This window comes from Centroberyx affinis, unplaced genomic scaffold (genome assembly GCF_046629955.1).
Source record: "Centroberyx affinis isolate AG114_WGS23_722 - 3 ecotype Tasmania unplaced genomic scaffold, CSIRO-AGI_Caff_v1 ptg000179l_1, whole genome shotgun sequence".
In the NCBI taxonomy this organism is placed as follows: domain Eukaryota; kingdom Metazoa; phylum Chordata; class Actinopteri; order Beryciformes; family Berycidae; genus Centroberyx; species Centroberyx affinis.
Window position 1 is genome coordinate 1 of NW_027278876.1, and position 71,093 is coordinate 71,093.

At 40.9% G+C, this 71,093-nt stretch overlaps 4 protein-coding genes across 4 annotated transcripts; 1 reads left to right on the plus strand and 3 right to left on the minus strand.

The window, feature by feature from the left end:
- Positions 1-9,586: 9,586 nt before the first annotated feature.
- On the minus strand, positions 9,587-19,598 carry LOC139657731 (TBC1 domain family member 10A-like). The gene is made up of 9 exons (XM_071535681.1): positions 18,963-19,598; positions 16,970-17,069; positions 16,086-16,193; positions 15,641-15,747; positions 15,439-15,553; positions 14,907-14,972; positions 13,849-14,038; positions 12,658-12,812; positions 9,587-12,295 (listed from the first exon to the last, which is right to left on the minus strand). Exons 1-9 carry the CDS (start codon positions 19,163-19,165, stop codon positions 11,891-11,893), a joined length of 1,449 nt encoding a protein of 482 aa, XP_071391782.1. The 5' UTR covers positions 19,166-19,598; the 3' UTR covers positions 9,587-11,890.
- Positions 19,599-21,293: 1,695 nt separating this feature from the next.
- On the minus strand, positions 21,294-34,123 carry LOC139657753 (protein phosphatase PTC7 homolog). The gene is made up of 6 exons (XM_071535698.1): positions 33,658-34,123; positions 29,824-30,003; positions 28,308-28,506; positions 24,947-25,070; positions 24,702-24,831; positions 21,294-24,332 (listed from the first exon to the last, which is right to left on the minus strand). Exons 1-6 carry the CDS (start codon positions 33,857-33,859, stop codon positions 24,274-24,276), a joined length of 894 nt encoding a protein of 297 aa, XP_071391799.1. The 5' UTR covers positions 33,860-34,123; the 3' UTR covers positions 21,294-24,273.
- Positions 34,124-34,670: 547 nt separating this feature from the next.
- prnpb (prion protein b) lies at positions 34,671-36,909 on the plus strand. Its single transcript, XM_071535708.1, has 2 exons — positions 34,671-34,749; positions 35,338-36,909. Exon 2 carries the CDS (start codon positions 35,342-35,344, stop codon positions 36,884-36,886), a length of 1,545 nt encoding a protein of 514 aa, XP_071391809.1. The 5' UTR covers positions 34,671-34,749; positions 35,338-35,341; the 3' UTR covers positions 36,887-36,909.
- An 11,764-nt stretch (positions 36,910-48,673) lies between these two features.
- On the minus strand, positions 48,674-55,036 carry LOC139657741 (calsenilin-like). The gene is made up of 8 exons (XM_071535693.1): positions 54,934-55,036; positions 53,561-53,685; positions 51,611-51,680; positions 51,206-51,276; positions 50,902-51,009; positions 50,689-50,793; positions 49,032-49,094; positions 48,674-48,721 (listed from the first exon to the last, which is right to left on the minus strand). Exons 1-8 carry the CDS (start codon positions 55,034-55,036, stop codon positions 48,674-48,676), a joined length of 693 nt encoding a protein of 230 aa, XP_071391794.1.
- Between the last annotated feature and the right edge of the window lie 16,057 nt (positions 55,037-71,093).

A 71,093-nucleotide genomic window follows, 5' to 3' on the forward strand; every position in this document is an offset into this window, starting at 1 on the left:
GTCTCACAAAATGGAAATACTCAAGTAAAGTGGCAGAACCTCAAAACTGTACTCAAGTACAGTACTTGAGTAAATGTACTTAGTTATTTTCCACCTCTGGTGATGTTGTAAAGTCTCTCAGTATAAGTCTCTCAGTATCTTTAAAAGACAACACCAATCTAATGCTTGCATTCCATTGCCGATTAAGTGTATAAGACACCTCAGCAGCTTAGCTTATCAAACAAACAAGCAGCCTGTCTCTCTCTCTATCTCTCTCACTCTCTCTCTCCCTCTCTCTCTCTCTCTCTCGTGTGCCGTCTCTCTCTGCAGGGACATGTCTGTCTGCAGTGGCCCAGGTGGGAGCGCTCACTCTGCAGCCTGCTCCGTCTCTCAGCAGAGTGGCAGCGGTGGCGCCAGTGCACCGACTGTCTCAGACACAACTACTGTATCACTCAACAATCTTTTCCTCCACTGATCCCGTTCCTCCACTCTCCCATCTCAGCCTCCTCGATCCCTCTCCTTTGCTCTCCACTCATCTTACTATTCCTCTGAATATGAGTCGGGGGGGAGAGGGGGGATTATTCCCGTCTGCTCAGATTTTTCACCAACGTCATTTACTCTCAGAGACCTGTTTGTTTTTGCCAGTTACTGTGATGCAAGGTTATGGTATTTGGTAATGATTGTGTTTGTGTGTGTCCACCCAACCGCTGTCCTCTCCTGCTCCCCTCCTAATTGTCTGTCCAGCTCTTTGTCCTCCCGGCTTCTTTGTCCGTCCGCCCCTCTCTTGCAGGACGTTTGGCAGAACAGGAAAAGAGCACAGCGAACTGAATCAAAGCAAGCTTCCTATCTGTGTTCTGGTGGTGTTCTTTGTTTTTAACAGCGCTGGTTGACAGGACTGTGTATCAACAGCTAAATTAAACATCAGGCCTTCAGTGATTAAAGTGAATCCACCCACTCACTTTTCCAACATCCCCTCAATCATCCTTTAAAGAGCAGGTCGGGAAATTCTGCAAAGATATAAGAAGCATATGGTTCTTCTACACATACAGTATAAGAAATGGTGAAATTAAACCTACCACAGATGCCATGGAAAAAGAGATTTTTGTGAATCTGGGTGGATGGTTGCATCTTATAACACATTGCAGCATAACAGCAGTACTGATAGTTAAAATCACTCCAAGTTCTTCCCATTTTATGTCTTTAAAAAGAGTGACAAGTTCCAATAGGACAGATGCACTCCAGCTTGAACCTTGCTTTTTATTTCTGGAAGATACACCATCTCTTCACTCAGCACACCAGCAACCCTGTTTCTACAACATTCAGTTCATGTTTTTTCTCTTAATTGCCCACCTGTGTTTCGAATTGATTGTTTTTGTTGGTACCGTGTGCTGTTTACCCTGCGTCTCTTGTGTGGCCTTGTGCTGTAAACCACACACCCTGAAGACACAGAGATGCATCTTATGTTGTGCGCTCTAACCACAACCAAGGCGTTCGACTCTTCATCTACGGCCTTCGTTCGACTGCCATCCATCATCGATGAGTCAGTAACAGAAGATATATCCGGGGGACATAGAAGGGGATGAACACTGGGACCACAGATATAAACAAAGAGACAGACACACACACACACATGCTACAGTGAGAGACAGAGGAACGCTGTCTGTCTGCAGGGCAGCAGAAGCTCCCTTTGATCCTTTAATGTGACCTTGTGTGTTAGTTTATGAGCCTGTTTTTTGTGGTATCTGAAGTGCCAAAAGAGTATGAGGTGTGTGTTCTTGTTGTATAGGCGTATGTGTGTGTGTGTGTGTGTGTGTGTGAGAGAGAGAGAGAGAGATAGGGGGGGTCTGACAGTTGTTTGATGTGTGTGTTAAGCTGTCAGAGACCACATGCATTGGCCCCCTGTCCTGTGACAGCTGGTTCTGCAAGGCCTGATTTGCGAACTGACCAACGCTGAACCAGAGCCAGTCATCGCGGATCTTCATATCACACGTCTGACACCGACGCTCGATAACAACGTGACAGCCCACATAACCTCTGGCAAATATTGAGCCATCAGCACCAGTATCACCAATTACAGCAACAGTCTGATCTGCTGTTTTAATTATCTGAGGGGCATCAAAGCTGACACCTCCAGCACCCTTGGCAAGCGCGAACATTTGGGTGTCGTTACCGCCTATTCCACTCCGCTATCCTCCCCCTCCTCCTTTCAGCAAAGACGATCAGATGATTGACACCAGCTTGTTAAGCACCAAGGCCACCAAGATGGATGAGGTTTACACCTCTCAGGAGGCCAGTGTTGCAGTATAATAGACTAACGTGGAGTTTACAGCATTTTACATGACTCACAATGTAAAAAGAAAATCTGAAGTTATAAACTAGTCTTTTAAATGTGACTAATGTGTTTTTTGTACTGACGTGCTGAAAATGTCAGAACAATATTATGACTGCTTGGGGCCAGTTGGCTGTCTCACATGTCTGGGAATCATGAAAGGGAACACGCAAATTCTGAAAACACAGTGCGTCACGAATATTAACCCTTTTTCATCTTCTGAAATGACAGATTCACACTTTACCCTTCTCCACTGAGCCTTTCCTTTGTCAATGACACACAATGCTGGGAGGGAAAGCATGTTACAAGTTACAAGCACACAGTTACAAAGATTATCTTTTTTTTTTTTTTTTTAAGATTATTTTTTGGGCTTTTTGCCTTTATTGTTTTACAGACAGCAAAGGCTAGTAGAGAGAGGGGGGCGACATGGGCCGGATCTGAACCTAGGATGTCATGTTTACATGGTACAGACCCCAGACCAGCGAGCCACCTACAAAGATTATCTTAATATCAGTTCATTTTACAGTATGTCTACCTATTTTATATTGTGCAACAAGTCTGCAAGCCATTTGGCCTGTAGGTTTGCACCCCGACTTGCCCCCCGCCCCCCCGCCCCCCCAACTCCCTTCCTATGGACCGCTTTGAACAATCAGGAAGCTTCCATTGTATAATCCCCTTGCTGAGTTTGTATCTATCCCTCTTGATCCCGTTCAGCACATGAAGAGGGGGTCACAAGGTGTTTTCACGACCTCACGGCCGTCATGACCCCACTGCAGTCCCTCAGTCAACCAGAGTAGCAGCAGCTATCCCGGACCGGGTGCTGACCTGCGACAGACACACGGCTGTCCGGCTTCTGTTTGTGGGTCAGTCCTGCCGGGCCGATGTGTTGACATGAACCTTCCCCCTCTCACCCTGTTGTTGTCTTCTGAACCAGGAGCTGCTCAACAGAAATATTTATCGGTTATAAGTGTAACAACAGGAGAGGGAAATCCCAAACAATTTTTACAGAAAGGTATAAATAGCTCAGAGCTGCAGTCAGGGTCACCAGTGAAAATATAACCATCATCCAGGGGCGGGGCGCCTCCTTGTCTCTTACGCAGGACAGCAAAGAGTTTATATCAGAGGGAACAAAGGCAGAGGCTCAGCTCAGTGTTTATAGAAACAATGAAGTGCCGCTGCTGCAACTCATTTCAGTTGCCCATCTGTGGTTTGTTTGCATTGACAAAGAGTTGTATCAGTGTTTCTGGTCAGTGTTCACGTCCTGTCTGACACAGGATAGGGACCAATAAGTTCCAGGAGGTGTGTGTGAGTGTGTGTGTGTGTGTTGGGAATGGGGTTGCTTTCTATTGTGGGAAATGAGGATTACCATACATTAAGACAATATGCTTGACCAAAGCTTAGACATGAAAGGAGACGATGTTGACAAGCACCACGCCACTTTCTTTTGAAAGATGCCAAACTATCAGACTATGAGCTTTGATCTTGAGCTTGCTTCATCTCATGGCCTTAATGATTATGAGTCTGCTCAGTCCACTGTGCAGTATTTATTACTATCAAGCACTGTTTATGGAGCTAACTCTAATCTGACTTGACAACTGTTGCTGTCAGGTCAGTGTTATTTATTATTATTATTTAGTGGTGTTTGCACAATCTTCAGTACTTATTTTAATGCAATTCTCATGATTTGTTTTTCCAATGCACTGCTGGACTTTAACCTACTGCATGGCACACTCTGTGAAAGTCCCTAGTTATAGTATGCTTTATTGTGTATATATATGCTGTATGTAGAGTGAAATATATAATTCACTCTCTGTTGAATGCACTGCATTTTCTCCTTCAGGGGGCTGAAAAAGAGGATGCATTCTCAGAAAACTTCCCCAGGAAAGATAAAGGTTAAAAATAATGTTAGAGATGTTGATGCAAACCAATTGTGAAGAACAGAGATAAGGTCTAGAGCCTTGCCACCCTGCTGTCTAAACACCAGGGAGCTGCCATAAAACCAGTACCCACGTTTTCCTCTTCCTGCAGAGAATGTTCAGCAGACCAGGACCTTCCTCCCGCTGCGCTCCTCTCCTCTCCTCTCCTGGACGTGAGACTGGTCTTATTCACAAACACCATGTGAGAGAGCGACAGGGCCGGAGTGCAATACTCTAAATGCATGGTGGGATTTAGTCACTTTTGTGGCTTTTATCCTTCACATGTAACATGAACCATTTTATAGATTTTTACGGCTGTCCAAACTTCACAGCGTTTTTGAAACACAAGTCTTCAATTTAGTTCAAGGTCTAGAGATTCTCACACATATACACACACACACACAGTACACACACACATACACATGTGAACATGCACTCACATGCATACAAACACACTCACACACACACACACACACACACACTATGTAACACCCATGACTACACTGGTTGCAATACAATAAGCTATTGTAACCTCAAACCAAAGGTCTTGACGCCCATATGGTTTTGTCATTAGTCTCAATTATAACAGGCTATGAGGTCACTTTCTGCTCTATGTATTAACACATTCATCTCTCACAAAGTCTCTCTCTCTCTCTCTCTCTCTCTCTCTCTTACCTCCCTCCACACACACACACACAAAATGTGTGCAAGCCTGCAGAGTATGATGATGTGACCAAGTAAATATTGGTAAACTTGTACTGTTGACTTGACAACATGTGTGACTCGTGACATGTATGTGAGGGCCTTAGTAGAGAACCTCCCACTCAGCTCTCTGTTGGTCTGTCTATCTGCCAGACTCTTCTGTCGCTCTGTTATCACGGCCTGCTTGTGTTTCTTCTGCTCCCTCTCAGTATCAGCACAAGTCTGGCCCAAGTTTATCAGGGCCAGGGCAGGGTCCCCCCCCCCTCTCTCTCTTTCTCATGCACACACACACACAGACACACAGACACACACACACACACACGCCAATGTACAACCCCCCCCCCTTTGTGTATCCTCTTTGAGCCCCCGGTTTCCTTGCCGGGGAAAGAGAGGACTAGATGGACGGGAAGAGAGAAGACAGTGGGGATGTGACACAACAATGGCAGGAAGTGACTTCAGATCAATACAGATTACTGCAAAACACACCAACAGATAAACACCTAGCTAACAAACTTCCCCGCTGAACAGATAAACAAGAAACACACTCGTTGCCAGATAAATGTTCCAAGGTCCTGAACACCTCACGCAAAGCTCCTGAACTACATGCACAGAGGTAGCTTCGGCCATAATGTGTCCTATAGGACAACATTTAACAAGCGTCTCACTCACAGTGAAGGCTGTCTGTGATCATGTGAACTGCTGATCACTTACACATGGACCTTAAACACACTCAAATCACTCTCCTTTATTATGTGAGCATATAACATCCTGTTACAGTAAATATATAATTGCATGTTATATATTACATTGTAAGTAGTCCATGTGATATGTCTTCTTTTCAATCTGTGCAAACATGTTAAAACCAAAATGGTTAAACCTAACACAAACAACACACACACAGCATAAATAGGTACAGATAGAGACCTGCAGCTGTTTAATTTCTCTGCATTTCAGATTGTAGTATGCTGATTGATGATGCTTCATGATTTGACAGCTTTCATAGCAACAACTAAGAAGCCTGACTATCCAATTCAATAACATGCTGAACAATGCTACACTGTCTGACTACTACTCCACTTTGCTATGTTTTGTAACTGGTTCCAACTGTACAGCCAGTGATTTATTCTGGAGCTTACCAAAGTGCTGCACAAAGTCAATACATATATAAAAAATCACAATAAACATAGTGCATCAACATAGCACTGCTAGAAAAACACAAGATAATACACATATTACCAGACAAATGAAGAGGACTTAAAAGGTAGAGAATAAAAGGGACTTGAAAGAGTCAACAGAAGCTGCAGATCTGATGGAGGGGAAGACCTGAGTGGCCTGGAGGTTGCACAGGGGTTGATAAGGTCTGACGTATAAACATGGGCTCGCCCACTCAGGGCTTTAAAAACGAAACAAAATGTTAAAATCAATGATGTGGTTCATTTTCCTGGAACATGTCAGAAGCCTAGCCTTAGTGATGTGGAAGAGTTGCAGGTTGGACCAGGACCGGCCAACATGTGTATACAGGACGTTGCAATAATCTAAGCGTGAGGAGATGAAGACATGTATAACTTTCCCCAGATATTTGAATGAGAGGAAGGACTTGATTTAATTATTCTAAGTTGGAAGACTTGTTTGTCAAATTTAAGGGCAGAGTCATAGATCACACCAAGCTTCTTGGCATAACGCTTAACACAGGTGGACAGCAGGTACAAAGTGATTTTATTTAGTCAAGAGAGCCAAAGAGGACAACATCAGTTTTGCTCCCATTCAGCTGAAGAAAATTTTGTGCCATTCAGCAATTTGCTGAACAGGGTGAGAGAGGGAAGATTTATGTCAACACAGCGGCCTGGCGGGACTGACCCACAAACAGAGGTTGGACACCTGTGCATCTGTCTTAGGTCAGCACCAGGTCCAGGGTAGCTGCTGCTGCTCTGGTTGACTGCGGGACTGCAGTGGGGTCATGAGGGCCGTGAGGTCATGAAAACACCCCTGTGACCCCCTGTTCATGTGCTGACTGTCTGCAAGACAATCCCTGAGGCAGTTCAGGTTACGGGTCATTTGGTGTCAGAGGGAGAATGAGCTGAGTATCATGTTCGTGGCAAAGGGGGGAGATTCTGAATGACTTGATTTGTCACAGCGGGAGCACATAGATGGAAAAGTGGATAGGACCTAGGATGGAACCTTGTGGGACTCCGCTGGAGAGACTGACCAGGGAGGAAGAGAAATACATTATATTATTATATTGCTGAGACAGGTCAATCAGAATGGCATGACTGATTGTTTCAAAGGTAGCACTGAGGTCCAGTATTAGGACTAGGACAGCACAATCACCAGAATCAACCATTCAGATCATTGGTCACTTTAGGGCAGACTAAACCCTTATCCATCACTGGATTTTTTTTCCATTATGTGTTTTTTCTCCCAAGAAAAGGCAACAGTTGGCAAGAATGATCTTTTAGGGACAGGGACCGAGGACCTTAGATGGTAACTGTAGATTGTGCCTGAAGTAGCTAGGCACTGAGGAGTCTAAATTGGGCTCATAGTGACTCATAAGAAAGTCAATTGTGACTTTGCTATAAAGGAGATCTAGGCTATCTCCCGGTGGAACCAAACAGGTGTGCATGATCATTTCCTATTGCAAACCTAGTGTAAAAAAAATGGAAACTGGAATGGAAGTGAGTCCATCAGGGCTACAAGTCAAGCTACTGTTATCTGGGAGGACAACCATAAAAGGACACACACACTTCCTCTCCACCGTCCACTGACAGAGCGTCTGTCTGACCCCTGACCCCTTCCTCTCCCAAACAGCTTCCTGTCCCACACGTGCAGGTTGACTACTAGAAACTGTTCATCAAAGCCCCCCCCCCCAAACATGGGAAAGTCCCAAATAAAAGTGTCCATGAGGTCTCTATCATACATGTATGTATGTACACACACACACACACTGAGAACTGAGTGAATATTATTTTGTGGAGACAGTAAACATCATTCACAAATAGACACACACAAAATGCACTTACCTATTCAAACTAATTCCCAGCGAGTCATACTTGTGTTTTTTGGTCATGTGCCCTTGACCTCCACCCCTTCTAATCCCCGCTGGGCAGAGGGCAGTAAGGGGGGCGGCAGGCAGGGGATAACGGTGTAGACCCTCAGCACTTGTTACCAAAAAGCTTTACAGGAGCTTTACAGCTCATGAAGCCAGACTATAATCTCCCAGACGCTTCACACATATGGCCCCATGAGATCATCCAGACCACTTTATGCCCCCCCCCCAAATAAATTGCTGCAGTGCATTAACACATATCAAATAAAAAGGATGATTAAAAGATGATTTTTGCCTTAAGAATACCCATGCTGAAAACAGCCTGTGTGTTGATCTGTTTGGGGTCCAGGGCTATAGTGTGTGCGTGTGTGTTTGTGTATGTGTGTGTGTGTGTGTGTGTTGTAGATGTGGTTGGTTATGGGGGCATGTCTGGGTCACTTCTCCTCCTCTCCAGATTAGCTGTAAAGCCAGTCTCCCATTACACCCTCTCTAGTCCTAGCCCTGGTCTAACGAATGTCACTGAGCACCAGCACAGAGAGACAGTTGGGGGTGGGGGTGGGTGGAAGGTGGAAGGTGGGTGGGGTTTGGGGTGGGGGTGGGGTGAGGGTGCAGACAGGCCAACATTGTTTACAGATAGAAGAAGACACAAAAGAGATGATGGGAGGAGGCAGAAATACAAAATATCGTAATGACAGGCATCCTCAGACAAAAGACGCAGACAATCCTACATGGAAATAGAAAACCACTGTGATTGCTGCGAGGGAGACTCAGGAATGTGAAATGTGGAACGCTGTGAATACGGCAGACTGTATCTACCATCTAATCTGATTGTCCTACACCATCTTCTGTCTCTTGTGGAAGACTGGATCATCTTCCTCTGGGTGTAATAAATTAAAACCCTTTCCTTCATCTTCACCACTGAGCATGTCCTCCAGGGCCCTGACGTGTCTCTTCTTACAAAGGATCGGAAGTATGGGGACACCATGAAATTAGAAAAAGGCATATTTCAGTTCCAACACAGCAGCAGGACTGCCATAAGAAAAACAATCAGTTGACAATAGAAGTGCAATCATGTCCAAGGGACTTATCTTGTGCAAAAGTCGATGGAACAGAGTTAAAAAGGTGTTGGTTTTTTGCTGGTTGGGTGAATTAAAATGTAGAGGGTTTTCTTGGCTGTCATGTTCTTGGACTGCAGCCTAACCTTGTCGGAGAAGAAGGCCTGTATACATGCAGAAGACTCCATTCAGAGACTAAAGGCAAATGGTTGGGTGAGGCGCATTTGGATGGTGTTGTGGGAATTTGCCTTATTTGAGATGCAAATTCCACCAAAGAGCTGAAAGACCCGGAGAAACAGGTGTCCGAGGAAGTGTGCTACTGTGTGGGTGTGTGAGGGAGGGTGCGGGGGTGCTGCGGTGGTTGTGGGGTGTTGAATGATAACACTGGGTGTATTGAGTCCCACTTGTTTGGTCCTGTGTGGCATTTCTCCTCTCCGATCATTGTCTTGTTTCATGTGTTTAATGCTACATGTAAGCAAAAACACAGGAAATGTGTTATCGGTGTGTGTATCGGAAAGAGGACAAATTTTAAATATTTCCAAGAGTATCAAATTTTATTGATTTAAATGTAATTTGGTACAAAAAACAGCTTGTAGATATGAGGATGCTTTTGTAGTCTAATTAGCAAAGAGAAGGGAGGTAAAGCACTATATACCCATGAACATAGCATAAATTGACAGATTTTCTTTAAGTATACATTCCTCAGTGATTAGCAGTAAGCAGCATCTCTCCAAAGTATTGGTGTCCATAATGTTGAAACACTGAGTCTTTCAAATCAACCTATGAAACTTTGTCTCCACCACTTCTATTCATATATCACAATTTATTTACCCTCCTGGACTTTGGGCCCTGGTTAATCCATTAAAACGGAATGAATGGGCACCGCACTTTTGACAGGAATTAAGTTTTCCAATCCTAGGACAAAGCTCAATGGCACCACCTACATGATAGCATGGAAAGCTGTTAGTATAAACTCCAACTGATTCATGTTGGTTAAATGTGCTTTGTGTGCATGCTTAAAAGTTAGAAAATCCCAATGGAAATAGACTAGAGTGGCAATAAAATCATACTGCCCAGCTGACTGCCGCACATTTAACAATTCACTTGCACTTCAGAGATCAGATACGGCAGATTCCATTATGCACACGTAGCCAATATCTTCTTCAACTGGAAAAATATACAAATTGTACTAAATGCAAATATAAAAGCTTCATTGTTCCTTCTTATGAATCTTGGCAGGTAAACAGTGCTTCCTAATGGATAAAAATAAACCCGTAGCATCTCTTCAGCCTCCACAGTGTGTAAAAATCAATACATACATACTACAAATTTTCCTTACAATAAAAAACTTAACAGGAAATAATCTGATGCTTGGTTACACATATAATTATTGATTAAACAAGTTCCTGGATTGGGACGGTTTCATGTTGATTGCATATCAATTAATGAACAATTTCTTCACTTAAAACATCTCAGATATAAAACTAGTACATCGACATATATAGTCATGAGTCCCTTGACCTTCTTTTAGTTATATTTTGTTGCACAACAAAGTTATTTATAAGTGGAATTATTTGGCATTTGTGTCTGACATCTACACAAAATAATCTTGTATGAAAGTGAAAAGAAATTTCTAAAAAAAATCATGTGAAGGTATGAATTTCAAATAACAGCGAAACCTAGTGTGCAGCAATAGTATATACTGTACATCCTCACTTAATTTTGGGCTAAATGGTGTCACCAGAAAATATTTGTTCAATATTTTGTATTACATGTTGCTCAGCCTTCATATTTAGTTTGTAGATTGCACTAGAGTCCAGTTTCTAAGGTTTCAAGGGGAAAAAATACAGTAAAATACAGTAAAAATATATACGCAAAAATATACAAGCTGCATTTTCAGTAGACTTTCTCCTATCCGGTTCTAAGAAAACTTAAGAGGTCAAGGGATCCACAAACCTTTGAGCATGATTTTACACAAATAGTTTCGAATTAGTGTTCTTCAAATTGCCATTCTCCCATATTTCATTCACAACATAAATATACACCCTATGCTCTCCCAAACTGAAAAGAGGATCAAATATGACAATATGATTGAATAAACTGCTTGGATCTTAAAAACATGCATTCAAAATCTTTGGCTTGGTGGCACAAATTTCCCTGCACACTTCTTCCTTCATTTGAGAGTCAAACAGCTAGAATCCACTGTTGCTGTTGGCTGATCTGAGGACGCCCTCAAGTGTTCAACAACAGCAAACAAAAAGTAATGGATGCACTACACTAGTCAAGAGACCATTCTAAGTAGACGCATCTAGTATTTAGTATGAATGATTGAGTCTAGCAAAGCAGGATAAATATGAATATCTGCGCTGGCAACATAGTGACTAGTGTAGAAGAAGAGGAAGACTATCAAAGGCAAAGTGCTCTACAAAAGATCTCATCAATTAAGACAAAACCATACTTCATTTATAACAAAGGAGTATTCAAGATAATCACAGCACTACTTTTTTAGAGGCAAATAGCAGCCCTAACTGTTGTTAGTGAGTGAGTGTGTGTCCCTACATGCCCAACAGTACGAAACTAAAAACTGCACTCTCCATACTCCCAAAGGCTAAAATCTCATTTACATGTGCAAAACAGTGTACATGGTCCCCATCTGCTGTTGCTCCCTGGCAACTACTCATTTAACACAAACCTGTCTCATGCAGTCACTGATATGGATACACTGGGCTGTGGAAAAGTAGGTGGTACAGAGTTTCTTGTGACACTGAAAATTGTGATGATTGTCACCATGTTGGTAAGTTAGTAAAGCTTGGATGGAATGATTTATGTGTAAACTGGTGAAGAAGTCCTCCTCGCCTCCGCCCTGCTACAGGTAGGTGTCATGCTCTGCGCTGCTCAGACTCTCTCTGGACCCTTGTACGGTCATGTGTTTGAGGAGAGGTGAAGGGTCGCCGACAGCCGGGTACAGATTGGCCGTCTCCTGTGGCGGTGGGATTGTCTTCTTCCGTTTTTCCTCTTTAGTCATTTTACTTTCCTCGGTCTCCTCTCCTCCCTCCCCATCGCTCTTGGTCGCCAGAGGAGATTCCACTATGATGGTGGGCTTCTGCCTCAGGTCCTGCCGGCTGGGCGGCTCGGCCGTCATGATGGCCTTGGCGCCGTGCATCCTGGGAGGAGACTTGCAGTTTAGATCGCCACGGGTCTCCTTCCAGCGTCGCAGCTGAGCGAGGTGTTCCTTCTCGATGTCTCTCTCAGACACTGGTAACTCAATAATCTGAAACACAGAGAGAGAAAGTGTGGAGAAACTTGTAGCAAACACCGTGAAGTCTGGATTGACTGCTACAACTGTGAGGCATCAGAAAAGGTTTTCGGGTTTTTCCAATGATGATCATCTATTAATAGGGATTTTAGGTTACAAAGGTTTTTTTGTTTGCCAGCTGTTGGCCATGTTAGAATAACTAACTTAGATCTGTGTGCAAGCAGCTAAATAATCATCATCACATTTTAACTGTTTACTCTATGTGGTTGAAAAACAACACAACCTTGACAACAACACTGTCCTGTAGATGTGTTTATCTGTTGAATTTTTTAATTCAGTGATGTTTTTTGTTAGTGGCTGCCTGGGTATTACCCTACCTCCCGCACCAGGAAGCCTTCCTGCATGTAGTGTGGGTCTATGGCCCGCAGCAGCTCCATTGTCTCATACAGGCCTTGACAGGACTTCAGTTTCTCTTGGGAGCCCAGCATGCATTTCAAGAGAACCAGGCCGACTCGGAAGATGATCTTCACACCTGAGAACAGCATCACAGACAAGAAGTTAGTGAACAGCAGTTCCCACTAACTTTTGGATGGGAGCCCAATCTGGGAGCCGCACATAATTGTTCGTCCTGGTAGAAAGGAGTGATATTCTTCTATATCCCAAATGTTCCTGTTTCCAATCTTTTTACCCTTTCATGCCTGCAGAATAGTAAATATAACTTTTTGCTTTTCAAGGGTGATTTCATTATTTGCTGTAATGCTGAGGTTTGCAAAGATGACAAGCTAGTTCACATCTGAAGAGAAGGATAATGTCTGAGTCAAGGCTGACTGATTATATGATAAATATGATGAATATGATTAATCATTTTGCGTAAGTGAGACAGTGTTGATCAGCTGGATTTGACCTTTTGACCTTTTAAGTTCTCATATTCCTTATTACAAACAGAAATAGAAATAATAGGTAGGCTACATGTGTTCGGCATTTCCTTTGATATTTTAAAGGTAACTGCTGTAATCTTGCTTTCACATTTTTAGGGTTTGGCTGTGGTCATGCTAACCTAAATCCACAATAGCAGGCACAAGTATCATTTAAACAGCAAAGACAAGTAAACAGCTACGTAACATAAAACTTTTGGCCAATCTGCTGGCCAAATGTGAAGTTTGCTTGATTTGGGACTCTATTTCCTGGAATTAAACTTTGTAATGTTTTGAACACAGCTTCATTAAATGAGCATTTAACTGTTTTAAATTCTCACATCTCACTTTATTCGCACCACTCCTGGGTGATTCACCTGTTTCAGGCAGACCAGGGCGTGGTTGCTTGGTGTGAAGCCAAATTCGAGTGGGACATTCTCACCTTCACCACCAAACAAGGCTGATGTTCAAGTACTCAAAGTAACAATTTCACTTCTGATTTTGACCAATGAAACACATTATAGGTGACCTGCATCCACACCATCATTTTCAGAGTGACTTGCTAAGGTCGGAGTAACCGTGTTTGGTGCATGTTTTTCAATTCACCACGTAAAAAACACGTCAGTAGATGATTTTGCTCTTGTGATATCTCACCCTCACAAAGGAACATGTCCCAGACACGCAGAACGGAGGCCCATGGCAGAGTCCTGGAGAAGGCACACATGAACCACTCCGTCATGTACAGGATGGGCTCCAGCTTGTGTTTCTTCAGGTGGTAGTACGCCACAGGAGACACCCGCCGCAGCAGCGCGTACAGGATCTCCCCATCCAGCTGGATTGCCTCCTGTGGGGACGGCAGGGGACAGCAGTCAGCAGAGAAAGAGGGAGAGAGAGAGAGAGAGATGGGTGGGGGGTGGGGTAGGGTGTGGTGGGTGTGACCGACAAAGAGAGAGAGAGCAAATGAGAGTGAGAATGAGACAGAGAATAGACTCCTTTCTCTTTGCTTAATCCAATTGTCCGATTATCTCGTCCTTATTGCCTGGTCACCTGCTCATGTTATTAAGTCATTAGCTCATCAGTGTCAAGCTAGAGACACACTAGCCTTTGAAGTCCAGGACCAGCCAGTGAATCAAGTCAAAAAGTTAAGAGATTTTTGTATATCTCCACACTGAAGTTACTTGACAAATTATTCTCTATTTTATTTTTCTGAAAATGTTTACTGTTCTGTTGGACTGCCGTTATCACATTCAAGACCTTTTATTCTGGAGGCTGAGTTTTCTGCTGGGCAGTGTGATCTCTGGAAACTATATGTGAGGTCAAAGTACAGAGATCCCACTCTTGCAATGTAGCTGAGATTTTGTCTTCTAAAGCACAGTGTTTTTAGAGATTGCTACAATACCTTTAGGATAAGTGAATAATAATTGGATTATCAGATTCACAAAGTAAAATGATCAGAAGTTTAACTTTATTTTGGGTGTATTTTTCCTTTGGTTTACCAATATTTCTTTAATATTTATCCTGGACAATTATTAACATGCTGAACACTGTGAATATGTAATCTTATTTTAAAGTCAGCTCTGCTCTGACATTATGAAGCTCCTCCTCTGATCTTTGAACCCACTTTCTATGCTCTGTCAGCCAAGAAAAAAAAAAAAAAAAAAGACAACAAAAGAGTGGAAAAAGATTATATGTGTGTCTGTCGGCAGCCTTACCAGTCCTGCACTGTAGTATCCAGGAAGGTACTTCTCACAAATCTGGACAAGACCCCAGAATGCATCCTACAAAAAAGAAAGGAAATATGGTTTTGGTATTTAAAGTCAAATCAACTAACCAATACTCTGTGAATGAATGAATGAATGAATGAATGAATGTATGATTTACATGTGTCTGCATTTGAGTGCATGGAGGGGTAATAACTCATAACTATAAATTAAGTAAATTATTAATATATATATATATATTAAGCCATACCAACAGGGAAACAGTGCCTTCATGAATAACACAAGACAATTTTGATGCCCTGTATTTCATTCTAACATGTTTAGAAATGCATTCATACATTTTCTTTACCCATTTGTTCTTTTAAAGTTCATGGTGGGCTGGAGCCTATCCCAGCATGTGACAGGCAAAAAGGGAAAAACAAACCTAGACAGATTGCCAGTCACACCACAGGGACTAGGGATTTGCTCACCCCTGGTCAGTGTGTGTGTGTGTGTGTGTGTGTGTGTGTGTGTGTGTGTTCACCTCTGCTGGCATGTGCATCAGGAGTACAGCAGCAATGGGAGCCTGAGCCTGGCAGTAACCCTCTTCTGGACGATGCAGAGTGTAGGCCTTCAGCACACGGAACAAGTCCTGCTGCCTGCACACATGCAGAACACACACATCCGCTTCAGTTGCATTAACACACAGATGGGCATCGTCAAAAGGCCTCCAGAGGGCTGCTTACCCATGACCTCCTCTCGCTACAAACATCTCATGGAAGGGGAACTGTCGATGGAGGTCCCGCTCTATGACGTCCAACCATTTGGGATCTCCTGGCTGGCTGTCCAGTTCCTGAAACACAGCCATGCATGTACTTGGAGTCAGTGGTTTAGGTATCGGGACAGCAGAGACATATTTGTTATTACTGTTGTAAACCCATGAAACTGTCATCTCTGATTAAGTACACTATATGAAGTTAAAGTACAAACTGTCAGCTACTGATAATGGGTATTTTTAAACATGATATAGGCTACTCAATCATAATTACATTACGACAGCCTGCTATTGTGAAAACAAAATTGAAACTTATGATTTATGCTCCATGCTGCTTGCATGTGTTTGCCAATATTTTCCCAGGCATGGAAAAGGCAACTTCAAATTCAATGACTTGTGTGACTTATATGACTGACCTGGAACTTGCCCTGGTTCTGCTCCCTTTTCACTTTGCCCCCAGACAGGTAGAGCCAGGCCCGGCCTCGCAGGGAGGGAGGGATCCCCTTCTGACAGCGCAGCTTCACCTGTTCAACACACTCACTGTTACTCATGAGCATGCAGCAGGCGAGGGAGAAAGAGACTGGGAGAAGGGAGAGTGGGATGGAAACAGTAGAGAACTCCAAGATGTACCTTGACATTTTTAATTTTTGTCAGTTGAATTTCAGTTTTTCTTCACCAGACACTTGGTCAAATTGTAGAAAAAAAAATATTGCGTTTGTCTGTCAGTTTCTTAATAATGTGTCAGCATTTCTCATGGAAACCAATGAGCACAGTGAGCTGCAGGTCATATAGTTAGCCAACTCCTTGGTTTCTTTGAGGAATGTTAAACTGCTAACATGCATGGAAACTGAAAGATAAAAGTTTTTTGCATAATATATCAGGTGTCCAGTGAAGGAAAATAATAATAAACAAAAATTAAAAATATCGAGGTGTCCCTTTAATTTCTAAATAGACAGAAACAGAGATTTCTTTAAGTTAAAAACTCAAAGGTCCTTCTCAAAGTCATAGCCTATAATGGACTGAAAACTCGGGATGAATGAATGACATTATGGAAATCCTGATTATTTAAATGTGAAGCAACTACATGCGAAATGGGAATGGAGGGTTAAAATCTTCTGTCATGCCTTCAAACCTATTCTTATCTTTGTGCCGGTGCCAGTGACAGACAATAAGGTCAAAGCCTTGGACAAAATTTCAAATAAACGACACACACTGCGCACTTGCATTGCTACAAATTTGAAATTTTGTGCTTGGAGAGGAGGAATGTGAGATGATCTAATTTACAGTTCCTAAAGCAGACCTTCTTGTGTTTTTTGGCCATCCACTTGTCCCAGCTGTTGAGCATCTCCAGCCATTTTGCCTCCCGCTGCCTCAACACGTCAGTGGGGATTTCTTCAGCACTGTGGAGACAAAAGACAGACAGTGTAGCTACTAAAAACATATTACACACTTTAATGTCATTGTTGTGCCACTGATGATGCTGCTGTTGGTATGTTGATGTTGTGTTTTTTGATGTTGATAAAGGGACAATTAAAGTATATCTTATCTTATCTTTATCATTCCAATGAGTTGACAAGTGGAGAAAAGACAGTGAGGGTAAACTGTGGGTCATACAAGACTAGCAGTGTCGTTTCCTAATTAAGAAATAGGCTAGCTAACATAATGAGACATTTTCTTAAGCTTCTGAAGATTCAGCAACCACAGAAACCAACATTATTCTCTCCATTTTTACATAGTTTCATTCAAATGGATAGTGGCTGCATTCGATTACTTCCTGGTATTCATGACTGGTGCAGTCCTGTCATGGGAGAGGGCGGGACAGTGGTTGATCTCTTCCTTCTCCACACAGGAAACCTCCCCTCAGACAAAACAGTGGAACACTTGCCGTCGGCAGTGAAGCGCTCCGAAAACAGGAAGCTGTGAGAAAACTTTCCCCTAGTTCTGCTCTCTACAGCCTCCTACACAAGGTATTCACCAGTATCTCACCACGGTCCTACACAAGAGTGTGTGTACACAAGAAAGTGTTGTGTGGTTTTGACACACACACACACATACACACACATACACACACACACACACTTCCTATGCTGTGGTTGAGCAGGACTAGCTAATCCTATATGTTTTTGGCAGCTGAAGGGATAAGGACAGCAGGCCTGGTCTCCCTGGCAGAAGTATAAAACAAAACGCAACTGGTGAAGTGGCATTTGGATAAATCTAAATATGAAAAGAAGAAGAAAAGAAGATAAAACAGGGGCAGGGGTTTCCTTGCATACATATACTGTAAATCACAGAAGTAATTGTGTCCACATGCTGTGTGTAAGTTGGTACTTGATTAACTTTGTAGTATTTTGTTCTTGACTTTGGAAGATGTGCCACCTCTGTTCATTTTTGAGATGTGGACACAATTAAAATGATTTTTGCATGTAAGGAAGCCTTGCCCCTGTTTTGTCTCCTTTGCTCTGCCATTTTGGGCCCCTATTCTTTCCAAACTATCTTTGAAAAAAAATATAAGACTATCATCTCAAGCACATCACAATCACTGAATAACCTAAGCCAATTAAATAGGTACACTATTGAAGTGTGTGGGCAATAAAAAGTAGAAGAGCTGAACAGGAGTTCACCAGGTGTCATCCAGCAAGGGGAAGCACCTGAGACAGGAAAGAAACTGGAGCACACCATCAACCTGCAGCCTTTGTTGTATATAAACAGACATTAGTCTGTTTATAACGTCCACCACCTAATTCAATCTAAACACACCACAATAAAGCCTACAGACTGCTTGTCTGCCTACCTTCTCACATATACAAAATTCATTCAAATGACGCTGCAATCAGATAATCTGATGACTTTTACATCCCAGATCAGCATCAGTGTCATCCCACCTATAGGAGTCAGGGGCAATGCACCCCAATGTTCTGACGACTAGATCAAATAGAGGATTTCTTACTTATATGGTGTGGCAATGCAATCCTGTCAAGAGCAACTTTATCCACGTCATTCAGACATTCTGCATGTCTCTCTTTCTCTCTCTCTCTCTCTCTCTCTCTGTGCGTGTGTGTCTGTGTGTGTGTGTGTGTGTGTGTGTGTGTGTGTGTGTGTGTGTGTATCAGGGAGAGACAGAACGAGGAAGGCTGTTATTTTTGTCGATGAACTGCCCTGGAGTGAACAGTAACGTTCATGTTACAATGATAATATTACAGGAAAAATGACTCATAGGTATGTGACAGTAATGGCAATTCGTTCAATTTATCAAATCGCCCATTAGGAAAGTTGTGTCATGAAACGCCACTTACGATTGTCCTGAAAACTGCTGTGCTCCTCCTATGAATCCATACTTGTCCGCCTGTTTCTCCTCGGAGACGGCAAAGCCGTTCACCTCCGAGTCGGACCCGTACGAGTTTCCTTCTCCATCCTCTGTCAGATTCTCTGTGGTGCCTCGCAAACTTCTGCTGGACTCTGCTGAACTGAGCCCATTGCCCCGCTCGATTCTTGCCATTTAATTAACATTAACCTTAACATTCGCCAGTTTACCGTTAAATTACTAAACTTACCCTCACGGTGTATCTTTCAAGCTTCCTTAACATGTTTAAGCTCTCCATGAAGACGCCCGCTGGTTAGCAATGATTAGCTAACGATGATTGTTTAGGTGCATCTAGCTAGCTACCTTAGCTAACTGTTACCCAACGTTAACTACAGTTGCTAGGAAGGGTCGCTTCCTAGCTGCTAGCTCGTGCTAATGAGGCAGTTAGGTAGTTCGTATCATGGCAAAATTATTCGCTGTCATCACATAATGTTATGGTCACACAAAAAGATTTTCACTAGTTAGTTAAACGGACAAAAAAACGCTAATCATCTAGTTGAGTAAACGCGAACTAGCAGTCGCTGCTGGCTATCTGCGGAGCTAACATGCTAGCATCACACAACTGTCAGCTGACACACACCTTTTGGCGAGAATCTCTGCTGTCAGCAAGTATGCAGCTAGCCAGCAGCTAGCGGCTACAGGGAAAGCAGGAACAGATTAATAAACATCCATGGCACCATTATAACTCTCTACTACCATCTACTGGTGCAAACCACTTCAGCTAAAGTCATTTTGAAAATATGTATAGCCTCCTCGTCTTTGAGGATAGCACGTCTTAACTGTAGCACACAAATCAGAACTCGTGCCTGTTTGTAAACAATACTTTCATTCATGACCATTTTTGAGTGCATAGCAGGACAATTGCCACCATACATTTGGAGTATAATTCCAAAAAATAAAATTTCTCTTACCTCACAGATATTCATTTACTTTTTTCTTGCATCCTTCTTCTTTTTCTGTTTACTAAAGAACAGGTGAACAACAGGTCAGACTTCTGTTTCCTGTAAACCCTTTACCATTATGACTGTACACATAAGCTCAGGGCTTGGTTGAGTGATGGGGTCAAAAATATATACTTGCTAGCTTAAGAAGTACCACGCCTTAATAGGTGAACTACCCCACATTTCTCTCTCTGAATTGACTGCAATCACATAGATGTCTCCTGATTTCCTAGTCTCTCTCTCTCCCCCCTGTCTCTCTTGCAGTGTTTTCCAACTTTAGTGTGGTATGGCTAGCTACAGGATAACAGTAGCTCTTTGATGAGTTAATGCTTGTGGAAACATTTGGCTCCAATTTAAGGAAATGTTTGAGAGAAGGGGGAGGCCTGTAGGACTGGTTAGAATTGAGGTCAGCCGAATTATCAGCAAATCTTTAGGATTTTTCTCCTGCACGCTCTAATCCTCTCATTTATACTGTGTTGAGCCCAAAGTCTTGATCCCAAATTAAGCAAATAATTTGAGGGGAAAGACACAAAGAACAAATGAGACAACATTTCTCTTGATGGATGCTTCTTCTGAATACATATCCTTTGCTATAAAAGATTAGCAATGTGGGTTGTTCAGCATCCTAATGTAGGGGGTGGGGTACCACGAACATTGGCTTGCAATTTAGGCCTCTTAATCATTGCACCTACAATTCTACTGGGTAATAGTCAAGATGTCAGGGCTTGATGAAAGGGCTTGATGAAAGGTTTGTATAGTGACAGCTACACACAGAGGAGAAGTCAGGAGAAGAAACTGCATATCATCAGTATCATCATAAGAACACCTGAAAAAATTGGTGATATCTGGTCAACCATTAGCCTATTTTTCTTAAAAGGCCTCAAAATCTATCTTAGCAAACAAGACCTGACAAGGTCAAAGAGTCAGGTTACGGCCAGGCAACTCAAAACCCTGCTTATAAAATAACCGTGAATTTTCTAATATGCTAGATCAAATGTAGGCTATGTACAAAATTTTGTGTGGTTGTGGTAATTCCATGAAGTTGTGACTTTTAACCTATTAAAACTAATTTCAAACTTTTTCAGTAAAAAAAAAATCCAGCCCCACAGAGAGAAGGCTGTACAACACTGTGCACCTGCAGTATTTACATAACATCTACATTTCCTTGGCCTGCCTTTATTTTTACATCAACAGTGTAGAAGCTCAAAACAAACATGTATTATAAATTGTCCTCCTGCCAGTACTTTGGGCAGAAGGAATGTTACCAGTTCGTGTATCATTAACACACTCAAACGCATTTAGTATAAATACTAGATTCTTTATTTAAATATTGTACATATTTTAAAACATATTTACAGAAATTAGACCTGCATTGTTACACTGTAGACATAGGTGTATCTTTCACACACACAAACACAGCTTGCTGGAAAGAGGACAATCATACCTTGTACTGACTGCAGAAGCACCTTTGAAAAACTGCTTTACAGGAGGACAGGAGAGAAAGATAGGGGGGAAGATTTCACAGACATTAAGCACTAAGTAATGTGACCAAGACGAGACAAGCTTGCAATGCCAGGAAAGGCCTCTTGATTACAGGTCTAGCTATTTGTTAAGGCTGAAACTGTGCTCACCTTCGTAAGTTAACAGCACCACACCGCATCTCACCATTCCTGCTTCTGCAAATAGGTTATATCTTTCTGACAAACATAGGCCTACATTTTAGGTAGATAAGTAAGTGTTGAACCTGTATACGCACACCATTCTTTCTAAAGACACAAGAAAAATAGAGCTAGAATTATGTTAAATGATTTTTTTTTTCCCCGTAAATGAAGTACAGCGTTGTTCATCGGACAGGAATTTAGGGGTGAGGCGAGTTATAAGTGATGCCAACTTAGTATATACTGTGCATGTGCCACTGGTGCAAACAGCTAGGACAGAAATCATGCAGTAAGAGAGAATCCAGACAGTAGGACAGATAACACTCATAAAACTGTCTCCGTTATGAGTACAAGGAATAAACACCAGTCAAATCTGAATTATTTAATGTATAAATGTGTTCATTGTAGAACTCCCACTTTTACGTTTGCTGCACCGATGCTCCACCCCACGGAAGAATTGTTTATAAAAATCCTGCTTTACTAATGCAAGATAGATGCTGGGCGGGGGACTTCCACCACAACCACTGTATGATTTATTGAACTTAATATATTAACATGTTTTTTTTTTTTGTTTTGTTTTTTTTAGATGAAATGACACAGTGACAATATTGGTCTCCATCAACACAATGTAATCTTTAGAGCCGGGCTTATAGAACAGCGCCCTAATGTGTTTATATGGCTTTCCTTCTTTGGTTTTATAAAACCTGCCTTGTAGTTTCTTACAGATAACCAGTCACATAGAACTAAAACCAAGAATATGACACAAACATCGTTCTGATCAAACAACTTTAGGCATAGAAAAGACATTTTAATGTCCTTCTGAATATTTCCACCAAAAATACGTCTGGCCGTCACACACGATTCAACAAGTTTCCCATTGATCAAATATACGAGCATAAGGAATTTACAGTATTGCTGTATGTTGTTCTTAGTAACAAAGCGTAACGATATACGCAAAGAAAGTGTGTCTTTGGTGCACCTGCTTTTAAACTGTAAAAACATTGTCCAAACCACTTGGGCGAGTTTTTAAAGGAAAGGACAGACTACCAAGACCAGAACAGTATTACCAATGTCTTTGATGAATGCAAATTCATTAAATCCAGCACACACATTTAAATACACTCATTACAATCATGGTGACCATATAAATCATGTCAAGTCATATACAGACATTTGAATTACAAAAGAGAAGCAACAAATAAACGTAAAGGGAAATAAAGAACAGAAAAATAAAACACAAATTTCACACACTCATCGCACATCTGATCCTTGTTAAGATAGCTGAATCTTTTTGTCATCCATCACACTGAGCTCTAAATGTCAGGAGACACTTCAAACCTTTACTCTTAAAACTAAATAACAAAGTTAAAAAAATACATCTTTTTCTTTAATTTCATGCCTGACCTATCATTGCAGTTGTAAGCATTCCCAGATGCTAGCTTTAGCTTTGTGAGATAACAAATATCAACATTAAATACCACACACATTCAAATAACAGCTTACACTCTCTCACATGTACGCAACACACACACACACACACACACACCTCTGAACATTTTTAACACCTGCTGTGCACAACCCTACCACACTACTGCTGCAGCTATCAATCTCAGCAAACATCTTGTTCATTTCAGCAAATGGAAGTGTGGGATTGATAAAGCTTACTTGAACATTCGATCCTATACAAGAAAATATATTTATGAATGCATGTGTACATCTTCCACAACAGTAATGTAATAACTCTTTGCTTGAACAACCAAAGCAAAGACAATGTAAAGGCCAGTACATACCCCTAAAAACACACAAAAAAATATTTACAGCTCATGAGGATGTGCGCACAGACAGATCCCTCAGCCAAGTGACAAAACCTGATTAACCCTTCACTAGTAGGCTGTAATGTTTAAGGTTTCTCTTTACAATGTGAGATTTCTTTGAGCTTAGCTGGCAAGTACTAGTTAGCTCTCCCATCATGCACATTCCCAGACCAAGACCCTGAAACCAAAGCCTTACTCTTCACTCTCCGATCATACCTGCCCACTCATAACATCAGCGTCCTCGGTCCATCTAAATTCCTCAACCTCTTTTCAAACACACACATTTACAACATGGAACAGATAGTTTAACAACTAGAACGAGAACAACAGAGACAGTCGGGTTCATCAGGCAACACTATCACTACTCTTTAAAGAATCCAAAACCATGGCTTACTCCTCTTACAGTATCACCGTTTATACATGAGGGTGACAGAATTTCAAAGCCGTCAACCTCATCCCGCCCAGCACTCAGGACCGTCCCTTAGTCACATCACCTAGGAAGTGTTGACACCATGCAATGAGACATGGGAGACTGAAAGGCATCCCCTGGCCCGCTCTGCTCAGCTCCTCCTGCATCATGATCAACATGAGAATGTCCTAGCTGCCTGCTTCCCCTCAACCGTTGGAGCACCAAAACAAAACGGAGGAAGAAAACCATGAACACGGGTGGACTTCAGTCCCACAGCGAGGAGTGTGTGTCGTGTTGGTGGGCCTCCCCTGTCAGCCCACAGGGAGCAGTGCATTTGGGAGGGCTGCAGGTGGAAGACTCAGGCAGAGGGGAAGGGAGGATCAGCCCAGAGAAGCACACACACACACACTCACACACACATTTAGTCTGTATATTCAGCCACAATGGACAGCAGCACCGTGATATCATCTGGCTTCCCTCCTGCAGAACAAGAACAACAGAGTATGAGGAACCTTGCCGACTCTAAAGATCAATTCATGCACAGCAGGCTGGAATTTCAGCATTTCAGGTGCAAGGCCATTTGGCGTTCAGTATCACCATTTTTTAAAAAGGCACAAAGGCACTAACTGGGGAACAAATGACTGAGGATCTGGGGGCCATTAATAAATTTTAATCGAATGTTCGACCAAGTCAATATGTCAATAGTATGTTCCCAAACGGCCCAAATCTTTTTAAAACGACAGCCCTTTACTTTCATTTTAAGGACCTGGCGTGTCAGTCTAAAATAAAATAAAACATTTACAACAGAAGAAAATAAAAATTAGCAAACCTCAAAAACAGCATGCTTACCTCTTACATTCAGGCCATTGTCACAGGCAAACTGTGCAAAAGGGGACATGTAGTTGGGGTCATAGGCTAGGTCATGAGCTTGCTTTGCAATGCTCTGTGCAGTCTGTAGGATGCTGTCATAGTTGGTGGTCTGGAATGAGCAAAAATAAAAAGCGTTACAACATGGAAGGGGTAACTGCATGTATGTAAAATGTACAGCCAGATATGCGTGGGTGTGTGAATGAGCTGACATCCCAGTGTGACACCTTGAGTTTTTTGAGCTCCTGCAGGATCATATAGTCTGGCATGTTGTCAAAGAGGCCGTCGGTTGCCGTCAGGATGATGTCACCCAGCTGGACGTCAAAGGAGGAGCTGTCAGCTGCTTCAGGACTAGAGGAGACAGAGGGGCACGGCAAGGTCAGTCACGAGCGAAACAGGAGCATGCAGAGCGAGAGCTGCTACCAACTCGGTTTTCCAATACGGGACAAAGTAGGTCAAAGGTCACTCTGCCAAATCTTGAGGGTGGTGGGGGCATGGGTTTTTAATCCGACAGCTGACGGAAGCAGCTTGCCCTGTCTGTCTCTGCCAGACCCTACAGGCCCCGTGTGCTTGTTGGCTCCAGACCCAAGTGTCCAGTTCATTTCCTGGGAGCCTTTAACCTTCTGCCCTTGCTTCCTCTATGTGTGTTTTCTTAATTGACACACAACTGAGCCACAGGTGTACCTTAAAAGAAAAGTTCACTTGTTCTTCAGGTGCAATAGAAAATTTAAGATTTAGTTGTTCTAATAGATTAAACGAGTGGAAAAAAAGAATTCCAAAACAAGACCTCTTCAGTGTGACAGCCCCAAATGGATTAGCTTAGCGGTAGCATACGGTTTATCCCTACTTAATCAGTCTGCCATTGTAGGAATAAAGTAGTAACACCTACAGTACTTGGTTGACTTGGCAAACCTGTATGTATGCTTATAGCTTGTGTGAGCCAATTGTGTATTGGGCTTTAAATATTTCTGATTTCTGAACTGTGAGAAGTTTTGTTTTGATAGGTATCCCCATGACAAGGACTTGAGCTGTCAAACACAAAACAAAACAAAACAGGGGAACAATCATCCCCAGCTAATAGATTCCCATGCATATCATGTATTTTTGAACTGTTAGTGAATAAAATATCTCACCATCTTGCACATACAAAGAATTTTTATTTGTTAGACTCTGCTATCCATTACATATTTAATTGCTGCAGCTGCCCACTAATATCAGGATGGCCTGTGTCAATGCTCTAACTATAAACACTTCACGTCTATTTAAATAAAAATACACGAGGAGACAGACAATCTGTCCTCTTACAAGATACTTTGAGAGAGGCAGGGAGTAGAGAATGTTACATCCACCCTTGTTTGTCCCCTTGGCATTTGTGTGTGGCCCCACACGCTGTTGTTGGCATAATAGCTGAAGTGAGGGGCTGCTGTCACATGGCTCAGCACAACAAAGCTGCCAGCACCCAGGAGATCACGTGCATTACAGACCGCATTGTAAAAGACTGCATGAGGCTGTTTGGAGCCACAGAAATGAGGCCACAGAATCACGTGACTCACTCCAGAGCATAATACAATCCAATAATGATGAGCATAAAGCACCATCAGATAGCTGTGATGGATCTGTTTTTAAATGTAACAACAAATGAATCAAAACAACTTAATTTGAAAACCATCCAAACCATTTGGGGATATCACATGGAACTGTGAATTTCCCAAACTCGTTTCCCAGTGTTTCTATGCTGGCCAGAATGGCAAGTATTTACATGTGCTGATGTCACTAGTATTTTCAGAATGATCTTGTTGCACTTGTTGCATATCTGAAACAGCAGTGGTAGTGACCTTTACAGGCCAGCCGGTGGCCCGTGAGTTACTGCTCGTGCTGCAGCTATTTTTTAGTGCAGCTGCACTGTAACCTAGGGAACCCGGAAATAGCGGTGACCAAAACTCAGACATGACAACAACAACAACAGCAACAACAACAACAACAACGGCTGCTGTGAAACAGCAACAAAGCCGGCTGTGGGAATATGAGGATTTGGAGGCTGCTTATTATATCTTGCACTGAGAAAAGAAAAAAAAGAAAAATATGGCATGATCATCTGCTAAATCAAACCAGGAGACAAGACAGAGAGTTTAGCATGAGATGTTAGCATTGAGATGTAACGTGATATTTTAGACTAATTGCAGACGATAAATCAGCGGGGGCTGGTGTGCCAAGAACTGGACTGGTTCTGCCTGCAAGCCTGTGCACTCTGTGGAGTACGGCTGCCAGGACCAATTTCAATATTTGAATTTCAGTCGAATGTCAAAAAATCATAATAAATTTGAGCCCCAACCTGACCATCGAATGCACCAAAAAAGCAGTATTTATTTATTTATTTACAGCCGATTGAACTGAATGCATAACTGGCTCCCCATGCCGTGGCTCCATTCTCTGTTGCTGTTGTGATATCTTGCGATCTCTTCTATTAGCCTGCTAGTTTGTTTTTAGCACAGGCATGCTCGCTAGTGGCATCATGACAAAAAACAGCCAGCCTATCTAACTACTCTTCCGAGCGATGTCTGGAAGATATTTGGATTCCTCTCGGTAAAAGACAAGACTCAGCAGAACACCAACTCAGATCTTTCAAGAAATTAAATAATGGAAAGGCCACATGCTGTGAATCAACTCTGGGTAGAATACAAATCTGTTTTGAACACATTGTCTGTTCATTTTGCCCTGCTTTCAGTTTTTCAAATTTGACTAATTTCTGTCAATTCATAGTCAAATTTGAATTTTAGGTAGAACTGATAGCGCTACTGTGTCTGAAAACAAAGCAGGGCTTTATTTTTTCCACAAATGTGTCCTTTAGTCTGTAAGAACCTGCCGAACCTAGTTTCCACAGCAAGTATACTGCCCGCTTGAGTGTATGTCAGCAGTAGGTCTGTTCCAGTCCAGAAATTTTGGAATCGATTCCAATTCCAAGAGTCAATTCCAGACAACATTTTTCTTGATTCCAAAAACCTAAAACGTACAGGATGCAAGCAGATCTTGTAAAATAAAAAGTGCGATATTAATTGGCAACGTTGTTTTAATGTAAGCCAGTCTTTTGTTGCAAATTTGACATCTACTTACATACTTTCTCTAACTAAAGTACCGATGTGTGGTGTAGAAGGCATTAGGCATTTTCTCAACAGACAGTGACAGTGTCTAATACCTGGTCTAATCTCTCCCTCTCCCGCTCTCTCTGTTGCTGGGCAAACTGGAGCCACTTGTACACCTATCAGAATCGCCAGAGAAGAATTCAGCTCTGGGATTCACTCACATTTTCTGTACTGTGTGGAACCGACTCCACAGCTTTGGGGTCGATTCTCAATTCCCCAAATGCCTGGAATCGAAGAATCGATTATTTTTGGAATCGACTCCCAGCCCTAGTTAGCAGTAATGTTAGTTCTTATGTGGTAGCAGTGAGCTAGCTATGGCTGTATTTTTCATTTTTATACTGTAATTTGTCAAGACACTCACGGTTTGCAAGGACGTAACTAGCACTAATCTAGTTTTCACTTGTTCAGGTATATTTTCTCAAGTTTATAGTCTGCGGAGAGCACTGACCTATCGCTGAGCACCACCCCTTCTGCCCCCGGGGGAGCAATGGACAGCTGGAAGGGCGTGTTGAAATAGTGCTGTTGCTCGTCTGAGCGATGTACCACCTCTCCTCCCCGTACCACCAGGAAGCCCGAGTCACCAAGGTTACACGTGTGTAGTTGGTGACTCCGCCGGTCCAGAACCACAATACAGGCTGTGCTGCTCCCTAGAGACAGAGGAGAGCAAAGAAAGATGAGGGTATGGATAAAAAGAGTGCAAAACGATAAATAAAATGAAACGAAAAAATAAGTTCTTACATGTTAAACTAAGGCACTTTAGGACAGCTAAATTCTAGTTTGATATCAGTAAGTTCTGTCATACTTATCCCACAGTTAAAATGTCTTTCCAGTTTGGACAGTGAGGAAGAAATGAAGCATATTTCACTTTAGGAGTCGCTGGAAGGGCAGAATGCTGCTTAAACAGAATGCTGCCATCTTTATGCACCTGGTCCATTACATGCTTCATAATGTGTGCCACAGGTGGCAGTAGTAAGCAGGTAGTGGGTGAAATTGAGATATCATTATGCAATACCTGAGTAGTCTGGCACCAAAATAAAAAAAAATAAGGGCCATGTCCTTTCCTTGTCTCAAATCCCCAAATGGCTGCAGCCAGCAGCCCAAGTAACCTTGAGCAGGGACGGTCAAGCACACACCTTGTAACAGCGTCCCAAAATAAACGTAGGCCATTTGACAAACATCGTGACAAGGGGGGTAACGTTTAATGTCAGCACTGGCTGTGGGTCCAGAGACACCGAGTCCCTGTAGATATGTGACCTCTGTCACATGTTCAACTTGTTCTAGTTTTTCAAATATCTGTGAACCCTCTTGCAGTGGCAGTTACAGTTGGATTCTCTGCCTTTTGGCTGCTCTGGTATGAGGTGAAATGTTCACAGTGGGGAAAGGGAGAAATGTTTAGACCCATGACGTCACCGAGACTCGATCTGTCGAGCGGTGGTGTAACAAAACACAGCTTGATCAAGTTTGTTAGTTACCTCATGGGTATTACATCATTACTCAATAGGATGCAGGTCTAAGCCTTATTTGGGGATAATTACACCCCTCACCCCAAAAAACATAAAAACAAAAATAAGCAAAACAAGAATCGTTTTCATTGGTGAGAGTACTGTACCCAAAAATCCCAAAGAAAAATCATATTCCTGTTCATTATTTGCACACCCCTCCCTACAGTTCATGCTCTTTCTTTTTTAATTTGTGCAAGGAATCTCTGACATGAAAATGAGATGGACTTGAGTTAATAGTGAAATAATTTTGTGCGTCTCTCTAAGCAGGGCCTCTGCTGTGCAGGCAGTCTCCGACTCATCCTGCAGCAGTGTTATTTATTTCACCGAGCACAACTGTTTACATGGGAGGCTGCATGACTCACTCCACCAGCAACTTTGTGTGCACCATGATGTATATAGTGTGTGTGTGTGTGTGTGTGTGTGTGTGTGTGTGTGTGTGTATGCGCGCGTGCATGTACTCACCCAGCAGGGGAACTTTGTTCTGTAGAAGCTCATAGTAGCCAGAGGTAAGGATACCCACTGGGTTGCTAGGAGTGAAGCGGCCTTCCTTCACAAGCCGCTCACACGTCCGCATCAGGGTGGCAGAGAACTGAGACGGGTCGACACCGTAGTCACGCCAACCACCCACGCCATCTGCAACACCTGATGGACAAATTGGAAAAATACATTTTACTTTAACTGCTTTATGCACCCACCTCCCCACCAACCAAACTCACCCTTGGTGGTGAATATTTCTATTGTTCCTAGCAGTAGACATCAGTATGCTGATGTTATCAGCACATATTTGCCTCCCTCAGATATATTGGTATTGACACGGATAAAATTTGTCCTGCTGGTGTGCAACCCTGGCCATTTATTCTTTGTCAAGCACATATTGTCTTGGTAAGAATTTGATACCCATGCGAGGCCACGTATCATTGACAATGTTCAGTACAATATTGATATTGGTACCCTGACTCCAGTACCAAACAATGATTTTTTGATGCATTGGATGCATGAAAACAACTCAATCATGTTTGTTTTCATAAAGCCAACCAACTGCCTCCACAATGCATTTGTCAAAATATTTCATTTTCTCCAGCTGTCTCATTTTGCTGTGTGTGTGTGTGTGTGTGTGTGTGGGGGGGACTTTTAGCAAAAAGCTAATTTTCACTGCCCCATAGCACAAAATGACCAATACATATTTGCAGGGGATTGATGGGGTTATATTGATCCATACCAGTGAATCCATGATTACTTCAAACTACTTCACTGGGTGCTGAGATTTCTGGCTTTCAAAACTCACTTTCTGGACACCAGACACGGCACATATGGGTACTTTAGGCATTCACACTTCTTTTTGGATGAAAATAAGTGCTGTAGATTGCAATATTAAGTGACAGTTTAAAATGCCGTCACCAATACATTTCCAGATTAGGGTGCATATTGAAACCTTATTGTATGGCATAGGGTCATATCGACATTTCACAACACTCCCTGCCATTAAGTGTTTCTGCAACATTCAAAAGCTCAAATTAATCCATCTTTAACTATTTAAGTCCCTGATCTACTGGCAGAGAGGTGGTGCAATGACCCTAATAAGCGGCCAGATTTCCTTCCTTCACATTTTAATCATACTTGACTGAAATTCCAGTTGACACCATCAGCTTGATTAAGCATTTCACTGACAGCAGGTTTAACAGTGTGTCAGGTATGCTAAATTAATTTCTTAGTGTTGGGTAGCTGTCCAGTTACTGATGCTACTGGCTAATGTTGGCACTCGTACAGTAGTTTGAGCCTGTCAACAATCAGAGCACTGTTACCAATTGACTGTAAAGCCCTCTCTGGACGGCATTAGTATTCCCAGAGAAGGTCAATTTGATTTTACCTGTCAGTCATCCGGACGGTAAAATAATGTACTGGGGTAAACGGGCTGTACTGGCTAGACAGGCTACAGTCTTAGCGATTTAGTGCCTATGCATTATAAATATGCAATATATAAAGTGTATTTTTTTCTCTTCTGTGTTCTCCAATAAATAAACCAACTTAAACTGAGTTGTTTGAATGACAGGTAATTAGCTTGGTTTGGGTATCAAAAAGGACATCTAGAATCTAGGATGAAGCATGACTCTGTTAAATATTTATATATTTTGCTACAATGCATTCCTATTGTATAACAGCTAAAAACCCTGCGTTCTTTGCTTACAGATGTCCCAATCTAGGCTAATTGTTTTTGTCTCAGATACTGATCCAGGTTATTAAATACATAGTATCTGCCGCTACCAAGTGTGCATCCAATTTTTAAAATTGTATTTAAAACTTTTTTACTTTTTTAAAAATACTTTAACAGCTGTGCATCCTCTAATGTTTGCTGCCTGAGTGCAGACTTCCTCTTGGTATTCCTACTATCTGTGAGCTTGTACTTGTGTTTCTTTAAGTGCCTGCTTAAATTAGTAGTACTGTGATTAACATTGCTACTGCCACCCTCAAAACACTTGCACTGCAAACATTATAATTAACTGTTTGACTGCTTTCAGTCACCAGTTTACAGTAGCTCCAGACTGCAGAAATGACTGCAACCCAGCTGCTTTCAACCCATGTGCTGCACAGCTGCAAGTGGTGGATGACGTTTATTTACAGCAAATACTTTTTGCTGTTTACGTCAATTTGTATAAATGAATTATTTGGACTGAAGAGAAGAAATTAAATACATAAATGGATCAAAGGTTGGTCGAACAAACTAGCCGATGCCAATACATCTAAATCGCCGGGATTGTATCTGATTCCAATGCTGGATATTGAATCATGCCTCCCTCCTCCTCCTTGAAACCAGTCGAGAGACACAGAGAAGGTAGCAACAGCACACAGTCAGATTAAAATGCAGCACCACATCATCCAACACCCAAAACCAAAAACCATGAGTATGCTGCTGACTTCTTGAGAGGGGGAGTGGGGGAGAGTCCGGGTTGGAGGATTGGGTCAAAATACTATAATCACACCATTTTTCTTGTTTTAAAATGGTATACGGTGCTCAGTTATGTCATTGCCATGTACATCGCTGTATAATAACAACCAATGAGATAGCATGTTTCTCCTCCAATTCAGATGGTTCTCTCTTTAAACTGGGAAGTCAACAATATCGTGTTTCTTTGTCTATAAAGAACAAGATATTGCACGGTATTGTTCAAACACATACCTTGGAGTGAATCAATACCAATAAACATTCAAATATGATATTTCCCTACCCTAAGAGGAACATAATTGACAGTGTCGGTTTCTCTTTCCCTCAGTCTATATGGGACCCGGGATGGAAGATCCCTCTCATCAGAAACTGAAAGTAAGAGAGGGGGCCACCAACACCCTGGGGACCCCCACTTCAAAGGAAACACATCTATCCAATACACTTATTGCAGCACATATAATGTTAGAAGGGCAGATGAATCAAGCCAAGCTGCCTGTGTCAAAACATTTTTACTACATTCAGCTACTGTATCTCATGCCCAGCCCAATAAGGAGCAGTCAGGGACAGACTTTACTACCAAGCGTCTCTGCTTGCCATGTGTAACACGTGAACCACCAAGTCATTTTTCCAAGTTGATTGCTTTTTCCATAACGTCAGCCCAAACGTTAACGACGCGCCATACATTGTTCGTAACATAATACACTACAATGTGGAGATGACGGTCGATCCACGTGGTTAGTTCAAGCATTTTGCTGTGTTTACCCTCGTGTCAGCGGGGTAAGGACAAAGCATTTACACTCGGCTAGGCTGCTAACGTTGTTAGCAATATGGCTGCCTCCATGCTCAACCATTCTGACCTTTGTAAGACATTGTACGGTTTAAGTCTGAGACATTTTAAGACGGAATTGTCCAGCATTTGGCCTCGTTAAATAAAGCGTATTTGGATCGCGTCCTTCCGTACTGTTTGGTAGCTCGCATCGCCGCTGTTCTTCAGTGGGATGTCTTCTAGGTGAAAGGTCATTGGCGGTTTCACCTCAAAAGTCCCCTCCTGGAGACTATCCATACTCATCTTCTCTATATAAATGATGTAATGCCATCTGCATTGAGCGCACTGAGACGTTCTAAGCATTTCTGGTCTTATGATAACCAAACATTACCACTGTATAAAAATGTTTAGGTAACTGGCCCATCTGGAGGGGGTGGGGGCTGTTGTGTTTTCATCCGAGTGGTCCGTGCACGTGCAAGCTAGCTCACTGAAGGTCACCCGACCACACAGCGCACATACACACATACTGAACAGAGAGGGCACGTGGATTAGCAAATCAATTATAGTCTGAGAACGGACAGCACCTTACCCAAAACATCGGCGGTCCTGTGTGGTGCTATGAAACAGGCATCATCCCCGTAGCACATCCCTTTCTTCAGGATCCCCTTGCGAAAGTCTTTACCGAAGCCATAGCTGGCGGTGACCAGGCTGTAGTCCCGGCCGTCGGTTTGAGAGAGTCCGCCCAGGACAGCCCTGGCTACCAGTCTGCCATAAGAGAGTACGGATAACATCACCCAACGACGAGCTCCCCGTCTTTAGAGCCCAAACCCCACACTGTCCGCCCCGGCGCCTGCTACTTCTTCTGAACGAGCCCCGCTGTCTTTTTTATCTGTCCATCCGACACGACTGGCCCAAGACTTCCAGAAACGAGTAGCGTTAGCCCAGCTGATGCTCTAAACTCATAGAAACGTCACCGTCCGAGACCGTTTATGTTTCGGCACATCTCATAAACGCAGTTCCTCTGGTGGGCACTCTCCTTCCCAACATGTTTCCAATGTACCGGATAGAGGCTTGCTAGTACATACGGGGCTCGACGGTTTACGATCGCGACGTCACATCGAACTGCGCATGTCAGGCCTTGGTGTGCTCTCGATTATAGTCACGGAGCGTGCTGTGTGGTCGTCGGGACGTTTTTAGCTGAGTTGAGCCTGTGCTGCGGGGTTATAACAAATATTGTGTACTGTCTGGTTATAATAAAGGGATGCAGAAAGAGTAAACCCATCTGAACTCACTCTAAAAAGTTTTCCCACCATTTTAGACAGACACAAATCTTTTCGACAAGGCATATGCATAGTACGCCTAATACATCATAGTAAGTGATATCAAAACACAATTTACGTTATATAAGAATAGTCTCTTTTAAGGAAAGGGCATCAATCCTTTTTTTTCCTGACAACATTATTGATTTTTGTTTGCATTTGCGGCTGTTGGCCTTGTCATGATCAACGACTGGAGGTCATAGTTTTCACATCTATATATCCTGCTGGGTAACAAAACGAGCGCACCTCAGCTAGATGGACCCACCCAGAGACAGAGCCCACAACATAACGGATCTGAGCGGATTAACAGCCTTTTATTAAAAACAAATCTTCGAATTACGCTGATAAATCGTTAATACACGGTAAGAAATAATACATTATGCAGTTTGACGGTGTCAGCATCTTGTTTATATAAGTTAGTGGTAGCCCCGATGAGAGAAAATGAAACGCACGTATCGGGCCAGTAAAATACTGGTGATAACATAATCATAATGGATTTTATTCAGTGGGCCGGATGATAATAAGATAGCTGCAGTGGTTGTTGCCCGTTGAATTCCAAAATAATATAAGTGTTTCGTCTAGTAGTGCTGGTAGTGCTGGCACACAATAGATTTTTTCCTACAGATTCACGGAATGATCAGAGAATAACAGAAATAATGCTCAGACATGCTCAAATGTCTGAAATCTTGAAGGATTGGACTACATTTGGTCCTATGGCCTACAGAAGCAAATCTTGATATTGTTAACCCAATGTAAACCATGTAGGTCATTATTGACTGAAAAATGTCTTTCATGCATGACAATCAACTTTAGGCTATAACGCATGTCGTCTTATAGATGACAGAATAAAATAAGGACAGGCACTGTTTGTTTTTATTAGGCCTAAGCTATCTTAATTGCTTTGATCATCATGAACTGTTTTGCCCATTTTGAAACACTTTCCTCTTCAGGGCCATGATGGGAAGGTTGTATGAAGTGGCCCTTGTGTCTCTTCTTATTATGTCCCTACTGAACACTGAATCAACATGGGCTAAAAGAAGTAGCAGCAGCAGTGGCAAGAAATCCTCATCTTCCAGCAACAGGGGCTCATCCTCATCACCATCTCAGAAACCATCAAAAACAACCAATACCCAGGCGGGAAACTACCCCAGACAGCCACAGAGTCCCAATAGAAACCCCAACCCATATCCTGCTGGTGGAAGTTATCCTTATCCAGGACAAGGCGGCGGCAATCCAGGAGGATATCCCAACCAGAACCCAGCTGGTGGGGCCGGAAGTTACCCTGGAGCCGGTGGATACCCCAACCAGTATCCAGGCAGAGCCAATCCAGGAGGATATCCCAACCAGAACCCTGCAGGTGGCTATCCAGCTGCAGGTGGCTATCCTAACCAAAACCCAGGCAGAGGGAATTACCCAAATCAGTATCCCGCTGCTGGAGGCAACCCAGCAGCAGGTGGCTATCCTAACCAGTATCCCGGCAGAGCTGGTACCAACCCAGGGGCAGGGGGATACCCTAACCAGTACCCTGCTGCAGGTGGCTATCCAGCTGCAGGTGGGTATCCTAACCAAAACCCAGGCAGAGGGAATTACCCAAACCAGTATCCCGCTGGTGGGGGCTACCCAGCAGCAGGTGGCTATCCTAACCAGTATCCCGGCAGGGGAGGAGGGTACCCTAACCAGTACCCCGCAGCAGGTGGTTACCCAATCAGAGGAGGAAATACGGGACAGGGCTGGGGTCAGCCCGGTGCGTATCCGGGGGGTCACCCAGGCGGAGGGATCGGAGGTTACCCCAACTGGAATCCAAACAATAAGATCCTCAGTCCTCGCTATGGTGGAGGCGGCTACGGATACGGTGGTTATGGGATGGGAGGGTCTCCTTTCTCACAGTCTGTTAATAGAATGGGACACCACCCCTCTGTCCAGTCTAAGGGTTTTGCAAAGAAAGCCATCATGGCCGCAGGTGTTGGGGCTGTCGCAGGTATGGCCATAGGCTATGGACTAGGGCGCTTCCCTCGACCACATTTCAACTTCCGCAATCCTGAAGAAGAGCAATATTACAACAGCTACATGTACCGTCGCTATGGCTCCCGCTCCACAGACGAAAATGACTTTGGCCGCGATTACACCTACAAACCTCCACCACGTGCGCAGTCTTATGACAGCTTCATGGACGGCTGTATGAACAGGACTGAGCCCCTGAAAGACCAGGGCAGCAACTCTGAAGTGGGTCTGACTCCAGCTCCTAACGGCCAGGGTGGAGGCGGTGTGGATGATGACGACACAGTCAGCATTGAGGAGATTGGCTACCCGGCCCTAATCGAGCAAGTGAAGGCCCGGCGCTGCGTTGAGCACTACATGAATTACTCTGAGCGCTTCCTGCAGAAACAAACCGCTGAGCAGCAGGACCAGCCCAGCCGTAGCAACCCTCTGAGCTACGGGCTGATGCAGCTCTTCACCTCCATCCTCATGCTCCTCAGCAGCATGCTCCTGCTCCAGTGAGAGCAACGTTTACCTTCCATCATGTCCCAGACGGTTCTCCATATTAGTGTTATATATTACTCTGCACTCATTCCATATACTGCCGATGTATAGTCTACACAGAACAAGCCGTAATAATATTCTTATAAGTTCTTTGGGCCATACTTAGTTAAGAGTAACACTGAAGAAAACAAGCAAACAAAAGGGAAAGAAACATCCATGTGTAGGTACTGTAGTAATTGAAGGAGTCATTTTTAGGACAGGAATTTGTTTAGAACTTTACTGTTGGCTCTTCTTTGTGTTCTAAAAGTCACATTCTTTATTAATTTTGATAGAATTTTATTTTGCACCTCATGCACTTTTTACGATTCCTACTGCACATGATTGAGAATTGAATGCGTAAAAAACAGGTTCATGCTAGTGCATGCTGTTTCAGTTTTTTGTCAATATATTTCAAAGTATGTCCCTGTGTAAAACAAGATATAGTGACACAAAGAGTTTTATGTATGTACAGAAACTTAAAAATTGTTAATGTGATAAAATTAATATGTTAGCATTACATCTTTTTTTTTTTTTTTTTTACGTTTGTTCACTCAAGGTACGTTTATTGTACTCAAGGGAGAATTTTATTTTTATCAGGTACCAGCCAAAAGTTAATAATCAGGATCACGCTTTTAAACTTGTGTGAGCATCTATAAACAGGGGTGGACAAAGTAATGGAAACACCAAATGAAAAAGGGCTTGAAGTAACTAGATCACAATTGCAAAGGCAGCTATACATGTGAGTCATATTAAGTTGAATGCCAATCAGCAGTATGTGTCAGCTTAAAAAGACATCAAACAATCACTGTTTTTATAAGAAAGCTTTCAAATGTGGCAATGGGAAAAGTCTGGGCTCATGACAACATGTCAAACATGGACCAACTGCATCTGCAAAGAGGAACAGTGGTCGTAAGTCAAAGACCACCAACAGGGACAGACAAACATTTTACAGGATAGTTGCTAAACAAACAAAACAACAGCCTCAAAAATTGCCACATAATTCAATCAACAACTCTGTGACACAGAGCTGCCATTCAGAAACCTCTTGTATCCAAGGCCAACTCAAACGCCATTTTGTCTACATTTGGACTGGTTTACCTTTTGAGAAAGCCCAAAAGGATGCCCTCAACCCACAATATGGGTTGGCAGCTATTAAACATGGTAATGGATTTGTAATGGTATTGGCAGCCATCTCATGGGAGTCATTGGGTTTGATGATTGCTCTGTATCGTTGTATAATGGCCAAGGAATAGGAGGCCATTTTACTGGATTGGATTCCCCTACGGTGAAAACATCCCACATGATGTTCTCATACTCTAAGTCTTCCATGGCCTCCCCTGTTACCGGATCTAAACACCATTGAACCTTTATGGAAAACTCTGGAGCGCAGAGTACAAAGTAGATTTCCACCTTCTTCATCCCTCAAAGAACTGGAGATCTTCCTTATTGAAGAATGGCCCGATATCCCGCTACAAACAGTTCTGGACTTGTAGGACAGAAATCAAGGGAGGATTGAAGCTGCTCTGAAGGCAAAGGGTGGTCCTACTCCTTATTAGGTACATGATACTCACATATAGTTACATGTTTCCGTTATTTTGTTCACCCCCTGTACAGACCTGGCTTAGATGTCAGAGCAAAGAGGGGTGGGTGAGAGTTGGTATTTCATTGGGGTTATAGTGTCCACCTCCCATCACAGATGTTTGATTGAATTAGGCCCACAACAACTCTAGAGCATTAAACCATAAATTCTAGCATCCCAGAGCGACCTCCGCCTATAATTTTGGTACCGATTATCCCTCCTCTACACATACAGCATACTAACACTGCACCTACACTTAAGCTTACACTTAGCACTCAGTGTCTCGCCCAATAATTCCCAACCTCAACTGATCTTTCTGACTTGAAATTGCCCGCTCAGCAGTTCAGAAACCACGTTGTCCCTACAAGCATGCTCAAGGGATCGATGTCCCTGCTGGTATGAAACAGTCTGCTGCATTGCATAAGCAAATAACAAAGCATGAAAAAAGAATAACAGCAGGAGTTACAGATGGTGCATGACTTCACACCCCTGCTACCATGGCTACACTATCATATGGTATATTAAAGGCTGCTCAGTCTCAGTTATGCGATTGGTTTCCGTACCATGGGCCTGAACTGGTTTCACCTCTTTTCATCCAGAGCCGCTGAATGCTCTTGTAACTTCCTGAGTGAATCAGTGTAGGATAAAGCTACAAATCCACTACTTCCCCAAGGGGGGTTCCCTGGCTTTGCAGCCTTGCTGTCCGGTCTTGAGCGCAAGGTCAGCTTCTCTCAGCCTCTCCCTCTTATCTACTGCATTGTCCCATGCGGCACAGTCAGTTTTCATGAAAGAAACAGTTTGTTGAGCATTTGACCACAATATTAGGTCAGGTGTTTGGCCGGTGCTGACTGTCTCTGGTGGGACTGTCAATTGCTCTGTCTGTTTGCATTTCCCCCTAGCTGTCCTAGTGTGTGCCTGCCTACTACTACTACTACTACTACTAATAATAATTATGTCAGAACTTGTTTTCTTTCACATTTATAGAGTTCTCTTTGTCTGACCATTACAGTTAGCTACATTATTATTTGGATAACTACTGTAACTTTTTTTGGTTTTGCTCCATTCATTCACATAACACAATGTATGAATGTTTTAATGAGGTTAGACAGTGCAGACTGTCAATGTCATTTTGAAGGGATTTTCAGCAAAACTAGATGAACAGTTAAAGGGAAAAAAAAAACGGCTGCCCTTTTTATTCATTGTACCCCATTTCAGTCTGCCAAAAGTATTTGGACAGTATACGGTTGTATTGAGTATAGTCATTGTTAGCATGCTGTCAAACATTGTTAGTGTGCAATAACTTCTAGATGTTTGAAAACCATCAATTTGACCATGCTCACATCTTATTTTCAGCTTCTCTATATAGCCTTTTGCATTTTAATGTATCTTTCCTGCAACAGAGCTTTATAACTGCAGCAGTTTTTTCTACCATTTTTTGGGAAAATACACACATTCATTTTCTTAGATACACTAAGATGAAAAAGGCTGGAAGGCAACTTGAAATAAGATATCAAGACACTGGCAATGTTTCTAGATTGCAGATATAAAGAAATCAATGCATGTTTATATATACACTGATTATTTTGCTAAATATATATTGCATTATATATTTTTATGTAGTTGTTTTAACTACAAATACATAAAAATAACTGCTTTGCTGTATAGGAGTATGAAGTCAAAACAAAATAGTGTATTACTGTCCAAACACTTGTGAAGCTCACTGTACATCTGGATTTGATCATATGATCCTTTGATAGTAATGGCTCTTTGGCTTGTAACCGTAAATATGTTCCAGCTATTGAATTGTTCTTAATCTGTTGATCCTACTTACATTTCTCTTTTTATTATTTTCATCTATCAGTAAATGTCTTTTCATACTCCACCATGTGGTAGGGTTGGGTATTGGACTTTTATTAGTTCAAGAGCCATATGTGGTTCTCCTTACTGATTAAGTTCTATCACAATTCTCTTTTCGGTTATTTTATTGTATATTTAAGTATAAAATAATTACTTGAGCACACTGGTATTCCTGCCACTTCACATTTCAGCAGACTTTGTTCAGGGCAATTATTTTTGGTTAGTTTTGGTTATTTTATTAAAGAAAATTACATTTTCAGAGTTTTCTGTTTTCAAAATTTTTAAGTCTTCATTACTTTTAGCTCTTTCAAAGTGTCTTTATTGAACTACTGTATGTGTGAACACAAACTAATGAGAGGTACTAGTATTGATTTTTGTCCGTAACATACAAAAGCAGTAGCCTATAATGACAGAAAATCATCTGCTTGTTCATTTTTATTGATTCTGGTACACTTTTTTCAATCCAAATGGAAATGGATTTAGTTTGTAATTGGATTTTGATACCCAACCCTACAATCTAGGCTGTAGAATATCTGTAAAGTGCACTTATTTCTCTTTAAGATTGGATATTCTGTGACTGCGTCATTGTGCTCATATGTTGGGAATGTAGACATCTTTGTAGATCTATTGGTTTTGACATGTAATTGTAAACATTTTGGCTTTCTCATGTATCAAATAATATAACTAACATGGAACTGGTTTGTCATGGATGTTTACTTGGTAAAGTGAAACAACCGATGTTTTTCATGCCTAAATAATGTTAGAACAAAAATAAATACCGTCATATATATTCTTCCTGTTCAGTATCTCCTTTAAAGCCCCTATGTGTAGAATATTTACCTCAATAGGCTGCATCATTCTGAGTTTAAACTCAGAATTCTGAGATTAATCTCAGAACTCAAAAAGGCAACATTTTTCATGTGGCCCTAATCCTCGCAATTCTCAAAATAATTTTGATAGCATAGTGTAATGGCTAGAAAAATGAGACAATTGTTTATTCTATGTGTTGCTTTTTTTGTGTTTATTATATGTCTATTCTACTGTTTGGCACGACGACGACTGCTCAAGATCTACTTGCTCATAGGCAAACAAATACACAGACAAGTACAGATGATCCAGTCCCATGGTGCAAGGAGTCAAGACAAGTTATTGTCAAGAAGAATAGATACACTCTACTATATTGCTTCACTCCGGTAGGTGTTTGAGTATCATAGTAGCTAGTTAGCCACTGTTTTGCTAGCTCAAAGTAAAACATTTGCTTGCAAAATTTTTTTTTTTTTTCCAGTGGCAAACATGCGCCCCTAGGAATCTTGGGTCCCCTGACAAAAGCACATTTTAAACAAATGTACAACATAATATTAACTAAAACTGAAACAATAAAAATATAGAATCCCTGGCATGTTGCAGGGCCTCTGCATTTCTGGCGGCCCCCTTGATTCATTCATGGGACAAGCAGCGAATCGTCTTTGCGACAGTGATGTAAAACACTTCCACTAAGCGACTCAAGGGGTCGCCAAAGTGATCAATTTTCAAAATCTACTAGCAGGAGCTTATAATACAAAAGCTGTTGTACATTCACCTTTCAAAGACATCTGTTGCTCGGAAACAAGTAACCTCAGCAGATACAGTATTGTAGTTATTTGCAGTACACTAGTCTCTGTTTTTGATGACAAGTTTCAGCCTCCTCTATGTTAAGATTATTATTTTCTTTTATTATTGCTGTCATGGCCTATCCATGTTATATCTTTCTGGAGTTTACTCTGCCACTGACACAAGATGCAATAATATTAATATTGTTATTTCAGTGGTGGAAGTTATACCAAGATAATCATCATCGTCCTAGTCCAAACAATAAAGGACTACAAGAAGAACTATAATTTAAAGGAGCTTTTATTTGAAAAACAATTAATTTATTGGCCTCTTCATCTCTCTTCACTTGTTGTCCAAGTGGTAAAAGGTTAAACTAAATGTCCCTTATCCAGGTTACGATGAAGAAAAGCACCGCAGGTCCAAGTGTGAGGAAGATGTTCCTCATGGGAGCGGGGGCAGCTGCGTTCTTGTAGGCTCGCCAGTGAGACTGGTTGCGAAGTCGTTGATCTTGCTGAGAGGAGTCTGTCTTCTGGCCGTGCCCATAACCATGCCTCGGCTTACCAAGGCCGAACCCGGTGGCAGCGCCTCCCAGTGCACCGGCTGCTGCCGCTCCTGCCAGCTTCAGGCCCTGCTTGGAGAGGCCACGGCTCTGGGAGGGGGGCGCTTTGTCACCTTTGTTATCATCCTTTCCTCGTCCCCGGAAGAAACCTCCACGCTTGCACTGTGCACCTGGGCACAGTGTTGCCATGAGCAACACCCATACCCACAGGATGAGAAGCTTCTGCTGGCCAATCATAACTGGAGATTTGTGTCCTGCAAAAACAAATCTACATATGTTACTAAAAGCAGCAGGGTGGTGATTATCCTAAATGTTTATTACTTGAGTTACCAAAGTTAATACATTGGACTTTTTCACTCTAATTTAGCGTTTATTTGTTTTGGGAGAAGGGAACAACAGCACCTCAGCATCAGTTGTCTGTGTCATTCAAACTGGCATTAAACCTTTTGATATTGCCCACTGCACATCAGAAGTCACATGCTCACCAGCGCTAACAAAACAAACAGCGTCTAGAACAATCCCCATGTTCTGCCAACACTAGGATTAGTCAGGCATTTTGTGTGCAATGCATATCCCGCCCTTTCATAGTGCATTTGTTGCACATTTGTTGTGCATTTACTGGCCATTGCAAAACAGTGAAAAACATACAATAACATCAAAATGTGTGGATATGCAATTACATGTATAGGACATTGCAATGCATTTGGAAAGAGAACATTTATAAGGCTTAAATCATACAGGAATTAAGTGTGTATGGTTATCAGTCATGGTCAGTGATGTAATCCATCCAGACCGATATCATATCATGTAAATCTCAGATAAAGACAATGTTCATGTTTTTTCTTACAATTAATAACATTAAAAATGTGAAGAATAATAGATAAATGTAACATCATTTTTTTTTTCTTTAAATCTTTACCTTTCTGACACACCGAGAAGAGCCTGGTGTGGCGATGCTGGAGTAGCAGTCTTTTTTCACACCATAACACTTACAGTACAGCAGCACAGCATGTTGGTTTTCAGTATAATTTCCTTACCAGCGTCCAGTTAACTGAGCCAGCAGAGCTCCTCCCCAAAACAAACCTCCCTTTGCCATTGGTTCCAGATCAATAGTACAGTAGAAGTTGAATGATTTTGCTGATGTTGGTATTTCACACACAGATGGGAGACCTGTTTCGTCTCCCATTATTCACCAAATGCAATGGCTGACTGTTATTGTCACAAAGTGCTTTCTGCATTGACTTGTTATTTTCCATCACAGGTCTTTGCCAACTCTCCACCAGGTCTGTAGGCCTAGTATTTATAAGCCTACATGCAATATCTCAATATAGTGCTCAACAGTGGTTAGGGGTTTATGCTTTTTCATTCTTTTTTCTTATTATCTTCATGTATTTTTTTCAAACATGATGTGGATTACATTTCAAATGCATGTTATGAATCATGATGCATCATTATTTCAAATTTAGGTTATCCTTTGTTTTCACAGAGATATTTGCACATCCAACTATCTCCGATGCAGGTGCGTTGGAAAGTATCACTTCAGTCTCAGTCTTGAAAAAAGAAGATCTCGCACACTGCTCTTGCTCAGCATCACAATTTATTGATCACTAACGTTTCGGTCCCTCTGGACCTTCTTCAAGAGTATTTTAAACAATTCTTACAACAATGACCTTAAATAGATAATGCTCTGCCCATTCTGTGTGCACAGGTGTGGGACAATTATTTTCCTGTGGGAGTGTCTCTCAATAATTGACAGTGACATGTGTACAATCTGCCGTATTATAGTACACACATAAGAAAAAGAAAAGAAAAACAGAAACAAGTGAGACACCACATCACATACTTATATCTATTTACAAAAATATTTACAGAAATTGTATATTTAATGAATGAAAACATCGGCCTTGCAGTTTTCATAAAAATGTCATTCAAAATTGTGTAATCATATGAAATACTTGTATCTTGAGTGCACCATAAATAGGTCTATGTGATCCCAAAGCTCCTTAGAGCATGACATGCCATGGAATAAAGTAAGATAAAGTTTGCAAATTAAATATCCAGTATACTTCTCTTCTATTAAGAATTTCATCAATGTTACCACCTCTCTCTGGCAGAGTCACCTTTTCAATGCCCTGGAACCTGAATGATGAGATGTCATGTTTGAAGTCATTGAAATGTACTGCTATTGGGTAATCTCTATCATTCCTCCTAATGGGGCTCTTGTGTTCACTTATTCTCTGTTTTAATGAACGTGATGTCTTACCAACCTAGGCTAACCCACAAGGACATTTGATTATATAAATTACATGAGAAGTGGAACATGTGATGACATCATTGATAAAATACTTTTTCCCAGTATGAGGATGAGAAAAGTAGTTACATTTGACCATATTATTACATTGAGCACATCCTCTGCATTTGTAGCACCCATTTGGAAGAGGTTTTAACAAAGCCTGTGTACTCTTTTTCACAGATTTTACATTAGCATGTACAAGGCTAAATTTAGGTTATCCAACATGAACATGGTGAAGCTGAGTTTGACTTTGGACATTCAGCTGATGGCTGTATTTGATTTTCTGTCTTCAACAGCTTAATATTGAAGTGCAGTATGTCCAAATGTTTCATTGCAATTACTTGAAAAAAGTAAATTCCAGCAACACTTGCAGTAATGAGAACAAATATTTATTAGTAAAACCAATGCGTTTCAGCTCATGGCCATGTCAGGGTTGCATCATTGCAATTACTTGACAGTAACACTGTTCTCAATGATGGACCCCCGTTGTCATCATATGTTTTCTTTCCTCTTCTCTGCATTTTTCTTTTTTTTACTTTTTAAAAAAAAATAATTTCAAATCTTTCCAAACATGAAGCCTCAGGGTGTGTTTTCACTAGTGATCTCCCTTCTGCCATTGACAGCAATTGCTGAAAAAAAATAAAAATAATAATATATATATATATATATATATTTCTTTTTTTAATATACATACTGTATATACCGGTAGCCACACAATTTCTCTAATTTCTCTGAGTTGTTTCATCCCGGTGCAGCTGGACCGGCTGGAGGCTTGGCAGCGTGTTTATGCTTCAAGGCTGCATGTTAGACAACATGTGGGCCTATATCACACACACACACACACACACCTAAGAAGCATGTGATATCCAATTGCACATACATTTAGACTTATTTTACATACATTAGTCTTGAAAAGTTTTACTTGTAAATGCATGCATCTACAAGCCTACTCCAAATAGAGATAAAGTTCTACATAATAGGCTAACTATCATTTCAAATAATCCAAACTCACTTTTGGCATTCAATCAGCAGCTTGGCTCACTGTTTCTCCTCCACCAATCAGAACACGGCTTCGCTTCGCCATTCTAACCGATTATAACATCACTGGATGGAGCTGGACTCTGCTCTACCAATCAGAGCCTGTCTCAGCTGCACTGATGACATCACAATCAGAATTCTGACGTGTTTGGTCGCGGCAGCTCAGGGCATAAAACGCCCGCTTGACGTCTTGAGCTAGAGAGAGCAAGAGGCTCTCTTTGGGAACCTGTTTACACGGTCCTCATTTCAGACCAGTAGCTATTGGACGCTTGATGGGCGTGTCTGGAAACTTTATCTTATATTAAGTTAATAGTTCACTGAAATGTGTTTCTGAGAGAAATGAGGACCCTGTGAAAACAAGCCTTTAAATGACCCCAATCCTGTCAAAACCGGCACGAGACACTTCCCTGCACCATAGTGAGATGGAGCAGGAGCAACAGGTTGGTGGTGTCTCTCACGTCTCTCGTGCCGGATTTTTTTTTTTTTTTTTTTTTTTTTTTTAAAGGTTTTTATTGTTTTTTCTAGTTGTGAACCAGTTTGGACCAGGTGGCGTGGCGGTTAGCGAACGCTGTTTGTTGAATAGCTGGTGGTTGGTACAAAGACCTACGGTTTGCCTCCCGCTGAAGCAAACCTGCCAGCCAGTCCAAACAGTTAGCAGCTCCTCGTTAGTATAGTGGCTAGTATCCTTATTTATTTTATTTTAATTTTAATTTTTAATAAAGTGCTATCTTATCTCATAGGGTTGTAGGTCCTTGTCAAAGTCAACGTGCTGTGTGCTGCCGCTGCTGCTCCTGCTGCTGCAGCAGTACCGTTAAGCCAGGTGTTATTGGTCAGTAGTGGCAAGCAACAACACTGCTGCTGCTGCTGCTACTACTACAGCTGCTGCAGCAGTATAGACCTAGTAGTGGTAGTTCCAGTAGTTCTCATTACAGATAACTGAAATGTATTAAAGTAGCGTTTTGGCTAGTCATAATGTAATGCTAGATATTGTAAATTAGCATTTAAGATATCTCTCATTACATTATGACCAACCGAAATGCTAATTTAAGATATCTCTAATTACATTATGACCTGTCAAAATGCTAATTTAAGATATTACTCATTTCATTATGACCAGTCGAAATGTTAATTTAAAATATCTTTTTTACATTATGACTAGTCAAAATGCTAGAGGTGTCAAACACAAGGCAGAGTCCAGTTTGGGATGAGGTTGGGATATGATTGCCATGCTTGGTGATTGATGACTATGTGGTTTCGATAGTGAATGTCCCGTATCACAAACAAACTGAATGAATGACGACGTGGCGTATGAATTTGGCCGAGCGCCAGGATACTGTGCATCGGCCGTATAGGATTTAGCAAAAATACAAGAGTAGGAGAATATCACCGGTAGATGCTGCAGCGCCCCCACACTGAAAATAATGGATTTGCGCGCGCAAAAGATGCGACATGTGAACCGTCAATTTTATTGGAGGGGACAATTTTGTCCACCACATACTGGACAAATGTAGGAATGACATTGTGCACTGGATGCCTCTCTCTTTCTCTCTTGGCAAAGCCAATGTGATCAAATTGAATTGTGCTCCCAGACTTACCTACGTAGTGACCTACATAGGTCAATAGGCTTCCCTCAGTTAAATATAGAAATAGGCCAGCTAGGTGGGTTACCGAGGAATGGGGTCTCAACTTACTACTCCATCTTTGGGCACACAAAGTAAGACATATTTCTACTGAATAGGTTGTTGCCATATTTATGCACCTTACACTGATGTCAAGGAGTTACAAACAAAAAATATTAGGTGTAGAGCAGTTATTTATTCAAATAAATGGACCAGGGGACAGTTGTAAAAGGGCCCACTGGAATATAATTGTAAATCTCCAGTTATTTGCACAAAAAAGGCTCAGATATCATATTCAGATTTTGTGCAAGTTTCACTCTTTTTATTTTTCTTAGAGAGCATTTGAGATCGGCTTCCACAGATCCCAACCTTGTGTGTTGTCCCAGTGAAAACAAAGACACATCCCACACATCATTATGATGTGTGGGATAAAAAAAAAAAACACATGGAAAGAATGTAACAAATTACATCATCTTTGGGCACACAAAATAAGATATATATTTATTTTAAGATAAGACAATACTTTTACTATTGATCCCTCTGGGTAAATCAGGTAACAGAACAGAATAGGATTTATTGCCGTCTTTGTGCACCCTAATATAATATCAAAGAGTTGCAAACAAGCATAACTATGTGTAGGTAAACATTTATTTCAGTAGGTCGCTATCAAATAAGTAATTTACATTAGGAGAGAAGTTCAACATCACAAAGGTGACTGGGTATCACCTTTACACAAAATCTGTACTTAGAAACATACTTGTTTTCTTTACAGTATAATACAGTAAGAAATTATCATTCCACCAATCCCCAATTAGTTTTTTCAGGTGATCAACAACAAAAGCCCTAATTTGTATTTTAGGTGGTTTGCAGCACATGCTCATAAGTGTCAAGCAAACATACATGCTCATCTGGCAATGACGAATGAACCATTAGTTTCTTCATGTTCCCTTGATGTGTGGAAAAGAAAAGAAAACATCATGCAAAGAAGGATTTCTTTTTAAATCATTCAAGTGATTTGGTGAATTCTGCATATTTCTCTGCATAGAACAGTTTTCCTGGAAAATAAGTGTTTCCACTTTGTTTTAAAACTGGTCAAATAGAACCAGTAGATCCTTGTTACATGTCTGCTGTTCATCTTTCTGTTTCAGGATGAATAAGGAAATTATATTTGGCCAAGAAGCTTGTAACTGGAAGCACTGGAAGCATTACCATTCCACTTCCCTGTTCGGTCCTAGATGACGTTCTCAAAAAGCTGCATTGAGGACATTATATTTTCATCCTGTTGAGAAAAAAAGAATACATAAGATTAATTTCAGACATAACTCTGACCTTGGACAAGTGTTGCCTCAATACATTACAGAGATTTTCATACTGCATGTGCATGGGTGTTCAAGTGCTTGGTTCTTCATAGTCACTGCAGGGTGTAAAGCCTCTTGGAGGAGATGTACTGATTTGAGATTAGCACATATATTTTATGTGTATGGGTACAGGGCTTTGATATTTTCATCTGTTATTTTTTAAAAACAATTGGTAAACATGGTGAGTATTCCAAAGAACTTTGATAAAAAATGAATTGATAACGTGTTTACCTTCTGACAAGTTTCTATGAATTCATCGATAGTCACCACTCCATCTCTGTTCCGATCCATCTTCTGAAAAAGGTCAATAGACATTTGTTGTACTACAGTAAAGCATATGGAGACTTTATAGTTGAAGTGAATGTTGTAGTACAGACTATACAAGACAGAACACCTTTTTTTTTAACATTTACTTATATAAAGATAAAAACTGCAAAGTTATTTACGCTATATGCAGCTTAATTCAACTGTACTGCTACTGGTACATTGAGGCGATGCCAAAATTGTGCTTTGTTCTGCTTCCTTGTGTTTGTCTTACATCATTCTGTTCTACGATTGATTGTTGATCAGTTAGATCTAGTCAGGCTCATTCTCTGTAAAGTCCCTTAGATATAACTAAATGAACTTGAACTTGAATGAACTTGAACTTGGTTCAAGTGGCCTCCAGCCAGCAAGGAGAAAGAGTGGCTCCAGTTTGATGACAGTGTAAGAGGAATCCTTGAAGCAACAGTAGAGGGCGATGCAGACAGAAGACAGACAGGCATTGGCAGAAATCATTGAATCAAAGGTTTGGTACAGAGGCAAAGCAAGTGACTGGAGTGTCATGTGTGATGAAACGTAAGCCAGCCCAGATCAGCTAGTTAAGGCAGGAGGTGAAGTCCTTGAAGTGGCAATCCAAGCAGGTGAGAGAGGAGGAAAGGGGCACACTGGCATAGCTCCGTGGCATCAGGAGGAAGCTCATCACCAGAGTGAGGGGGCCAGGAATTGAGCTGCCTTCATTGCCTATCATTTTGGGTTCACCAAACAGCTGTTGCAGCAAGAGAGGAAGGATTTGGTCACTGCAATTATTTCATAGAGCCACCAGAACCCACCACTGTATGCAACTAGAAGTAACACAGTTGGAAGGATATCACAGAGGTCATCAAGGCTGCCAGAGTGCACAGGTACAGGACCCAGTGGAGTACCCTACATAGTGTGCAAGAGATGCCCCAAACTTCTGTGCCAGTTTTAGAGGAACCTGAGGGTGATCTGGAGGCGAGGCAGCCCATTAGCTCCATTAACCCCGTGCAACTGATTTTATTTTAGTAGTACATAAGCTGTAACTTAATAGCCACTTACACTACAACTAAGCTTAGTTTGAAAACCACGTCTGCTGCCAGCTAATTTGTCTTGTTTGTCCCATTAAATTTTATGATGCAGTCTCAAATACTGTTGATGAGGAAGTGACAGTGCGAGAGGTGTCATCGATCAAAGGTACACTACAGTAGCACTTGTTAGTAGACTGTGCCATTGTGTCAGTACTAGCTAGATGCATGCTGACCCTGCTATTGTTTACTTCTGCTTTTCCGAATGTGGAAGTGTAAAAAGGGGCCTATTGCAACTTAACAGTTCAAATACAAGTGAACTACCAAAGACTGGATTCAGGGATGTTACTCAAAACATATTTTCCTTTAAATTTTACCCTGCTCCTATCATTACCCTGACCCGAGTCACTCCTAAGCAGCCTGCGTCACTCTCCTGAATCTGTGACAAAGTACAGGACATTTAACATAAGTCAATGTGACATTCAATACATTTCTAATAACGACATCTGTATGCAATTAAACATATTAAGATACCAGGGGTTGGCTTATGTATTTTGGTGGGTACAGAGAGGACATAGGCCTACCTGGAAGAATTTCTCCACATGCTCATAGGGGTCGCCGTCTCGTACACTGGGTGAGGTATACCTGCCCATCATGTCATAAATGGATGTCATTATAGCCATCATCTCCTGTAAGAAACCAGAGAGAGATGCATCCACAGAAATAATGACATACAATATTTATTGATATACTGTCTCACATGTAGATTCTCAAATATGTGAATTGTCTGACTGCACCTCTTTAGTAATGTAGCCGTCCTTGTTGATATCGTATAGGTTGAAGGCCCATCGCAGTTTCTCTGTGACAGAGCCTCTCAGCAACACAGACAGTCCTATCACAAAGTCCTGAAAAGATAATTATGGCATATTACTAGCATTCTTTAAAGGAATGTCATTATCCTTCACATGTAAAAACAAAATCCCTGACAGCCCTGGTAAATGACTGCAGGAGGTTAGAGAAGCATCACTTTGCAGAACATTGTCATCATGTCATTGTACATTTTTCTTACTGTACTGCACATCTGTACCTTGGTTAACTTACCTCAAACCGGATAGAGCCATTTCTGTCCATGTCAAATGCGTTGAACAAGAAATGCGCATAAGTGGTAGCATCTGAAACAAATAATGGATGTACAGGTTTGGACATCATTAGGAATTGGCTTTGGTTAATTGCAATACCTATTTAAAACTTTATTTATACTGATTTTTATTGAGGGTCATGATTAACTTGAATTTTGTCTTCCACCTACATTCTCATGGGTGATAGACAAATCAATTTGTGTGTGAAATTAACTGGACTGGTAAGGATGCTTTGCCAATCACTGGCAGATATAGGCTACAAGGAAATTGTAGTTGACAGATCTGAATTGTATTAATTGAACTGGTGAGACAATCAGCTCACTCATTTATATGATTGTATAATAAGACTGTCCTGTCAGTCACATACCTCCTTGAGGGAAGAACTGTGAGTAAATGGTCTTGAAAGTCTCTTCATCCACCAGCCCACTGGGACATTCCTGTTGAAAGGAAAATCGAAACAATTTACAAAGATTTGTGAAGTTGCCAACATGCTAAAATTTTCTTTTCTTTTGTGTGTGGAGTATGTGTAAAGTGTATAGACTTTGTCAAAATAGTGACTTATATCAGTTGTGAACTATTATACTACGAATAGTGTCTCTTTTTTGTATTTACACGCAGTTTAATGTTACAGTTCACATTAAAGATTAGAATGAGAAATAGAGAAATAGAGGTTTCAACTAATAATAAACTAATAAACAAATGACTTTCACCAGTTGTGGATTGACAAAGACCCCTTGCTGTCCTACGTGCTCTAAAGCCCTTTGCACACCGCCCACGCAACTCCCAACAAACACCAACAACTGACAACATTGGAATGTCCATAGAATGTTGGGAAAGCCAACCGTCAAAACCACACTGCCTAACCATTCCCAAACAGAGGCTGGGTTTACAAATATATATTATATTATATATATATTATATATTATATTAGGATATTTTTTTTAGTTGTCCTTTAGTTTTATTTCTTTGTGTTTATTTACTATGGATCTGTTGAAATGCAGATGTTCCTGTTGCAGAAATGTTGTTTTGACACATCATCTTGCCTTGCCACGATTACCTCCTGTTCCAGAGTCCAAAAGACTTTGCCTGATATTCAAACTGAATGGCCAATTCGTTTTCAACTTCATTATCCAGTTTGAAATTTCTCCACGTTCAGCTGATTTAAAAGAAGGGCATTCCGGATGGGTTGCCAAGCATCGAGTCTGGAATTGGTTTATCCCATAACCAATTAAAAAATGCTTCTTCCAAATTCTGTCAAACAACGGATGCTGATTGGCCTGAACAGATTTTTATTCAGTAAAACCACTGTTAATGGAAGTGATTCCAGGAAGTGATTCCAGGCTCTGAACACGGATTGAACATGCTGAAGCAGACAATGCAAGTCCAAGCAACCTCAAACAATCCCTTACAGATCTAAACAGGCTTCACCCTAGCCTAACATTGTTTGATGTTGGTGTTTGTTGGTGTTTTTTAGTAGTTGTATGGACATTGTGCAAGGAGCTTTAGAGTGCTGTGACAAGGTACGATGGTGAATAAATTAATATGAGTTCTGTCTGTATTCTGTGTTCGTGAACAGTCCAGGTTGGTGCCAGAGAGACACTCTGATGCCGAGAATGCCAATTTATGAGCGCTCATGTGATAGCCAAAGATTTGGGATTCATGATTAACTAGAAATTCTTTGTAGCCAAGAACATAATCATTGAGGTAATTAACAGCACTTTCTGGAGATGTCCCACTGCCAATGAGTAATATTAGGGTTAAGTTTTAAGTTGAGGAATAGGACACTACCATCATCATGAAGCTCCCTGGATAATTTCCCTGGGGATTTGTACATTTTATTGTTCAGAACCATTAGCCCCACTATGAAAAATAACGGTTCTTTATGTTTAAGCTCAACAAAGTGTTGCTCTGTGATACATGGCATCACAGAGGTTTGTTTTCTGGATTCTAGCTTTGGGAGAGAGTTCCCAAAAGATCATTTATCCATCAAAATCAAAGGAAAATACACCAATCATTGTGAATGTGTTTTTGTTGCTTGTGTGCAGTCTATTATTGATGTTGCAGTATTGTTCCTCTTTTTCCTTTTCTTTCTGTGCATGCACATCACAATCACACATGCCAGTGTTTATATTGCAATATATTTTAAGTCCAATAAACGCTTTTTTATAGTGGGAAATTTGCTGTGAAACAAGACAAATTCCTTGTACTGATCTTTGCAAAAATGTAAGACTCTTGTTCATTCTTTCCAATCAAAACCAGTGGAGAGGTTAATTGGACAGGCAGCAACCCGTAACCACACTCTCAGGTCTAGTCATACATTTTTGAAGCCTCTATAAAGAGACTGGAGCTCCTTCCTGGTGAACTGGGTCTGGGCTTGGAGCTGCTCCAGGCCCTCGGGTTGGTGACGCACCATGGAGAGTTCCAGGTCATTGTCACAACTGTCTGTTACAGAGAAACAGAGAACGGGGGGGGGGGGGGGGCAGGTGGGAACAGAGGGAGGAGGAGGAAAAGAGGGGATAGGGGAGGGAAGAACCGTAAGACGAAAGAAAGAAAGAAATAAATAAAGAAAGAAAGAAAGAAAGAAAGAAAGAAAGAAAGAAAGAAAGAAAGAAAGAAAGAAAAAGAATGAAAGAAAAAAAAAAAAATTAAATAGATGGGAGAACATAGTGGGTACACTGAAATGAAACTAAATGTACTGCACGTAGGGGTTTTAACTGAAAATGCTCACCATCTTTACAAGAACAAAACACGGTTTGAAAAAGACAAGGAGAGATTAAGAAGAAGGGTATGAGCGAGAGAGAAAGTGAGAGCGGAAAGGGAGTTGAAAGTCGGGTAAGAATGAAATAGATGGGAAAGAATAAGAAAGGGAAATGAGACAGTGGAAGATGTAGGGGAATCGTTTGATAGGAGGAGTGGGGAAAATTATGAATAAGAGGAAGTTATAGCTTGGAGAGACATGCCCAGATTTACCAAAACTTTTAGCAAGTACAGAAACATTTGCAATGTTCAAAGTCGGCACTAAGAGTTGTGATTGGAGCAAGACAATTTGCTTGACCAATCGGGGGTTATGTCATTGCTTTTGCACATGCTAAAAGTTTTTGCACCCATGAAAGGCTTTAGAAATCAGGGCCATAGTGTTGTGAAGAAACGAGGGTGATCAGAGGGAAGCAAATAGATAAATAGATATAAGATAGTTATTGATGGATGACAACAAGTGGGAAAAGGGAGTGTGTTAATTTAGCAACCAGGAGGACAATAGAGCCAAATTGAGTTCAATACAAAACAAGGGGGACCAGGTATGCAGAAATGGCTGAAACAAAATTAAACTAAATGCAATGCACAGAGGATTATTTATACTCACCGTCTTTATAAGAACAAAACACAAACAGATGGTTTGACAAAGACAAGGGAGAGAGTCAGGAAGGGTGTTGAATAAATGAGAAGGGAAAACAAATTCACAGACAGTTAAAATAAATCTACACATTACCATTTCTTTAACACAGACTATTCATTTTCTATACAGTCTGGTTCATAACATATGATTTCAATTTTACCTTACTATTATATTCAACAAAGCCAAATAACAACAGAGTGTAAGTGTTGCTCTAATTCTCCATAGAACATAAAAGACATGGTTTGAACCTTCTAAACACACTAGTGTAATTTCTCAAGCTTGCTCTTATATCTTACCTTCCAGTGACAAGGGCTCCCAGATACCAAACTGTTTGAGCACGACAACAAACAGACTAATTACAACAGCAATGGCAATCACTTCCATGCCATCCAAACCCATGGTTGTCTGGCATTAGATATTGGCTCTGCAACAGCCCCTTTTCTACTTCAATTTAATAATGCTTTTCTGATGTTTACCTAAACTGCTTTTCTGATGTGTACCTAAACTGATCCTGAATCTGATATAGCAACCTGTACCCATCAACATCAACTGCTGCCAATCTTACACTGCATCCTCAGCCCTCTCCTTTTTTTTTCTCCCTCAGTTGTTTATACAAGCATCAGCAATTATATTCATGCTTCACTTAACTGAAACCTCTGACTTAAAGCACTTAACCAACCCTTTAGAAAACAGCTAAAAGATTAACAGTGAAACATCCTCCTTTAAGAAAATAGGTCCAAAGTCCACCATGTGCTCTTGCAAAGAAGTACCAAATTCATAGAGGTAGAGTCTTAATCCCCCAAGATGATCCAAAGCTATCCCCAGTGGCAAACAGTCCATCTCTGTTACTGGTCGCATCCCCTGCGTTTCACGTCCTGGGCTGTTCATTTTAGGATCTCTCTTTCAACTCCATCAACTCAGGGGCTCCACCCCCACTCTCTTTGTTTCCCTATCTCTTACTCTGTCTCTCCTGAGCTGTGTGCATGTGTGTGTGTGTGTGTGCGGTGGTGTGGTGGTGGTAGTGGTGGGAGGGTTACTGAAGGAATTTCTTTGCTAATAGTCTCTGATTGACAGTCTAAGCATCCTTATTTGCTCAGTCATTTCCAAGGATGTAAAGCTGTAAACCAAGCATTGATCCACATCCGCTGATTGCTGGAATATGAACAGCACTTAGAGCGAAGCAGCCGGCCCTGCCCAGTGTGGCGCTGCCTGTGTCTACTGGGTCACTCAGAGATACACAGTCAGTAACTCAGATGGACTCACTCAGAGCACAAAACAGTGGCACCGCTGACTGCAAACACAGTGTTTTATTTATCACATTGTAGTAATTGATAGGTGAGTTATAACTCAAGGAAACCTACTCTGCACAGGTCAGGTTTTAGGTTTTGTAAATTTATCTGTATATCCAATATATGAGAATTTGGAAAGATTAAGTATAATGATGCTGTGCTGACAGATGAGAGTAAAGAAGAAGAAGAGTATAATAGTTCACAAGTGATGACTCTGCACAACATAATGGACTGAGTTTAAGCAGGAAAGGGGGGTGGAGGGTAAATCAATTGTTGAGGGGTAAAATATTGGCCTTAGAACAAGGAGAGATAGTGGGCCAGAAATGCATTCCAGTGGACAGGAGGGTGTATAAATGTTAGAGACAACTCCATACGGACTGGTCCTTAATGTCTGAGTCAAACAACTGCTTAAATAATGTATCAAAAAGACATGTGAGATTAATGTGAGATTGAAGGGAAGTGATAGAGTGATCAAAAATGTTTTTTGATCGTCCAAGCCCAGAAATCAAATAAAGTTTCAATTAATGTATTAATGTGGGTTTTTGTAATATTTCTGATGTGAGGGTGAATTATACTAATTCTGCCATATAAGAATCAAGTCACACTGAAGCCATTTGAACCTATAAGAGGTGTGAGCTCATGCGGCAACTCCTCCGCCATAAAAAAAACCATAATACAACATTACATTGTTTAATGCACCATAAGTGCTGATCGGCCCTAGGTCTTCTATTAAATACAGACAAGCCTGAGGTGGCTTAAGTATGGAGACGCAGACAGTGCAACCATCAGTCTCACCATCAAGCTTTAATGACTGCAGTAAGAGCAACATTATAGTTTAGAGCCCAAGCCTATCAATCAAAAAATAGAACAAGAGTTCTCCTCATACCATGAAACACCCTTAACCTTTCTTTTAACTTTTACCTCTTTCATTGTTTTCAGTCATTTTGTTTTTTGGCAAACAATTACCTTACTGTAGGGGCCACATACACTTGGCATTGTCAGATAAAAGACCTTGAAATTCTTAATATTACTTTGCAGTGGTGGTGCAGTAGAATTTAAGGACACTAAGGACTAGACATTTTTTTAGAATGCTATAGAATTTTTTTATTTGGTCACTTGATGACAACTTATATCAAAAAAGTTTTGGTTTAGAGAGAGAGAGGAGAGAGAGATTGCCCTTGAACTGTGCCAACCAAAAATTTAAATTCACTGCTGTATTTAATGATTCACAATGTAGAATCTTTGCTGTTCAAAACTGATTTGATTGTTGCTTATTGTAAAACTCTACATATCCTAACGACATAACTACTGTAAATCTAAAATACATCTCAAAATATATCACAATAGGCAAGATCCATAAAGCTGACAGTCTCTTGGCTTGATGCCAGTACAACACTACGAAAATGTCCAGTGTATCTAGATGAAAACAGCTTTTAAAAAGAATATTATATTATTTTCTTTAAAAAAATGTCAATTGTGTGTAAAGTTCACCAATTTTGATGCAGTTCAACTTACTTAACTGAGTAACTTTTCAAGAGAATCACCTCTGTTCATGTCAGTCAAGTACAACTCTGATGCTGAGCAAACAGTTTTCAATAGACAAAAAACGTGAAAGCCAACTAGGGCAACAGAAAATCAAACAATGGCATTGAAGGGCCCTTTTGTGATTTAATTTTATCATACCACAATAAAGAAATGCTACTGTTTTTCAGCATCAGAAGGGAATGTCTACATGCATTGTAAGGGAGGCATTTGGAGACACACTCAGTCCGGCCACTTACTGTGTGCAGAGGCCTTCTGTGGTTTGGATACTGGAAGGAACCCAGTATGTATGTAGTGGTTCCCCATTGCAATGTCAAAGAGTAAATGCGAATGGTGAATGATCTTACGATCTAATGGACTCATTTTATTGTTCAGTCACCAGGGTCAAATTGTATCTTTCATAGTCCAGTCTGGAGCTTGAAAATACAAACAGAACATTGAGTGCACTTTTCTTTTTTGCTAAGGCAATACTGAGTTTAAAAAAAATATATATTTTCTGCATTCTAATTGAAATTATTTCTTTAAAAAAAATGTAAATTGAAAAAACTTGCACCGAGGTGACATAGTTTTCATTTCAAGCTCACACCATGGGTTGATGGGGGACAATGGCTGCGGTTCTCAAAGACATCCCCAACACAAGTCAGAGATGGATTTTAGAGTGAACAAACACTTTTATTGAAATAAAATGTAACATTGTGGTCATATATTGCCCGACATATTCATTGCTAGAGTTGAACATTCAAAACGGAATGCTTAATGAAAAGCCCTATTAGTCTGATTGGAGTTACACCTTGTGATGTGGTTTATAGACCAAGAATGCACGACAACATTCAACATCACATAACAGATTCTACGTTTAAACATATAGACATAGAAATATATACTTTTAAAATAGCCTAACCCTAACCCTAACCCTTCATTTTAAAGTCCATTTTAAAATTAAACTCCAAAACCTATTGAATGGCATGTGACAACTATTTAAAATAATCCTCTTAATAATTCTCTTTCTCTCTCTCTCTTGTTCATAAATGTATAATCTGTATGTTTATTAATTGTGTAGGCTGGGTATTAATTATGAATTAAAACCACTGAAACAGGAGCATTGCTATTTTCATGATTATTTCAGCATTGTTTAATTGTTCAGTATTAACAATCAGAATTACTGTAATCATTCTTATTGTTAATCAAATTGCATCAATGACAGATTGTTCACAATATACATAGCAATAATGTTGCACATTTTAGAATTAAACTGGTTTCATAACTGTGTTATTCTCACTTTCATCACTAAAGAAGGAAAACACGAAACAAATAAGGGACTGATGGCAACCCTAGAAAGAGTTAAAAATATCTGTTTCCGAGGAAGCATGCCTCTGAAAACCACAAGCATTTTCAAGGGAGTGTTCTTTATCACATTTTCACCCCAGTGAGAATACACCTAGATGAGTGTGAGACCAGACCACCATCTGCTGTGTAAAGACAGAGCTGCAGGAGAAATCCTGATATTTGTCTATGGACCAGTAGATGGCATCCTGTACAAGTCTATAATGATCAGGGCCCTCAAATCCTCATACTGCTTAAAGACTAACCCTAACCCTCATGGACTCATCTTATTAAGCAATTCAACAATACTCATGGAAATAAATCGTGAGATATAAATATATTTTGAGTTTGAGTTCATGAGTGCTGTCATTGGTCTCTTAAATTAAAGATTTTAGACTTCTTTTTTAAAAGAGATTCAATTCTTTATATCCCATGGTATCGCGCTGTAGATATAGTTAAAAGCCTCATAAATGAGAGATAAGGACCATCTCCCTTAGTGATTTCATGCAATGGTTGTCTGTAAGATTAATTTAGGGATGGGACAGATGATGCCTCAGATGTATTTATATTGACTAATGTACCAATTTTCTCATCAAAATTCAATCTTCAACCATCCGACCATTTTTCCTGTCTTCTATCACAGTTGCCACAGTGTCCTGGCTGACGGACCATCTGTCTCTTGGCAGAAAGAGATGTTGAGGTCAGCAGTGAACTCAATCAGGGTGTGGATGAATCTGAGTCAGTTTAAGTGCACAACTGCAAGTTATTCCTGGAGACCATGGAAGACAGGCATAGTCTGCTTTTCACTGCATTTGTCATTAAGATTGATCAAGCTATGAACGGGTAAAATAATAGAATGAGGTTGTTAGCACATTAGATTGACTAAGGGTAGGGCATGATGTTGCTAAGATAGATTGAGGAATGAAGGTCTATCCAGCCTGTCAAGTGCATGCACAAAGTAGAGTCTGTCTGCACTGTCTGCACGCACAGAAGGGCAATGTCAATAATTTAGATAAACCAAGAAAACGGGGGCATACCAGGGGTATAGTCAGTCGCAGACACTGCACTCTGTTCCTCCATCTTAAGGCTGGGCCACTTCTCCTTATGTGATACCATATAAACATGATGAATGGAAAATGAAATGTTCATGGTTTTCATTAAGTTGCATTAAATCTCCCACGCAGAAAAATGAGAAGACCAATAGGTGTTAAGATGAGACCATTGCTTATGGTCTCTTGGAATTTCAGGAGGTGCAGTGAGCCAGGGAAAAGCAAGAGCAGAGCAGTGTGTGTGTGTGTGTGTGTGTGTGTGTGTGTGTGTGTGTGAGAGAGAGAGAGAGGGAGAGAGAGAGAGAAATGCGGAGTGGATCAATTCTATAAGGCAGAATCAGAGATGTGAGTGACTGAGTGATATGGGCTACAGATAGATTGATTAGCTGCTACACTGAAGTGGCAGAGAGAGACTTGCAATGTAAACAGTGAATGGGGAGAGAGGGAGGGCGAGAGATTTAAATATAGTCCTATAGATGGGACAGATGCATTAAAATTAATGAATTCTGTAGTACAGGAGATTGAAAGCCTGCCTCTCTACTGTATCTCCCTCCCCCTCTGCTCTGCTTCCATTTCCATTTCTCCCTTGCTATCACACAAAGGCACACCAGTAATCACATAAAGGCACACCAGTACAGGCATACAGCACTGTGTACTGCATGGTTACTTAGAGTAATTAATCAGGGTGTTTAGCCTGCTTGTGTGTCTCTCTACCTGGCCCCTGTGGGGTGGTGCTGGCGATAATCCACTTGACGAGACAGCACTTCATCAGAGATTTTCGTGTGATTCGCGGTTTCTGCCACTTGGCCCCCTCTGCCTGGCCCGCTGGGCTTGGTTCTTTCCCATTGGCATCAGGCAGCAGGCCGCCATCCACCCCCTTCTCATCAGCCTGGAGAAGAGAGAGAGAGAGAGAGAGAGAGAGAGAGAGAGAGAGAGAGAGAAGGGAAGCTCATAGAAAGAGGGTATAGTTCTTAAGGAGGTTCTCTGCTTAGTTCCTTAGTTTTGCAGTGTAGAGGAACAAGGGGCAGCAGTTACCTAGAGGTTAGGGAAGCAGGCTGCTGATCAAAATGTCATTAGTTCAAATTCCAAACTGGGGAAACTGGGTGGGCAAAGTTAATGAACAGCTCTCTCCTTCCCCAATAACTGTTGATGTGCCACTGAGCAGAGCACCTACTTTCTCTCACTCCAAGGTGTGAATGTGTGGAGCTGTTTGAATGTGAAGCGGGGTGCTGAAAAATCATAGTGCTCAGCTGACTTTCCTAGGATAAAACAAAAGGTAAAAAGCAGCAACATTCCTGTAACATTTCATTGTCACATTCCTGTAACAAGAGCATTTATGATAATCAGTTCACTGTACCGAGAGGTGGTAACAAGTAGCCTTAAAATACATTCTGTAAGTGCATATCTTTTTTACAGTTATTTTAACTATAATGCAACATTTTCTCATCTGACACTAGATGCACATTAAGTGTTTTACATGTGTATAAATATTACAGTATTATCTGTGATACTCAAGCATTGCATTTTTGAGTTGATGCATTTAAACAGCATATACTGTACAATAATCCACATAAGCTTGCATCATGATATTGATAAATTTGAAGATGATAGCTGTTATAGCTGATATAACCATGGCATATATAGGCCTTCCCCTTACTGTGTTCATTGCTGTTTTTGTGTTTTGTGTAAGTTCTCTTTCTGTGTTAATATTCTGAATGGATCTTTATGAATGGGATATGAATAAGCAAACTGCTTATCCTGAATTGGACTTAACGGGTATATGAACTATTAGCCAGAATACTGTGTACATTAAATTGTCTGTCTGTCTGCATGCATAGGTTTTGTGTCTTGCACTGTATAGAATTTGTAGGGAGAATGGAGAGACGTATCTTGGGAGCTCCTCATCCCTCCTTCTCCCCTATTTGAATATGAAAGGATGCCAAAGCATACAGAGCATTGAGAAATTCACTCAATAATTCACACTCCTTAAAACTGCATCAATAAAAGATCAGAGTTGGCCGCCATGGTGAGGATGAATTGTGACTATGTGAGTACAATGAGTAAAACACCAAGGCTGATACATGACAGACCATCCGAAAGTCACATAAACACCCAGACACACACAGACACACACATGCATGCATGGAAACACAGATACACAATCACATGCACGATCACGCACAAATGCACAAAGCCCTCTCTCACACACACATATACACAGACATACTTTGCCCAGAGTGTCTACTGAGCATGTCAAGAGCAGGTGATTTTTGGGACTTAACATCCAGATTGCTACATTATTAAAAGGAAGACCGCCATGTGTACCAAGTGGTTGGTGCCACCCTAAAATCATCATCCATGATGTCATCATAAACACTGTGGGTGGTTTCCCTCCGCTGATCAGCACATATGTTACCCTTGCACATGTGAATGCATGTGCGCGCACACACACACACACACACACACACACACACACTGTACTCCAGTCTCAGCTGCTCTTCTAAAGACAATTTCACATGTCAGAACAACCTGTGTACCATGTCTGCCAAGATAATTTCTTCCAGCTCAGTTGCATATGAGATTTGGTTATTTCAATGATATGACAAACCCTATTATTGTATTTCTGCCATGGATCTCTCTCACCGCTGCACAAGCTTGCATCTCTTGGCATACAAGCCTGCTGTCTGTAATACTGCTCCCCTCATACTAACAAACCAACACATCTCTTCCACTCCTGTTATGGTCCTAACCTGCTCTTTTTCTGTTCCTCATAGACAGTCTCAGGCTATTTGTCAGATGCATGTTAAAAAACAGAATGGGAATTCACCAAAAAATATATATACATACATTTTGGTATCTGCCTAGAGATGCAGTGTATAGAAATATTTGTGTCCTATCATAATTCTGTTTAAAGTCTGAAATCACAATGCATGGAATTCGTATAGTCCTGCACTTTTCTCTATGACTTCATAATGTTCAGCTGAGTTGAAGGCTTCAGGTTATATAATGTTTGCCTCCTAGTTTTAGAGAATTATATCTTGCTGTAAAGCTCACCTGGAAAAGAGAGTCATGCGTTTCCTATCCTGATAAGGCTACACTGAATTTAACTTATCTAACGTATCTCTGTACTTTGCTAAAAGTGCCGTGAAATTAGCTGAGCCTTTGGAGTTTCTCACTGCTACTTTTGGTTTACCGGACAGAACAGCTGTGATTATACTGATTAATATCACTGTGAATGCAAGGTGGCAAACATGCAGAGAATTTAGATTCTTGTTGGCTGCCATGACTGGAACACAGTGTGTGATCAAATGATTGTGTATAACAGAATACACTAAATTATCTTTGTCTATAGGTGCCTTCCACCAGGCTTTTTTAAACTGCCAGAAAATGTTGGTATGAAAGAGAGTGAAAGACAGAGGAATGCATGCTCAGTAATCTGGGTTTCATACATGAAAGCAGCTGCTGGATGAGTTGAAACGAAGCATTACATTAGGAAATTTTCGAGTATTAGTCTACAGTAACAAATATAGGTGCCCCCTTTCCTGTCACTTTCTCAAAGAAGAGAGCACATCATGACTGTCACCTCAGCCTAAAGATGTCACTGTCAGTCTCGGTAGGTTCCCATCAGTTACCCCACGATTTGACATAGGACAAATGGGAAATGCGCCTGGTGAGATCATACAAGCAAGGAGCAAAATAGTATCAGAGATGGGGCAAAATGCCTGAGATCCTATAGACTGAGCGATAGGCTGAGCACTTTTCACGGTTAACAAGTGGATTACATAAACCTTCCACCTATTTCAGTGCCACAGAAGAGCATAATACCTATTTTAATGTAGGCCTAATCACATCAATTTCTTGACCAAAAATTCGTTCAACAGCTACCTGTGCCAGCTTTCTCATCAGTCGCACGACCAGGCAGTCCTTATGAAACAGAACAACTGTTGTAAATTTTAAAACGATGCTATACAAATATCCCAGCAAAACTAAACTCTATAAAACAGCGCATTAGTGATACCACAGTTGAAAAAAAAATACCATAAAGTACAATAAAGTCACAATAAACTCGCTATTAGCACAGGCACACCATGAGTCCATACTGCAATATTGACCGTGATTTTCGTTAGAGAACATCGTCAATTAGTCGATACGGTCAACTTTTACAATAGTGAATAAATTCAAACATAAACTAATAAATCTTTACCTGCATTATGTCTAATTTGTGTTGTTATTTTGCAGGAAATCGCTGCAGGCGTCTTCGCGCGCACTCTTCCAAAGATCCTTTTGAGCTGCAGCCAGGAGAGAGAGAGAGAGAGAGAGAGAGAGAGAGAGAGAGAGAGAGAGAGAGAGAGCGAGCGAGAGAGAGAGAGAGTGAGAGAGGGAGAGAGAGAGAGAGAGAGAGAGAGAGGGAGAGAGAGGGAAATTGGTGCCATAGAACCGCTGTATGGACGAGGGGACGTGGAGCAGGGGAACTGTCCGTTGTCCTGAACTCGTGGACAGGACGACCTTTGTAATTCTACTTATAACAAATTGACACTTGAATCCAAGTGTCGAATGTTTGTTGAGGAAGTAGGTATCCAGAAGTACCTGTGACAGAAATATAAGAACCAAAAACCCCATTCTAACCTTTAAAAATAATCTAAGGATACTCATACCACAGAATGACAAAGCATGGGACTGGGGATTTTTTTCATGCTCAAGGTGATTCACAAATCATATGATATAAACTCCAAGGAACAATCACTTATAGTGCCATGATAATGTGGAATAACCGAGCTCTTAATATCTGCCAGTCATAAAGCAAGTCATCATTCAAAAAAGATAAAATGTAAAAACTAGAAATAACCGCCTCGTGGTTGCTAATAAACTTTGTTTTATCATTGCGAGGACAGTCTTTATTTATTGAACATATATAATTAATGTGATTATTAGTTCAATTTAAAGGATTTTGGTGTCTGCAAACGTAAGTGACAGCATTTCCACTGTTTTTCTAGAATGACCCAAGATCGTTTTCTCAGCTACAGTTGTAAGCAAAACATTATGATGTCACAGTGAAGTTGACCTTTGAACTTTTGGATATAAAATGTCATCACTTCATCATTTTATCTTATTAGACATTTGTGTGAAATTTTGTCATAATTAGCGTATGAATTCTTGAGTTATGGCCAAAAACGTCTTTTGTGAGGTCACAGTGACCTTGACCTTTGACCTTTTACCACTAAATTCTAATCAGTTCATCTTTGAGTCCAAGTGGACGTTTGTGACAAATTTGAAGAAATTCCCTTAAGGCGTTCCTGAGATATCGCATTCACGAGAATGGGACAGACGGACAACCCGAAAACATAATGCCTCCGGCCGCGGCTGTCGCCTGCGCGGAGGCATAAGAACATTATGATCATGCATGTAGCAGACTGAATAGTGGCAGGTAGCAGTGGCGTGTTCTTGAACTATGTGTTTGTCTGGTTCTTAGTATTGTAATTTTCTGTGTAATCTGTATTGTCTAGAGACTAGTTGTGTGCTATGGCACCAGCAAACAGGAATCCTTTAATGGAGCAATAAGTAATGATGGAGGATCGACCCCAAAAGAGTAAATTCCTCAGCCGATGACTCTGGGAGTCCAAACTGAACAGAGTTGACTCTTGGTATCTGTCAATTCTGCTTTTTTGACCAATGAGTTTTTGTCTGTGTACATACAGTAAAATAGCTAATTGGTCAATAACCATACCACTTGACCAACCATTCAGATGCTTTAACATGTAGGATTAGGATGGGACTTCTCACTTTACTACAAAAGGGAGCAGGCGATGTGTCTAGTCTCAAGCACTCAACAGTTACTGTGCCAGGTGCTGAGATTTCAGAAGTCGCCAGCCTGCACTCTCTTTTTGGAACAAAAACAACCGGCCCATTGGAATTTCAAGACACTGCCAATTCCTACTGGTTGCCAATAGAGGTTGAAGCGATCATAGGTTTAATGGCCCTTAAAATAAGCAAATCAACAAAAATCGTCTGAAGTATCTGTTGTGTGTTAATCATGTTACATGTACGACCTATATGGTTGTATGGGTTGGAGGACTTGTTGTACATATTACATAATACAATTTGATGGTAAGTTTTTTTCCTACTACTTCCTGGATGGTAGTTTCCTAATCTAAAAAATCCAGAAAACCAAATCCAGAAAACACCATAACATCCTGACATGCTCTCATGTTGGTGAGAAAAACAAATTGCTAGCTTGAGCAACAATCTCAATGTATCATGAGTGACTCAACTGTTGTCAATTTAGGTCAAATTAGGAAGTCTTATCTCACTGGGTAATGTGTTTTTGTTTCGTTGTTAGTTTACTTTTTAGCATTTTCGCCTATCAGATCAAAAGACGGAGATGACATACATTGAGCCACCAGGACGCCCCTGAGAGACCTAGTTATACAGAAGTTGCATGAGTACAATTACATTAACTATGTTCTTCATGGAAAGAGATCTGTACACCTTAAACTGCATTTTTTGGTGTTTGTCATAGACAGATGATTTTGAAAACACTGCTGAGAGGCGAAACAATGACAAGCTTTTCAGATAAGAGCTTCTTTTACTGATTATGTTTGACTCTTGATATTTCAGCATTTAAAACCTCAACGATAACATCTTTATTGTTTGCTGGTCTCCCTACTTTATAGGAGGGTGACTTTAGATATTTCCACAAGCCATTGGTTCATTGGTTTGATGCCACATGCTCTCATCCCACAGAAAAACCAAGGAAACTTCCCCTCAGCATTGAATGACCAGGCTCTAGGTCTATAATACTTTGCATACTGTAATAATCGCTTAATCACTTTCAAATTACAGTCCAATCAATGCACACTGTAGCAGACGGGCACCTGTTTCCATCTTTGCTTTCACATTTATTTGAAAAGTAAATGAATATGGGTGCAGGAAGCTGCCTCCTGTGCCAAAAATAATCTCTGTCATTGCTCCAGCAGCTGTTAAAGTGACTCTTCTCAAATTCTATGATAACGGTCAGGGGGCTTTTTATTGTCAAGGGAACCTGACAGTATGTGTGTTGGTGTGTGCGTGTGTCTGTGTGCGTGTGTGTGTTTTTGGAAAAACAGTGTTGTTGGTTGATAGTTCTTGAACTGACATGGAGGTATACATGATAGTGTGTGTGTTGGTGTGTGCGTGTGTGTGTGTGTGTGTGGAAAAACAGTATTGGGGATTGATAGTTCTTGAACTGACATGGAGGTATACATGCAAAAGGGGTAAAATGTTCTAAACGTTCGCACTTTAAACACTCCAAGATTTGTTACTGTGGGAAATGTCACCAAGCAGTGTTTAGGAAGGATGGATTTGATGGTTGGAAAGTAGATCAATCAACAATGCCTGTTTTATTCCTGTTGGTATGATTTCTGTGTTATCATAGCAGTACAAAATGCTCTGCTGACAGAGGAATGCTCTGTGTTCTCCCGAAAAACTTGATAATATGATAATAATATGATAAGACAATTGTAAATTGTCACGGAAACATGCATTTCACTGCTATTTTGTTATACCACTGTTATTGCCATCACAACAAAACTAGAGAAATTCAATATTTCCGTACTGTCTGTCCTTGTGCCTCTGGGTGCTTATCTTCCTACAGGTCTATCTCCCTCCTGCAGACACTGAGGTTATTTTTAGCCAAGCAAGTTCCAGAGTGCTTCTAGTTGCCCTGGTGCCTTACACATCAGTGCAGGGTTTAATTGAGGATGTGTGTACTGTGTAGATGAACTTTGTGTATGAGTGTGTGTGTGTGAGTGTGTGTGTGTGTGTGTGTGTGTGTGTGTGTGAGTGAAAGGGATTTTGTATTTTCTTTCTTTCTGCATAAATTTTGCATTTTCTTTCCAAATTCTCCATAAACACTTACATGCATGGGTGCACGTGTGTGCTCACAAATATATCTACTGCTATCCATCCATATTGTATTAATACGAATCTTGAAAAACATTCATACCTTGAAACTTGTTTGTCTCATATACAAAATAAAGACACATTACTGACTAACTTAACAGTTTACATCAATTATTTGTAAGTTAGGATGTTGCATGGAACAGGCTGCACAGCCTTATGCTCTACATCAGGTAGACATATTTTTTCTCAATTTTTTACTTACACTTTCTGAAACTATAACTAATTTTCTTAACCCTGAGCACAAAATACAAAACTCAAGAAATCTCTTGCAGAAGGAAAGATTACCTAGAAAAAAAAGTTGTTTTCTCAAAATTTTATTTTGTGTCCAAATGATACAGACACATGCCATCATATGAATAGATCTTACTAAGAACCAATTTCACGCTAATGTGCTCACTGAAAAACACTATGAATACCTTTTCTTATCAGTAGGCTTACACATTCTTCATTTTCTATTTAACACCTAGTATTACTTTAATATGTAAAGTAGCCTATTATAAAAGATTATCATGTAACAGTGTTAGCCAACTCAAATATAAAGCAAACACATAATTACAATAAAAACACTGCATACATTTAAGCAAACACAGTTGGATATCTAAAGTATTCTACATACAGAACATATACTATAGAAAATAGGACTACTGTCTAAAAAAAAAGTAGGTTGCATCCTGTTTTTGGTTTCTGTCTGGCCACAGGATCTCGTCCACATGGCAGGCGATGTTCTCCCTGGGTAAACAGCAGAGAAAATATTGCCTGGCATGACAGATGCAGTCCTGGATGGATCCCCGAATGCTCTTCCCCTTCTTCCTCCTCCTCCTCCTCCTCCTCCTCCTCTTACCCTCACCCTTTCTCTCCTGCTACCTCTCTCTGCAATGTTGCCATCGATTCATCTCCAACACAGTAGAGCTCAGCTTTGGCCCCTTTGATCTGATTTGTAATTGGACAATTTAGCAACTAGTGTTTGTACTTGTGATGTGTGGAGTGTTTCTCAAAACGTGTGCTTTAAAGTTGCAGTCTGAGTGAAAAGCTGAAAATTCTTCTTGTACGTTTGCAGAATTGGTTTAAGGGCTTTGTAGGCTACAAGAGTGTCGGGTTTTGGTCACTGTGTCTCAAGTTCCAGTGTTAGTGTGTAAACAATTAAGAAAAACTATAATTAATGTAGTGTCATGTTGTTGATTTATATCTGCAATAACTGTCCAGGAGGGAATAACAGATGCATTTGGTGAGCATTGAGAGCATATAATCAGCTTCCAACTCAGGAATACAGCTAGAATAGTCTTACTTATTGTTCAGTTTGGATGTGATGCTGTTGGGGATGTAGCAGACTTCATTTACCCTCTGCCACACCTCACTCAAAATCTATCTGACCCATAGCATACAGGAATCATATCGCCAAAGCATTTCAACTTTTTAATTAACTCCACAATCCTAATCCGTCCCCGGTGTTAATTATATACTGGGAGCCTTCAGCAGCTCAGCAGACGCTGTCATGGTTTTTATTAGGGACTAGCAAAGGTTACAGTTTAATTAGCCTGACTGCCAACTCTGTGTCTGCACATGGCTTTTTACTAATTTTCCTCTAAACTCAGCGAATGTGGAGCACAACAGAGAAAAGTTGGATATCATATTGATTTTCTGCTTGCATGTTTGCCACTAATTGCCAACCATAACTCATGCAGTTAATGATAGGTAAACATCTAAACAATAATATACACATCTTTGCCAGGTATTGGAAAAAAAGGTTACTGTGTAACTCTTGATACTCTGTAAATACTTTGTGTATTTATTAGCAACAGAGAGAAATTTAGATCCAGCTTTGATCAGAATTCACAAAGTTGTTGAAATCAAATTCTGTTACAGTCGACTGAAGACTTTTTCAGTCGACTGTAACACAAAATGCGGCAAAATATGACACCTTTAAAAATGTATTACATCACCAAAATAACCATTAGGTCAGAAAATACAGCACAAGGAATAGCTTCAACCATGAAAGGGTTTTACTTCATTATTCATAAAGGAATCACCTGACATTACATACAGAGTAAAAAAATGATGAATATCTGTAAAATATCAAAACTGTAAACACAAAACAAAGAAGAGAAACAAAATGCTAATCCCCACAATCCAGACTAAATTTACACAAGACTGATGCATGTTCACAAACACTGAGGGTTTGGGTCATTGTGTCTCAAGTTCCAGTATTAGTTCCAGTATATTCCAGAGATAAGACTTCCCATCCCTACAGGTGGCAGGCAGTATTTGATTTGTTCCATGCCTTAAATTCTGTACTTTCTGTAAAAAGAAGCAGCTTAGCCTCATATACTCCCTGACAGAAAACATATACATTTACTAAGGAAGCATCTATAGTTAAAATATGTATAAAAAGAGAAAAAAAAAGAACACCGAAAAAACAGGAGACATGGCAGAGTACTTGGTCAGCATTCTGTGACAGCTGGTGAGGAACCGCTGTGAGCTGAATGCATCTGAAAGGCAGCTGAGGCAGTTGTGAGAGTTCAGCATCTTTTCTTCAACATGTGCATTTCCAGCCTGAACGTTACTACGCAGTGTTGGGAGACATGCTGGAAGAGACTCGGTTGGAGAAACAGGGTGGCTCCGGTGCAACGGCTCAGGTAACCGAGGGCAAAGATAAACTGTATTTTTTCATTCATCTCAACGTGGAAGAAAATAAAACAGACATTAGAATTCAGAGGTTTATCAATCAAATTCAAAATCATCCATCATCTACAGATGTGAAAATTGCTGATCTAGATCACATCACAGTAAACATGAAGCCGAAGCCTAAATTTGGTTTTGTCAAAGTTTTATTGTTATTTCATTGCGCCTTAGTTGAGAGTTTTCATGTCAGTGCTGCATTATACTACGCTCTGTTCACAGTCAATCACCTGACACCCACAAGAAGAAATAGAGGTCTCCGCCAGGAAATAATCCCTCAAAAACATGTCGCCTTACAAATTAAAATCCATGTCTGTTTATTTAGGGCATCTTTGTTAGCTGGGACAGCAGTTAATTTCAAGCTAGATAAAATAAATAAATAAATATATACATATATACATGAAGTACCTATGCAAAAAACAATATGGAAAATATGAAAAATACACCTTCAAACAATGGCATTATGCGACTGATTGGATGCTTCTAATGTTCTGTTCCATAGCTGGTATGTTGTCAGTGTGTGCTCTAATGTGACACTTCACCTATTTGTGTATCTTTCATTTTCTGTGTAACATGAGGGAGTCCTCAACAGCTTGTCGACTGCGACAAGAGATTAGCCTCATGCTTACCTTTCATTAG

Coding starts and splice junctions, on each gene's coding strand:
- LOC139657731 (XM_071535681.1), bottom strand. CDS start 19,165: ATGGCAAGAATCGAGCGGGGCAATGGGCTCAGTTCAGCAGAGTCCAGC. Junction 15,554..15,640: donor GTAGCGAGAGGAGGTCATGG/GTAAGCAGCCCT, acceptor GCATGTGTGCAG/GCAGCAGGACTTGTTCCGTG. Junction 12,296..12,657: donor AAGGCTTCCTGGTGCGGGAG/GTAGGGTAATAC, acceptor TCTGTGTTTCAG/ATTATTGAGTTACCAGTGTC.
- LOC139657753 (XM_071535698.1), bottom strand. CDS start 33,859: ATGTTATCCGTACTCTCTTATGGCAGACTGGTAGCCAGGGCTGTCCTG. Junction 25,071..28,307: donor GGGGTGGTGCTCAGCGATAG/GTCAGTGCTCTC, acceptor TGTCTCCTCTAG/TCCTGAAGCAGCTGACAGCT. Junction 24,333..24,701: donor CAATGGCCTGAATGTAAGAG/GTAAGCATGCTG, acceptor CTTGTTCTGCAG/GAGGGAAGCCAGATGATATC.
- prnpb (XM_071535708.1), top strand. CDS start 35,342: ATGATGGGAAGGTTGTATGAAGTGGCCCTTGTGTCTCTTCTTATTATG.
- LOC139657741 (XM_071535693.1), bottom strand. CDS start 55,036: ATGGGTTTGGATGGCATGGAAGTGATTGCCATTGCTGTTGTAATTAGT. Junction 53,686..54,933: donor GGAGCCCTTGTCACTGGAAG/GTAAGATATAAG, acceptor TCTCTGTAACAG/ACAGTTGTGACAATGACCTG. Junction 51,681..53,560: donor TTTATAGAGGCTTCAAAAAT/GTATGACTAGAC, acceptor TCCTTTCAACAG/GAATGTCCCAGTGGGCTGGT.